Raw genomic sequence first — 72,089 nt, 5'->3', positions numbered from 1 at the left:
ATTAGACATATCACTTCAGTGGACCTCTCATCTAAAATGAGAAAATTGGGCTAGACTATCTCAAAAATAGGGGATCTTAACCTAAAGTCTTCAACCTATAGATGTCAGAGTGTCTATCAACTTGGATGGTATAAAAATCATATTTTAATTTTTGTTAATTTTTGATTTCCTTTGTAATTAGGTTATTTTATTTTATTCATTTAAAAACATTCTCCTGAAAAGGGACCATAGGCTTTCCCAGATTGACAGAGATCTAAGACACAAAGTAAGTTAAAAACCTCTGCTCTGAGGAAAAAAATGTTCTCCAAGATCCCCTCTATCTCTGATTCTATAATTCAAGATAAGCAGAAAATCCAAAAGGCTGTCTACTTTCTGCCAGCTTTCTCATGATGAATGAAGAGGATCGCATTGAAAATGACTAGCCCAGTCTTCATGTTACTGCTGAGTGAGTCACACAAGCTCTGTAGTGAATTTCCCAGGCTTTTCAGCTTAAAATAGGAGGCTATTCCAAGGCATTCATTTCAGTTTGGAATGTTTCCCCCCCATCTTCATAAAAAGAATTCATTGTGTTATGATTAACCCACGCTTGACCAACTTCAGGAATGTTTTCAGGGTGACAGAATATTTATTTCTCAGAGACCACTCTAAGGATCCGGGGGGTCTGATAAGCTCAGACACAAAGCACCCAAGATTCTGAAAGAGTGCCAGCCAAATCCTCCTCTCTCTCCTCCTCCCATTCAGCATTCTTGTTATTGTTACTGCAGAGTCTCAGTCTTTTACAGACATCCACCTTCGCCTCAACATAGACTGGGAGAGTAATTAGTACAGCCTAATTACTGGGAACACAAAGATATTGAACTTTTTATCTTGCTCCCAAATAACTGTGCTTTCCATGTCTTTTTAAGCAAATTTAAAGAAAGCTTGGGAAATTTTAGGCTCAACAATGATTTAAGTAAGCTTTCTTCAATTCTATTTTTTAAAGGAATAAAAAAACATGTAAATAGCATTTTAAGGTTTGTAAAGTAAATTTTACAAGTATTTTTCTATTTGATACAACAACCTTGGGAGATAGATGTTATTATTATCTCTATTTTACAAATGAGGAAACTGAAGGAGACAGAGGCTAATAATAATACTATTTAGAGTTAGCATTTGCATAGGGCTTTAAGATTTGCAAATGGTATTTTCATTTTATTCTTATGACAACCCTGAGAAGTAGGTGCTCTTATATCCCCATTTTAGAGATGAGAAAAGTGAGGCAGGCAGAGGTTAAATGACTTACCCCTCATCACAGCTAGTAAATATTTAAGATCAAATTTGAATTTAGATCTGCCTGAGGCCCAAGTTTTAAATTCAAAACTGTCTGCTGGGCCAAGAGAGTCAGGATGATATAATGGATCAAGAGCTGGTCTCACAATCAGAAAGACTTGGTTCCAATGGGCAAAGTAATAATCTTTCAATGGTTTAGGTCAGTGAGTCAAACTCAAGTAGAAATGGGAGACCCCAGTAGATCATATATTGACTTAGAAAACCACACACAATTTTTTAATCAATACATTAACACATTAAAATCAGATATGACCTAAATTTTAACCTGTTGGGTTAAATTTGGCTTTCCCATGACCTATTTGATACATCTGCTCTAGGCAATTTCTAATATTATAAATTACACGGAAGGTACCAATCAAATCTGTTGCTGTTTTTGGCACATGGAACAAATTACTTCATTTGGGAGCTTTATCTTCTACCGGTTAGGAAATAACTTTTTTCTCCCTCTCCATTTTGTAGATGAGGAAAAAGGCTGACAGAGGTTAAAAGTGACTTATCCAGAACCACTCAGCTAATAAGAATTTGCTCTATCAATAAAATAATGCAATTTCCTAACACTTTTGATCCAGAAAGGATTTTGCTTTATGCTAGAATCCCAGGTAGTTCATCCCACAGGAGCTCCAAACTGTATTCCCTAATTAGGGAATTGAACTCAATGGAATTCTCAAAGATTCATAGATTTTGCAATCAAGGTAACAAAAGCAAATGTATAAGCCAGGAAAGCCTTGGGGTTTAGAAAATGGCAGCACATGTTATATTTTATAGGTCTGGATTTTTCAAGGCTAACCTTATAGAACTTGCTTATTTATTCTTGGGTACTTTATAATTAGGCTAGGAGGCCACCAAGTAGTTAATGGTACCTTCATTACCTCCTCATGGTCTGAACAACCAACTGTGTCTCTCCCATGGACAAGGCTCATTGAAATAAAGAAAATCAGACTTTTGTATTTTTCCTCTCCAACCCATAAAACTATTATGAACTTAATATAAAAACAGCAACTGCAAGAAAGAGGAAATAAAGGAAAAGCAGCAACATATTCAGGATGTAGATCCCAACATAATATTTTCACCTTTTTCTTCTTTGCTTTTTTTTTCTTTCTCATTTTTTTTTCCTTTTTAATGTGATTTGTTTTCTTGTGTAGCATGATAAATGTGGAAATACGTATAGAAGAATTGCACATGTTTAATTGGATTGTTTGGATTATTTGCTGCCTAAGGGAGGAGGTGGGGAAGGAAGGAAGAAAATTTTGGAACACAAGGTTTTGCAAGGGTGAATGTTGAAAACTATCTTTGCATATATTTTGAAAATAAAAAGCTATTTAAAAAAAAGAATAAAGGGGTGACCTTCCAAAAAATATTCAGAGCTCTTTACAATAATTGCTAGCTTTTTTACTCAATTGTTTTTATCCCTCTTCAAAAAAAATCCAAAAAACAAAAACAGAATTTTGTACTAAAAAGATTCAATTTAAACATTAATGGCAATTAACATGCATATTATTTAAAATAATGGTACAAAATTTAGATTTGAAAGGCCAACTACAATTATATGTAACACTCATGTCAAAGGTTCTCATGTAATACAAAGAGTCTATGTATATTTTGGGGGTTTTTTTCACTCTGGGTTATTGTCCTTACCCAAATAATCTGGAAATTTCACTGTTTGACATTACTCACCCAGGCAAAACAATGGATAGAATACTAGAATTGCAGTCAGAAAGACATGGGTTGAAATCCTGTCTTGGACCCCTACTATGTGACCATGGGCAAACCACTTAACTTCTCTCAATATGAATTTCCTAATCTGTAAAATGGAGATAATAGCTACTACCTAATATGGTTGCTGTGAAGGCCAAATGGAATAACATGTAAAGTGCTTTGAAAATTTTAAAGCATTAGATAAATGTTATCATTATTATTATTATCTTTCCAAGTGTATGACTTACAAGGCTCAAAGAATGGACAGTATTATTTATAGGTTAGAGAAAAAAACAAAACAAATATAGCTTACAACAAAATTCAATGAAAATAATATTACTGCCATTCTGAAAAGCAATTTGTAACTATGCTCAAAAAGTCCCTTGATTGTGCATACTCTTTGATCTAGTGACTATACTTCTACGCCTATACCCCAAAAAGATCAAAGAAAGAGGAAAAAACATATCTACAAAAATATTTATAGCAACTGTTTTTTTGTTGTAGCAAAGAACTGGAAACAAATAGAGTGCCCAACAGTTGGAGAATAGCTGAACAAAATATAGTATGGGAATATGAGGAAACGGCAAAGGGGATAAGTTCAGAGAACATGGGAAGACATTAATGAACTGAGCAAAGTGATGGTAACAGAACCAGAAAAACAATCCAAGTGGGTCAGTGATTAGGGTACTGGGCTTAGAGTCTGGAAAACCTAAGTTTAAATCTAGACTCAGACACATACTCGCTGTCTTAATCCACTGGAGAAGAGAATAGCAAACCACTCCTGTATCTATGTCAAGAAAACTCCATTGACAGTATTGGTGTGTTATGGTCCATAGGATCACAAAAAATTGGACATGACTAAACAACAACATTGTAAAAACAAACAACTTTGGAAGAATAATCACGTATCAGAGGATTAATGATGCATGTTACCTATCATCTGACAGAGATGATGAGCTCTAGCTGAAGAAAGAGATAACTTTTTGGATATGGCTGATAGGGGGATTTGCTTTGCTTGATTATATATATTTGTTACAGCAACCGATTTTATTTTCTTTTATTTTACAGGGTTTGGGGGGATAGAAAAAAATAAATACTTTAAAATTTTTAAGTTTTTTTTTTTCCCCCTGAGGCTAGGGTTAAGTGACTTGCCCAGGGTCACACAGCTAGGAAGTGTTAAGTGTCTGAGACCAGGTTTGAACTCTGGTCCTCCTGAATTCAAGGCTGGTGCTCTATCCACTGCGCCACCTAGCTGCCCCCAAGTTTTTTTTTTTTTTTTTAATAGTAATAGCTTTTTTTTTTTTTTCCAAAATAAATGCAGATAGTTTTTTTAAATTAATTTTATAATTATAAAAAAATTATGATAGTACATATGCATGAGTAATTTTTTTATAACATTATCCCTTGTATTCATTTTTCCAAATTTTCCCCTCCCTCCCTCTACTCCCTCCCCTAGATGACAGGCAATCTCATACATTTTACATGTGTTACAGTATAACCTAGATATAATATATGTGTGTAAATCCATTTTTATTGTTGCACATTGAGTATTGGATTCCGAAGGTATAAGTAATCTGGGTAGATAGACAGTAGTGCTAACAATTTACATTCAAATTCCCAGTGTTCCTTCTCTGGGTATAGTTGTTTCTGTCCATCATTGATCAACTGGAAGTGAGTTGGATCTTCTTTATGTTGAAGATATCCACTTCCATCAGAATACATCTTCACACAGTATTGTTGTTGAAGTGTATAATGATCTCCTAGTTCTGCTCATTTCACTCAGCATCAGTTGATGTAAGTCTCTCCAAACCTCTCTGTATTCCTCCTGCTGGTCATTTCTTACAGAGCAATAATATTCCATAACCTTCATATACCATAATTTACCCAACCATTTCAATTGATGGACATCCATTCATCTTCCAGTTTCTAGCCACTATGAAAAGAGCTGCCACAAACATTTTGGCACATACAGGTCCCTTTCCCTTCTTTAGTATTTCCTTGGGATATACGCCCAGTAGTAGCACTTCTGGGTCAAAGGGTATGCACAGTTTGATAACTTTGGGGGCACTTTTTGCTCTCCAGAATGGCCGGATTCTTTCACAACTCCACCAACAATGTATTAGTGTCCCAGTTTTCCCACATCCCCTCCAACATTCATCATTATTTGTTCCTGTTATCTTAGCCAATCTGACAGGTGTGTAGTGATATCTCATAGTTGTCTTAATTTGCATTTCTCTGATCAGTAGTGATTTAGAACACTCTTTCATATGAGTGGATATAGTTTCAATTTCATTATCTGAGAATTGTCTGTTCATATCCTTTGACCATTTGTCAATTGGAGAATGGTTTGATTTCTTATAAATTAGAGTCAGTTCTCCATATATTTTGGAAATGAGGCCTTTATAAGAACCTTTAACTGTAAAAATATTTTCCCAATTTGTTACTTCCCTTCTAATCTTGTTTGTATTAGTTTTGTTTGTACAGAAACTTTTCAGTTTGATGTAATCAAAATTTTCTATTTTGTGATCAAAAATGATCTCTAGTTCTTCTTTCATCACAAATTACTTCCTCCTCCACAAGTCTGAGAGGTAGACTATCCTCTGTTCCTCTAATCTATTTATGGTCTCATTCTTTATGCCTAAATCATGGACCCATTTTGATCTTATCTTGGTATATGGTGTTAAGTGTGGATCCATTTCTATTTTCTGCCATACTAATTTCCAGTTTTCCCAACAGTTTTTTTCAAATAATGAATTTTTATCCCAAATGTTGGCATCTTTGGGTTTATCAAACACTATATTGCTATAGTTGTACCCTTTTTTGTCCTTTGTACCTAATCTGTTCCACTGATCGACTGGTCTATTTCTTAGATAATACCAAATGGTGACTGCTGCTATATAATATAGTTTTAGATCAGGTACAACTAGACCACCTTCATCTGACTTTTTTTTCATTAATTCCCTTGAAATTCTCGACCTTTTATTATTCCATATGAATTTTGTTGTTATTTTTTCTAGGTCATTAAAATAGTTTCTTGGGAGTCTGATTGGTATAGCACTAAATAGATTAGTTTGGGGAGTATTGTCATCTTTATTATATTCGCTCAGCCTATCCACGAGCATTGAATGTTTTTCCAATTATTTAAATCTGACTTTATTTTTTTTGGCAAGTGTTTTGTAATTTTGCTCATATAATTCCTGACTTTTCTTTGGTAGACGGATTCCCAAATATTTTATACTCTCAACATTTGTTTTGAATGGAATTTCTCTTTGTATCTCTCACAGTTGGATTTTGTTAGTGATGTATAAAAATGCTGAGAATTTATGTGGATTTATTTTGTATCCAGCAACTTTGCTAAAGTTGTGAATTATTTCTAATAACTTTTTATTAGAATCTCTGGGGTTCTCTAAGTATACCATCATATCATCTGCAAAGAGAGACAGTTTGATTTCCTCATTACCTACTTTTATTATTTTAATCTCTTTCTCGACTCTTATTGCTGAGGATAGCATTTCTAATACAATATTGAATAGTAATGGTGATAGTGGGCAACCTTGTTTCACTCCTGATCTTACTGGGAAAGGTTCCAGTTTATCTTCATTACATATTATGCTTACTGATGGTCTTAAATATATGCTCCTGACTATTTTAAGAAATAGTCCATTTATTCCTATACTCTCAAGCATTTTTAGTAGAAATGGATGTTGGATTTTATCAAATGCTTTTAATGCAGATAGTTTTTAACATTCACCCTTGCAAAACCTTGTATTCCAAAATTTTCTCCCTCTCTTCTCCCTTCCCCCATTCACTAAACAGCAAGTAATCTAATATAGGTTAGAAAAGTACCATTCTACTAAACATATTTCCACATTTAAATCATGCTGCACAAGAAAAAACAGATCAAAAGGGGGAAAAATGAAAAATAAAAAAACAAAAAAACAAGCAAGCCACAGCAACACAACAAATGAAAATACTATGCTATAATCCACATTCAGTCTCCATAGCTCTCTCTCTGAATGCATATGGCTCTCTCCATCACAAGTCTATTGGAATTGGCCTGAATCATCTCTATGCTGAAAAGAACCAAATCCATCAGAATCAATCATCACATAATCTTGTTACTATGTACAATGATCTCCTGGTTCTGCTCATTTCACTCAGCATCAGTTCATATAAGTCTCTCCAGGCCTTTCTGAAATCATCCTGCTGGTCGTTTCTTATAAAACAATAATATTCCATAACATTCACATACCATCATTTATTCAGCCATTCCCTGACTGATGGACATTCACTCAGTTTCTAGTTCCTTGACACTACAAAAAGAGCTCAGAAGCTTTTTTTTTTTTTTTTTTTTTTTTTTTTTTAAGAACGAAAAGAATGAGACCCACATATAAGCTCTGTTGTAAAGCCTTTCTGTTTTTAATGAATTACATTGGTATCTTGAGCAGGACTCCCAGCAAATGGCATCACTGATAATGTGGCTTCTCATTATATGAGTCTTACTGAGGCCTTGGGCAGCATAGGTCAGAAGTCCATTTTCACTTTATGAGTAATACCCTCCAAGGGGCCTCTAGTCATCTCTTCAGTATACTTCTTATTCTGCCAGCATTTCTCTCAATATCCAGGAGATGGAGATCCCTATTACCCCTTCCTAGTGATTCTTTGCCTATCTGTACAGAATCAGTCTGACTAATGTTCTTTGGGTGATGGTATTGGTCCTCTTCCTGGCCTCTGTCTTAAAGCTGTTCTTTGGGCTATGGGTTGTACATAAGGCACTGGTCTCCTACAAGAGAGGTAAGAGAAACATGCTACCTCACCCATTTTTCCAAATGGGTGACCATTTCCAAGAGCATACATTAATTCATATTTTTCTCAATAGTGTTTTATTTTTCCAAATACATGTAAAGGAGTTCAAGGAGAGAGCCAAGACGGCAGAGTGAAGCCAGGAAGCTGCTCATGCTTTCCCAGTTTCCCTTGAAAACCCCATGAAATAAGGCTCTGAATAGAGGAATAAAACCACTCTCCAACTCAAGATAGATTGGAAGGACTTCCAGAAAGATCAGTCACACTAGGATGAAAGGGGTGTTCAACACAGTTCAAATGGTATCCAGGAAAGGCAGTGAGAGGGTCTTAATCACAGCAGATCAGCAAATGAGACTCTGTCTTGATACAATAGCAGAGCAAATCAGTGGGGCAGCCTCCAGTACTAGAGCAGAAGGCAAATTGCCAGCCCAGGAAACCAGAGAGAACAGGTAGGGCTGCCTCTATTGTGGGCAAGACACCAAACAGAAGGCCCCCCTGGCAAATTGCCAGCCTGGGAAACCAGGCTGTTGCCTGGAGAGAGCAATTAGGGCTATTCCTGCAGTGAGCAAGACATCAAATTCAAGCAGCCCCTATGCTCAAAATTAAAGCTTAGGGCTGCACAAGAAGCTCTGAACTGTGCACCCTAGGAGCAGAGCTTGACCATAAAAGTGAAACAATAGAGAAAAAAAGAAAAGAAAAGAAAAGAAAGAAAGAAAGAAAGAAAGAAAGAAAGAAAGAAAGAAAGAAAGAAAGAAAGAAAGAAAGAAAGAAAGAAAGAAAGAAAGAAAGAAAGAAAGAAAGAAAGGAAGGAAGGAAGGAAGAAAGGAAGAAAGAAAGGAAGAAAGGAAGGAAGGAAGGAAGGAAGGAAGGAAGGAAGGAAGGAAGGAAGGAAGGAAGGAAGGAAGGAAGGAAGGAAGGAAGGAAGGAAGGAAGGAAGAAAGGAAGAAGGAGAGAGAGAGAGAGAAAGAAAAAGAGAGAGAAAGGGGAGGGAGGGAGGAAGGAAAATGAAAAAGAAAGAGAAAAGAACCTTAACTATAGAAAGCTACTATGGTGACAGGGAAGACTAAAATATTCAGATGAGGACAAAATGCCTACAGGGGAAATCTCAGAGTGATATGAATTGTTCTCAAGCCCAGAGAGGCGGCTTCTTCTTCTTCTTCTTCTTCTTCTTCTTCTTCTTCTTCTTCTTCTTCTTCTTCTTCTTCTTCTTCTTCTTCTTCTTCTTCTTCTTCTTCTTCTTCTTCCTTCTTCTTCTTCTTCTTCTTCTTCTTCTTCTTCTTCTTCTTCTTCTTCCTTCTTCTTCTTCTTCTTCTTCTTCTTCTTCTTCTTCTTCTTCTTCTTCTTCTTCTTCTTCTTCTTCTTCTTCTTCTTCTTCTTCTTCTTCTTCTTTTTAAATAAAGCTTTTTATTTTCAAAACACATGCATGGATAACTTGACAGTACATATGCATGAGTAATTTTTTTTTTTTACAACATTATCCCTTGTATTCATTTTTCCAAAATTTCCCCTCCCTCCCTCTACTCCCTCCTCCAGATGACAGGCAATCCCATATATATTAAATGTGTTACAGTATAACCCAGACACAATATATGTGTGTAAATCCAATTTTCTTGTTTGCATAGTAAGAATTGGATTCCGAAGGTATAAGTAACCTGGGTAGAAAGACAGTAGTGCAAACAGTTTACATTCAATTCCCAGTGTTCCTTCTCAGGGTGTAGCTGTTTCTGTCCATCATTGATCAACTGGAAGTGAATTGGATCTTCTTTATGTTGAAGATATCCACATCAATCAGAATATATCTTCATACAGTATTGTTGTTGAAGTGTATAGTGATCTCCTGGTTCTGCTCATTTCACTCATCATCAGTTCATGCAAATCTCTCCAAACCTCCCAGAGAGGCTTCTTGAAAGAGCTCATAAAAGATTTCAAAAGGCAATAAAAGAGGTAGAAGAAAAAATGAGAAAAGAAACAAGAGGTATGTAAAAGAGACTCAATAGCTTGGAAAAGGAAAAGAAATTTCCTTATAAAATAACAATTGGCCAAATGTAAAAAAATAAATAATAAAAATCCCCGGAATAAATCAATTCTTTAAAAAACACTATTGATAGGCAGCTAGATGGCATAGTGGTTAAAATGCTGGCCATGAAGTCAAGAAGACTGAGTTCAAATCCAGCCTCAGACACCTTCCTAGCTGTATGACCCTAAGCAAATCACTTAACCCCAATTGCCTCAGGGGAAAAAAAATCACAATGGGTCAAATGCAAAAAATCCACTGAAGAAAAGAACATCTTGAAAAGTAGAATTAATCAAATAGAAAAAGAGATAACAAAAGCTAACTGAAGAAAATTACACTTTAAAAACTACAATAAGGCAAATGGAAACTAATCACTCTATAAGACATCAAGAATCAGCCAAATAAGCTAAAAAAGAATGAAAAAATAAAAGAGAGTCATGTCCATCAGAATTGATCCTCATATACTCTTGTTGTTGCTGTGTATAATGATCTCCTGGGTCTGCTCATTTCACTTAGCATCAGTTCATGTAAGTCTCTCCAGGCCTTTCTGAAATCATCCTGTTGGTCATTTCTTACAGAACAATAATATTCCATGACATTCATATCCCATAATTTATTCAGCCATTCTCCAATTAATGAACATCCATTCAGTTTCCAGTTTCTAGTCACTACAAAAAGGAATGCCACAAACATTTTGCACATGTGGCTCCTTTTCCCTCCTTTTAGATCTCTTTGGGATATAAGCCTAGTAGAAACACTGCTGGGTCAAAAGGTATGTATGTACAGTTTGAAAACTTGTTGAGCATAGTTCCAAACTGCTCTCCAGAATGATTGGATCTGTTCACAATTCCACCAACAATGTATCAGTGTCCCAATTCTCCCACATCCCCTGAACATTTGTCATTATCTTTTCCTGTCATCTTAGCCAATCTGGAAGTGTGTAGTGGTATCTCAGAGTAGTCTTAATTTGCATTTCTCTGATCAATAGTGATTGAACACCTTTTCATATGACTAGAAATAGTTTCAATTTCTTTATTTGAAAATTGTCTGTTCACTGTACAAATATGTACACATATTGCATTTAAGATACACTTTAACATGTTTAACATATATGAGACTCCCTGCCATCTAGGGGAGGGGGGGGAGGGAAGGAAGAGAAAAGCTGGAACAGAAGTGATTGCAAGGGACAATGTTGAAAAATTACTCATGTATATGTTCTGTTAGTAAAAAGCTATAATTATAATTTTTAAATTGTCTGTTCATATCCTTTGATCATTTATCAATTGGAGAATGGCTTGATTTTTTATTCTCTCTTTATATATATATTCTTAAAATGAGACCTTTATCAAAAGAACCTTTGAATGTAAAAATGTTTTCCCAGTATATTGCTTCCCTTCTAATCTTGTCAGTGGCTCTTTTCAACAATGAGATAATTCCAACCAGTTCCAATTGTTCAGTGATGAAGAGAGCCAGCTGCACCCAGAGAGAGGACTGTGGGAACTGAGTGTGGATCACAACATAGGATTTTAATTCTTTCTGTGGCTGTTTGCTTGCATTTTGTTTTCTTTCTTAGTTTTTTGGGCTCTTTTTCCCCCCTCAATCCAATTTTTCTTGTGCAGCAAGATAACTGTATAAATATGTATACATATATTGGATTTAACATATATTTTAACATATTTAACATGTATTAAACTACCTGCCATCTAGGGGAGGGAGTGGGGGAAAGGAGGGGAAAATTTGGAACAGAAGGTTTTGCAAGGGTCAATGTAGAAAAATTACCCATGCATATGTTTTGTAAATAAAAAGCTTTAATTTAAAGAGAGAGAGAGAGAGAGAGAGAGAGAGAGAGAGAGAGAGAGAGAGAGAGAGAGAGAGAGAGAGAAAAGAAAAGAAAAGAAAATGTAAAATACCTCATTGGAAAAACAACCAATCTGGAAAATGGATCCAGGAGAGACAAGTTTAAAATTATTGGTCTACTTGAAGCCATGACCAAAAAAAAAAAAAAAAAAAAAAGAGTCTGAACAGTATTCTTAAAGAGATCATCAAGGAAAACTGCTCTGATATTCAAGAACCAAAGGGAGAAATACTCATTGAAAGAATTTATTGATCACCTCCAGAAACAGATCCTACAAGAAAAACCCCAAGGAACACTGTTGTAAAATGCCAAAACTATAATCTCAAGGAAAAATTACTGCAAGCTGATAGAAAAAAAAAAAAAAATTCAAGTATCAAGGAGTGACAGTCAGGATTATGCAGGATCTGGCAACTTCTACAATAAAGGATTAGAGGCCTAGAATATCACATTCTGGAAGGCAAAGGACCTAGGGTTACAACCAAGAATTGACTATCCACAAAGACTGAGCATCATCTTTCAGGGGAGGAGATGGAATGAAGTAAGAGGCTTTCAATCATTTGTATTAAAATAAAACAGAATTAAACAGAAAATTTGCTCTTTAAACACAGGACTCAAGAGAAGCATGAAAAAGTAAGCAGGGAAAAAATACATAATATTTAAAGATTAAACTGTTTACATCTCTAAATGAGAAAATGCTATCTGTAACTCTTGAGAACTGTATCTGTTACTGGGGCAGAGCTGGGCATCAAATGGGTGGAAAGTGTAATTATGAATGGACTCTGATGTGATGATATCAAAGAAAATAGCATTTAGGAGTGGGAAAGAGAAAAGAGGAGGTATAATGAGATAAATTAAAACATATAAAGAGGCACAAAAATCTGTTACAATAGGATGAAAAAAGGAAGAGGAATGAGTATTATTTGAAGCTTAATCTCATCAGTTTGGCTCAAAAAGAGAACATTTACTCGGTTGGATTTAGAAGTCTTCCTTTTTCTGTAAGGAAATAGGAGAAAGAGGGGAAAAGGGAAGGGACAGATAGAAGGGAGGGCAAAAATACTAGGAGAAAAGGATGAGAAAAGGGAGGAGGGATGATAGAAGGAAGGGCAGGAAGAGGGTGGGGTGGGTTACAAACAAAGCACTTCTAAGGAGGGGACAGAGTGGAGAGAGCAAAAGTGTATATACAGGGAAGAAAATAGGATAGAGGAAAATACAAAGCTGGTAATCATAACTGGGAATGAGAATGGGATGAACTCTCCCATTAAATAGAAACTAATAGCAGAATGGATTAAAAACCACAGTCCTACAATATGTTGTTTACAAGAAACACATATAAAATAAAGAGAAACATACAAAGAAAGGGTAAAAGGCTGGAACAGAATTTATTTTGCTTCAGCCAAAGCAAAAAAAGTGGGGATACTGGGGGCAGCTAGGTGGCGCAGTGGATAGAGCACCAGCCTTGAATTCAGGAGGACCAGAGTTCAAATCTGGTCTCAGACACTTAACACTTCCTAGCTGTGTGACCCTGGGCGAGTCACTTAACCCCAGCCTCAGACACTTAACACTTCCTAGCTGTGTGACCCTGGGCGAGTCACTTAACCCCAGCCTCAGGAAAAAAAAAAAAAAAAAAAAGTGGGGATACTAATCCTGATCTCAGATAAAGCAAAAGTAAAAAACAGATCTCATTAAAAGAGATAAGGAAGGAAATTGACATTGAAGTGGTATCACTACTAAATGTATATGTACCAACTGGTAGAGCATACAAATTCTTAGAGAAATTAAGCCAGTTACAAGAAAAAATAGATAACAAAACTATACTAGTGGAGGACTTCAACCTCCCTGTCTCAGAATTAGATAAATCTAACCACAAAAATAAACAAGAAAGAAACTAGGACAATTAATAGAATCTTAGAAAATTTAGATATGATAGGCCTCTGGTAAAAATTGAATAGGGATTGAGAGGAATATATCTTTTTCTCAGCAGTACATGTCATTATACAAAAATTGACCATGTACAAGGACAGAAAAACATTACAATCAGGCTCAGAAAGGTAGAAATAATAAATGCTTCCTTTTCAGATCATGATGCAATAAAAATTACATTCAATAAAAGGCCAGGAAAAATTAGACTAAAAATCTATTAGAAATTTTTTTAAAAATACATGTAAAGATTTCAACATTCATTTTTGTAAAACTTTGTGTTCCAAATTTTTCTCCCTCCCTCCCTCCCTGATATAAGTTAAACATGTGTAATTCTTATAAACATATTTCCATATTGGCCATGTTGTGCAAGAAAAATCAGACCAAAAAAGAAAAACCATGAAAAAGAAAAATCAAGCAAACAAAAAAGGTGAAAATGCAATGCTTCAATCCACATTCAGTCTCCATATTTCTCTCTCTGAATGAGGATGGCATTTTCCATTCCAATTCTATTGAAATTGTCTTTAATCACTGCATTGCTGAGAAGAGCTACGTCCATCACAGTTGATCATCACATAATCTACTGTTACCAGTGTTCTCCTGGTTCTGCTCACTTCACTCAGCATCATTTCATGTAGATCTTTCTAGGCTTTTCTGAAATCATCCTGCTCATCATTTCTTATAGAATAATAATATTCCATTGTATTTATATGCCATAACTTATTCAGCTATTCCCTAACTTATCAATTCAATAATTATTATTATTCCCTAATCTACTCAATCCTTGCCACTACAGAGTTGCTACAAATATTTTTCCACATATGGTTCCTTGCCCCTCTTTTATGAACTTTTTGGAATATAAACTCAATAGTAACACTGCTGGACCAAAGGGTATATACACATAATAGCCCTTTGAACATAGTTTCAAAATAACTCTCCAGAATGGTTGAATCATTTCATAACTCCAACAATGCATTAGTGTCCCAGTTTTCTCACATCCTCTCCAACATTTATCATTATCTTTTCTTATCATCTTAGCCAATCTGAGAGGTGTGAAGTGCATACATTAATTCATAAAAGCAGAACTATAACATGCACAATATCTAGAATCATTTAAAAGACTAACATCCAAGTCCCACATAATGCCTATAAATGCCTATAAAAATCAGAGGTATGCTGGCAAACATTTAACAACCAACTCTGGGGGAAAATATACAAAACTCACACTTTAAAGTTTAATCTGAATTACTAACATAATTTTCTTAAATCTAGACCAACAACAAAGCAATAAATCAAGCCTTGATTTATAATATTGTTGTTTTCTGACATTTAAATGGTCACATTGAAAAATTAATGAGTTCAACTGACTACAGAATACCCCAGAAATAACTACAGTTACTGACTATATAAGAATACTCAAATGCTTACAAAAATCTAAGCTAAAGCTAAAACTACAACTATGGGCATCTGGATTGCTCAGTGGATAGATCACTGAACCTGGAATCAGAGGGTTACAAAAAGCCAGATATGGATGACTGAACAAAAACAAAGCTAAAACTAAAACTAAGCCATCTACAAAAATAAATAGCAATAGGGTTATTAAAATAAATGAAATGTCTTAAGCTCCTCCATTCCCAAATCTAATTAGAACTATAATAGAATTTTTAAGACTTAGGTCAGTGGCTTGTTCTTAGCTGAGAACATAGATCGATGCATGATTGATTGCATGGATTGATTTGTAAAGTTTGATTGCCTGCATTGAGACGTATAAGCCTAATGATTGTTTCCCATTACACTAGCTGGGAATCATCACATACTACACATGTAAATTGGGGCTATATGCATGTACTATTCATTTTACTGTCTTCTCACTGGGCCAAATTCCCAGTGGTCACTCTAGTTACAGCTCTAAGTTACTCCTAGATCCACCTGTCCTCTTCTGACCTGCCCTGGTTTTTCAATAATTAATTAAAGATGTCCCAAGACAATGGGACCTTGATACAGTAGAATTGTAGAACCTGAGTTTACTTCTGCCTCTGGGTGATCTCAAGTGAGACTTTTAACATTTCTCAGCTTCAATTTTCTTCATTATAAAATGAGGGGGTTAGACTCATTGACTTCTCCAGTTATTTCCTAGTCTACATCTGCAATTGGATAATCCTATAATTGTGTAAAACAAACTGGTTCAAGAATTGTGGGGGGAAATGACATATCTTAACTTGGAATGAGTTGACTGACTTTTTGACTAAGCTGAATAATCAAAATTACAGTCAAACAAGTTGGTAGTTGGAGAAAGGGACAATGAAACCAATAAATCAGCATTGGTCATTTAATGTCCTCAAAGCTTTGCAGCTTTGGAAGCATGACTCTGGGAGTTGTAAATAGCAATATATATAATATATATCAGCTGGGAAAACAGATGCTGTTTCTAACAATCTTAACTTTCCTCTCTAGTATGGCAGATGGTTTAAGTTTCATTTTTCTTAAACTTTCTCTTATACTTAAAAAATAACAACAACAACAATAAAGCCCTCAGTGTTTTGGAAGCCTCTGTTATATGATCGTTTCTCTAACTGGGCATTTCTTTACTCTGACGCTACAGGCAACAGAGGGCATCATTCAGGCATCATCAGGGCACTAAGCAGCTCAATAAACAAGGGTCCCTGTGCTCCACTGGTGGATTTCCTAAATGATGAAAGGGAGAATAGGAGGAGGAGGAGAAAAACCAGAAGGTTCACTCCTCACTGGATTTCTTATGAACCTCCTATAAGGGATTTACTGTATTTTGATTAATCCATGCTTCACCCACCTTGAGCATCTCCATGGCAACAGGATATTTGTTTCCTGAAGATGGGCTTTCAGACAGTGGAAGGTTCATTCAGCTCTATACAAAACCCCTTGTATTCCTAGAGAACCACTTGTTTGAAATTCAGTATGCATAGGCAAGACTCACAATTTCTTCTCAGCATAGCTGGTGCCAATGCTAATATCCTACGGTATCATTTTATCAATGACACAATATGATCAATTTCCATTTCTGAAGCCTCATCTCAGAGCCACTAGAGACATCTATTTCAGCCATTATTCAGGGTTGGAACACTATATATGCAGGCTATATTTGGAGGACTATGCTGTTTAATAAAAGCAATGGCAAAGCTTGTTTTTAATATTTCAGATTTTTATTTTGAAGTAAGCACAGAGCTATTGCTTCCAGTAAAAAATAAAACCAAAACCAAAACAAAACAAAACAAAATAAAACCCAAACCCAGCTATATAATTCACATACAATCTACTTCCAATTATGCCTTGGAAGAAAATTAAGGATGAAATAAGGCAAAGTAAGGAAGGCATTCCAAGCAGGGAGAATGGTATAAACAAAGGTTTAGAGGCAAGATTGTCTTTGAAAGGTTGAGGTGTAATGAGTGTCATCAATTTGTCTAGATTCATTGGGAGGGATCCACACAAGGAGCAGAGAGTAATAGGATAGGGCCAGAGAGTAAGGACTTTGCATACTGAATGAGAGCATCAAGTATAGAATGACAGAATCTGCCATGACTTCTCATTGTCATATAATGAGATGAGTTCAGATCTAAATGTAGGAACTATACTGCTCTGTTTTGTTGCTTAAGTCACTTGACTTCTCTGGGCCTTATCTATCAAAAAAAAAAAAAAAAAAAAAAAAAAAGGGGGACAAGTTCTAAGAACCTTCCTAACTTTGAGTCTTCTCACTAAATGCCAAATCACCATATGCCAAAATCATTTTCCCAAACAATCCAGTTTCCAAGAGATAGAGTATAACCAAATCTTTCATTTCATTGGGATAAATTTTCTCTTTTATAAAAAAAAAGAGAAAAATCTCATGTTTTGTGGTCTGTTTTTTCTTTAAGCAAAATACCCTTTATGTTTGTTATTTGATGTGAAGAAGCCCAGGCATTTTAAAAAGGATAATCAGATTAAAATTCCTTATTTCCAAAGTGCTTAAAGTTAAATAAAGCAAAATCCCCCAAATAATAAGAAGACATTAAAGAAATTTCTCTAGTTTTTTCCTTTATGTTTCAATAGTATTTGAGAATTGAGTATCACAGCATTCTTAAACTTAATGAAATCCTTTTGTAGCTTTCTCTTAAAGACCAAAGGAAAAGCAAACTAAATGACTCACTGACTTTGAAGTAATAGAATATTAGCTGAAAAGCTTTTCTAAATATCCCAAACTCTGCCCTTCCTATCACCATTAGCAAATAGTGTCACAGCAGGCTGATTAAGTCATATTGGGAAAAATTAGATTGTGACTAACAACCATGCACATATTTTTTTTAATTATTATTATTATTATTATTATTAAGAAGAAGAAAATAAATAATACAAATAACAATTGACATTTATTTATATAAACCCAGAAACCTTATCCTCATTCATCATTGTAGTATGGAGGGGACCTTAGATTTTCAAGTCTATCCCATGGGAGCAAAAGTATTGTCCACTACCATAAAGCTGGAATGACTTAGTGTATGATTCCAGCAATAGACTGAATCTGCTTTGGGTTCAGCACATGCTCAGAATACTTCAGATGGCGTACCTATGTCGAGGATGCCAAGGAGAAAATGGCATTTCTCCTTATGGGAGAAACTAGAAAGCTGTTTCCAGGAGAATCATGATGTCATGGAAAGAAAGTATTTTGGAGAAACTGTGCAACATTCATAAACTTTCCATAATTGTTTCTCACTGGCTGAAAAAGAGATTCATTGATTGACTAAAATGGTAGTTATAAAGGCCTATCAGCTTCATCTGTTATTTGTGTCTCATTTGTTGATAGAGATGGGGTTAGGAGATCTTGAGAACTTCTTCCCTTAAGGCATCTGATAAAAAGAATAGATAGAGTCTCTAACTTTGAGAATTCAAAAAGTCCAGAGGATTTCTCAGTATCCTCTTATTCTAGAGTCTGAGTTTCACATGCAGTACAGCATTAATGTCCTGAGAAACAAGAAGTTCCAAACCTTTGGACCTGAGATAAATAATGTTCAGTCTTATTCAGCTCTGTTCTACTTCTATAGTGATATTGAAAGAATTGTGGAAAAGGGAACAGAGAATCCTTTTTTTTAAAATCAGCTTTTAAGACTAAATATAAACTTCAGCTTAGCTGAAGCTTCTCTCCACTTGACTACCAGTGATCTTCATAAAGTTCTAATTATGTCATGTCTTCCCTAATTAATAAACTCCAATAACTCCATATTATTTCCAAGATTAATCATAAAATCCTCTTTTGGGCATTTTAAACCTTTTACAATCTGGTCCCTTCCTTCTTTTCCAGCCTTTTTGCTTTATTGCCCTTCCTGTACCTCTGCAATCCAGCTATCTTAGACACCATCTCCCATTTCCAAATCTGTGTCTTTTTACTAAATGTCCCCCATGTCTGGAATGTTCTACCTCCTCACCTGTGGTCTGTTCCCAGATTCTCATGGCTTCCTTTCCATTTTTCAGTCTCTCTTCCCTCACCTTGAATGAGTTCTTCTCATTTTTATTATCTATATTGTGTCCCAAATAAAATTCAGAGAGACAGAGTTCTGGGAATGAAAGATAAATTTACCATTTAGACTAACCAATAATCAATAAACTGATGGTCAGTAATCTCTCCTGGTGATGAAAGATGGAAAGGGACTCACTGAGACACTTTAAATCTGATCTTTTCTTTCTGACAGGAACCTCCCCTGCCAAGGAAAAGCAACTTGATTAGTGGACATTTAATGAGGAGGTAGACTAAGAGTTCTCAGCTCTTCCAGCTAAGAGCTGCCCTGGCCATGAGAGTCAGCTGCCTGAGGCCATCTGGACAAAAGAAACCATTAGATCCTGACCTCTCTGATATTTTTTCTCCTTTGTGAGTGAGCGCAACCCAAACTCTAATGAAGGGACCAGGGTCATAAGATCAGCTGAGTTTAATTTCTGTTTTCAGGACAAACAGAAAGACCAAACCTCTCTAGAAATGCTGGAAAATGAGGACATTTCTCGATTAGAATGGATCAAATGAGTTTTCTCTGTAAGCTACAATAAGATGATCTTTTGACAGAGAAGGTAATATTACAGTTTAGTGTTAATTTTCAAATGAGATACACATTAAAATTAATTTTGATATGAACATAATTGTTTGCATATTATCTCCCTCAGAAGGTGAACTTCTAAAATGAGTGCATAGCATATAAAAGGCATTTAATCATTGCTTGTTGATAATGCTGATAGATTATTCTTGGTTTAATAACCAATGAACAGACATGCTACATAATCAATCTTTACATTCTCATAGTAAAGGACACCAGAAGGCAGAAGGAAGCTGAGTTAAATGAAGAATGGCTCACAATTTGTCTTTGGAGAAGAAAAATTGTTAGCAGAATTAGTTTTAATGTGCACACATAGGCAGCAAGGGCACTTTGAAAGGAACATCAAGACTGAAGTCAGGAAGATTCTTCTTCCTGAATTCAAATCCAGCCTCAGAAACTTACTACCCATGCAATCCTAGACAAATAAAATAAGCTGTAGAAGGAAATAGTAAGGCATTTGGGTATCTGCCAAGAAAATCCCAAATGGGATCATGGAGACTGAAATGACTGAACAATAACAAGAAGCACCATTTCATGAAACATTTGATCTCCCCTTATACCAGTGTACTTACAGGTATTTGCAAAGAGGCCATCATCAAAGTAATTGACATTTATAACCAATATTTATCACAGAGAATGAACTTGATTAAGATCCTCCAAATTAAATCACTGTATATCCAGTTACTCAGGGGCTTCAAAGCAAAAGTTTGGGATTGGGGAAAAAAATAATGAGAAAATATGATTCAGAAATAAGGAATGAAAAAAGCCAAAGCCTCCTAAACTATACAGCAGGTTTATACCTATCAATTATAAATACTTTCTTCTGGAAAGGAATTAGAAGATTCTGTCATTCCTGAATCAGTTGTCTGTTAACAATCAAACTGATAAGTGGTCAAAGCAAAGGTCAAAATTAGTACAAATTCTGAAGAGAGAAAAATAAAGAAAAGAAAAAAGATATAGCCTAAACTTGAGATAACTCCTTCCTGACCTATTTAAAGAAGTTTTTGATGATGAAAAATGATGATGATGATGACAGAAGAAATTACTTGTGTACAAAGTACAGCAGCTTCAAACTGAACTTTAACCAAATTGAAGGAAGCAGTTTATATGGTACAGTGGAAAGAACACAAAATTTGGAATCTGAGAGGAAGGGAAGTCCAAATCCTACCACTGAAGCTAATTTTCTATAGAAAATTAAGGAAGTTCATTTATCCTCCACAGACTTCAGTTTTTTTCTATTATAAAATGAAAGAGGATAGACTAGATATCTTTTGATGTTTCATTCAATTATAGATCTATTATCTATGGGAAACTTATAACCAGAAAGCCAAAAGAACTTTTAAAATGCCTCAGTCAACAAGTCATTGAATAACTGACCAAAGGGAAGAAATATGGCAGCCAAGGAAAATACCTTTTTAGAATATAATCTAATTCCTTACATCTTACAGAGAAACATGATGCAATGTTATGAGTCAGAACTTTGCATAAAAAAGGCAGAAGTAAAGTAGGATAAAATCAGTTGAAAAAGTACTTGGAAGTTAAGTAAAATCAAATAGGACATTTAAAGTTAAAACTGGATGGAGAATATCGAACAAAAAAACAATAGAAACAATCTTCAAAAGTTTTTATAACAAACTTTTTTCATTAATAAGGAAAGTGTTAGATTCTAATATCACATTCTAATATATGAATATATGTAACCAAAGGAACATCAACAAATACATAGTCTAAAAATTATTGATCTACCTAAAGGCTGTGACTAAGAAAAAAGAGCCTGGATAGCATTCTTAGAGAGATCATCAAAGAAAGCTTCCTTGATATACTAGAATCAAAGGACAAAATGGTCATTGAAAGAATCCGTTGATCACCTCTAGAAAGAGATCCCACAAGGAAAACTCCAAGGAATATTATTGTAAAACTCCAGAAGTACAATCTCAAGGAAAAAATATTGCAAGCTGCCAAACAAAAACAATTCTAGTATTGAGGAACAACAGTCAGGAATTACCCAGGATCTAGCAGCTTCTACAATAAAGGGTTGGAGGGCCTGGAATACCATATTCTTAAAGGCAAAGGACCTGGGATTACAACCAAGAACTACCTAGAGAGATTGAGCTTCATCTTTCAGGGGAGGCAATGGATCTTCAATGAAATAAGAGACTTTCAATCATTCCTATTGAGAAAACCAGAACTAAACTTATTTAATCTACAGATAGAGGACTCAAAAGAAGCATAAAAAAGATAAATATAAGGAAAATATATATTATTTAAAGGCTAAATGGTTTATATTCCTAGATGGGAAAATAATATCTATAACTTTTGAGAACTGTATGAGTTTTGGGGGCAGTTAGAGGGGAACATACAAGGATGGAGGATGTGAATATGAATGGACTCTGATGTGATAATATCAAAGAAAAAGACATAAGGGTAGAAAAAGGATTGTCCTGAAAGGAGAGGAAAGGGGAGGTAAAGTGTAACAAATTAAATCACTTAAAGAGGGACAAAAATCCTATTACAATAGAGGGAAAGAAGGGAGGGGGAATAGGCATTGTCTATAGCTTAATCTCATCAGTTTTGGCTCACAGAGGGAATAACATAATCACTCAGTTGGATATAGAATTTTATCTTATTCTATAAGGAAGTAGGAGAAAGGAGTAAAGAGAAGGGAGGAGAAGTGATAAAAGGGAGAGCAAGAAGAGGGCAGGGTGGGTTAGAAACAAAACACTACTAGGAAGGAACAGGGTAGAAAGAGAGAACAAAAGTATATACAGGGAAGAAAATAGGATGGAGGGAAATATAGAGCTAGTAATCATAACTGGGATGGGAATGGGATGAACTTTCCCATAAAACAGAAACAAATAACAGAACAGATTAAAAAACACAATTCTGCAATATGTTTACAAAAAACACATTTGAAACAGAGAGATACCTATAGAGTAAGGGTAAAAGATTGGAACAGAATTTATTATGCTTCAGCCAAAGCAAAAACAAAACAAAACAAAAAACAGGGATAGCAATTCTGATCTCAGATCAGAATCAAATTAAAAACAGAGCTCATTAAAAGAAATAAGGAAGCTCAACTTCGTTGACCATAGACGTTGAAGTGGTATCAATAATAAATGTATATACCCCAAGTGGTACAGCATGCAAATTCTTGGAGAAGTTAAACCAATTACAGGAAGAAATAGACAGCAAAACTATATTAGTGAGGGACCTCAATCTCCCTTTCTCAGAATTAGATAACTAATCACAAAATAAACAAGAAAGAAACCAAGGAGTTTAATAAAATTCTAGAAAACAAATATGATAGAACTGATAGAGAAATATGATAGAGAAAACTGAATAGGGACAGAAAGAAATACACCTTTTTTCCTCAGCAGTGCAAGGCACCTATGCAAAAAATTGACCATGTATTAGAGCATAAAACTATAATCAAATATAGAAAGGCAGAAACAATAAATGCTTCCTTTTCAGACTACAATGCAATAAAAATTATATTTAATAAAAGGCTGGGGAAAGATAAACTAAAAACCAATTGGAAATTAAATAATCTAATTCTAAAGGATGAGTGAATCAAATAACAAATTATAGAAACAATCAATTTCTTTCATTTAAGAGAATGACAATGAGATAACATACCTAAACTTCTGTGATACAGCCAGAGCTGTTTTTAAGGAAATTTTATATCTCTAAATAGTTATATGCATAAAATAAAGAAAGATGAGACCAATGAATTGGACATACAACTAAAAATGCTAGAAAAAGAACAAATTAATACTCCCCAATTAAGTATCAAATTAAAAATTCTGAAAAAGGAGAGATTAATAAAATTGAAATTAAAAAAAAATCCCACCAAATACATAGTCTACATACCTATTTTCCAATCTAAATATAACTTTTATAAAAATGTGATATATATGTCTCAAAGACATCTTTGATGAGGGCACTATTACTAGGGAACAGATCTACTTTCATAAGTGATATTCTGTTATGAGCCAGAACTCTGAAACAAGGATTCTTACAAGATGTTAAGTCAGTGGAATTGATGAGACAATGGTTATCTAGTTTAGGATGGTGCTTAATAGTTCTCTAAGTTCAGTATGATTGATTTAATCTTACAACTGAACAACAACAACAATTTATGATGAAAAACTCCAGGTATTATTGTTGGTAGATGACACACTGTAGGTTGCATCATCAAATCTTGGGAACATTACAAAGCCTCTTGGAAGAAATCCAAAACCACTCTAAAGAGTTTAGTTTAGCCTAACTATCCACACGGAAAAAATTAAGTAAACAAGGAATGTCCCTTGTCCAAATTAGGACACGTAGTTATGAAACCTGTAGAACCTATCTATCAGCGTGTGTGTGTATGTTTGTGTGTGTGCGCGCATGTGTGTGTGTGTATGTGTGTGTATAACTGATTTCCTGGCTGTTACATAAACAAGACCCTTCATCTCTCAGCTATAGGCATTTTCTATGATTGTCCCCCATAATAGGAATGCTCTCTCCCACTCCATTAACCCTATCTCCTTCCCCCCCCCTCCTTTAAGTTCCTATTAAAATCTACCTTCTACAGGAAGCCTTTACCAATCCTTTTAAATTTAAGTGCTTTACTTTTACTTATTTCCTATTTATCATGTATATAACTTGCTTTGTATATATTTCGTTAGCCTGTCATATCCTCAATTAGGTTATAAACTGCTGAGATCAAAGATTCTTTTGGTATCCCCAGACCTTAGTATAGTGCCTGTCACAAAGTAGGTACTCAATAAATTATTGATTGATATATATAGACATAATAACTTACACAGGTACATACTTTAAATGCTTTTCAAATCTTGTGGTGCTATATAAATGTTAGTCCTATTATGTGTAAATGTATAACCTTATATCTGAGACAGGCACTGCAAATGGACTGTTAGTGAAGCCTATAATTAATTAGGAGGAGTAAAACAGGTTGAATTGCCTTTGGGAAATTGCAGAGCTCCTTTAATGATCCCAAATCTTTTCTGAGATGAGGGCCCACCTTTTTAATACTGAAGTTATTCCATTATTATTATATTGCTATGCCCCATGGAATACTACTGTCTGCAAAGATTTAAGAATCAGCATCATTCAGAAGATAACTAAGAGTTATGTGGTGAATGCAAGTATATGGACATATAAGAAATAAGGAATTATGAAGAACCACTATAAGGATTACCATCAAAGAAATAAAAAAATAAAATAGACTGATCATATTGAGAGAGTGAGGAATAGATGTGCTCTCCTAATGACAAGGGAAGCCCCAAAACTCTTGCTTTCTCTCTCTCTGACTTTGGGAGGAGTGCTAAGCTCTCCCCTGAGAGACCCCCTATAGGGAATCAAGATAAAGTGGTTTCATTCGGTTATGTGGGTGGGACTTAGCCTGAGATGGAGATTAAGATTTCTATTCAACTCTATTGAATTGGAGATTAGCCCAGAGACACTTATTCAATTCCAAGATTCTCTATTCTGATTCCAGCTCAAACTGCTCCTAACCCCCACCAAGAGCTGTCCCCAGCTTCTAGCCAAGGTTCCAATTATAAAAGGAAGCAGCTGGGCTCAATGCTCTTTGCAGCAAAGGACCTTAAAGCAGAAATCATGTCAGCACAAGGGACCTCCCTTGGCATAGCTACCTGCAAGGGACTCTCTGCCCGCTGAAAGACATTCTCTTTTTCAGCATTAACCTCTCTTTATCTCTCTCACCTATTTCCTAACAGGATCCTATTCACCTCTCTGTCTGGATTTCTCTGTTAGAAATCTCTGCTAGAGGATTTCTCTGCTAGATCTTTAATCATAAACTTCTTTTGCCAATTTAACTTTTTGGGTTCACAAATTCATTTACAAAGTACTTGCGCCACCTGATGGGGGTTCCCACAACTCCCTGCCCTGCCCTACTCATCACTAGTACCTTTGTAAGTATCAACCTTTTTCAGAATTTGATCTTAGAAAGACAAAGTTAGGATTTAAGTATGGTTTATTACTCTTAAGAAGACAGACAAGTATTGTAATAACAGAGAAAGTGAGGCAAGACAGATTTTGGTTTTCAATCTTTTAATGTGAAGAGTTTTAGATTAGCTGGCAGGATGGGACTCTTGTCCAAAGCAGTCAGCACATAAACTGAGGCTGGGAACTTATATATGGTTTAGTTAACTAGGGTTTAACAAAGGCAGATAAGGAGAGTGAAGACACTGGGAAGATAGATAATCCATAATTCCAAGAAAGGATCATAACTTAATCCTAACAGGATAGAAGTCAAGATAAGAAGGTGGTGGACAGGAGACAGCAAGGTGAGGGGCTGTTATGGGCCAGAACTCTGAACTTAAAACAAAGGATTCTTACAAGGTATTAAACCAGTGGAATTGATAGAGACAATAGTTATCTAATTTAGCATGGTTCAGTAAAATTGATTTAATCCTACAAGGAAATGTTATGGGCCAGAACTTGAAACAAGGTACTAAGTGGAATTGAGGAAACAATGGTTAAATCTAGTTTACCTCTAATTTAATCCTACAACTGTAATGCCAGAGAAACTGAGGCAAGATAGAGATTAGAGAGTTTTTAATATTTTATTAATTGGAGAGTTTAATTGACTGGACAGGACTCTCGTCTCAAAGTATCCAGTCATGAATGGGGTTAGGGATAAACCCTTTTATAGCTTTTCAGACAAAGAAAAGAAGAGCAGGAAAAGTTAGAACCCCTTGGTTCTGTCAGGATGGGGGGAGGTTGTAAATTTTTACTAAAAGCCAGAGTCAGGAAATTCGAATAAACAGAAGTAAAGATGTCAGTGAAGTATCTGAGATAGTCTTATCTTTTGGAATATTTTAGAGGGGCAGTGTCATAAATTCTTGAGGGCAGAAGGAGCTAGGAGCCAGAAAGTCTGATCTGCTCCTCATCTCCCATTGACAAGTTATAACCTTAGAGCAAATGGTCCTCAGTCTTAATGAACCAGGGGGGTTTTACAACTTAAGGGACTGAGGCAGAACAGTTAGGGAAACCAAGATAGAACAATTCAGGGAAACTCAGTCAGGACAATAAGGGAAACTAGTGCAGGGAAACTGAGGTAGAACAGCTCAAGGAGACTGTGACATAACACAACAATGGTTGTAGGTTTCCTAGTGGTATAATGATTGGTGTATACTCAGTGTGGGGCAAATAAGCAAGAAGCTCTCAGGGCCAAGAAGGACAAGTACACTAGAAGCTGTGGGAGGCTGAGACAGAGTCATTCCATCTTCTTTGTTGTGGCTGGAGGCTGAAGCACAAATGCTTGGAATTCGGAGAGATTCAGAGGCCAGAGAAAGAGGCAGGAGCTCAAACTCTCCGAACCAAGACTGCAGAAGGCTTCCAAGAAAACTAGCTGAGCCCCAAGTGAAGGAGACTTTGAAAGAGACAATAAAGGATTTGGACTTTAACACCTGGCTTCATTTTGGGTGATTACTGAACTGAAAGGAAGAGCTGCCTCCAGAGACCCCCAAAGAAACCCCAACAAGAGAAAATTACATTTTAGAGAAGAATATTACAAGGGGCAATACTCAAAAGGAGAGGGAATTATCCTAGCAAGGATTGAGATTAAAACATCTGGAATTTATGACTCAATGGTATGTAAGGGTAGTCAGAGTTTCAAGGTTTTTCCATCATAATGGCAAGGAAGGGGCATGGGGTTTAATTTTTTTTTTTTTTTTTTTTATTCACGGCTTAACAGTGTCCTTAGGAATGCAATTAGATCTGGACTAGGGGTGGTTATAGGCAGCAGATGTTATAAAGACAAAAATCACGAGGGAGTAATGATCTGTACCTAACAACATAATTATGCAATTATAGGAATTGTAAGGAAAATGTTTTTGCATTGTTTAATCCTAGCTCTATATGGCCTGATCATTTCTATATGTTGTTTAGAGACTTTTAAATAAAGGTCTCTGCTATGCTGACAAGAAACAGCAGGTTCCTTCTGACTACTCTAAAAGCTGTCAAACTTGTAGGTGTGGACTCCTAGATCCTTGTTCCTGAATAAATAGCAGAATCCTCCAGGGACCTCAAGGTTCATCTAGTATGGATCCAGAAGCAGCTGACATCCAGGTGAGACAGCAGTCCCAAGATTCTAGATGAGGACTATCCTAGTTTCTCTCCTTTTGTTATGTGCCCAATTACCAAGACTCTGATTCAAGGGTATGTGGGCATTTCCTCCATTCTTGCCCCATCCTCCATCTTGTGAGATCTTAATAATTTTTTCTTAACCTTGAGAGTCTGATTTTAATGTGGATAAGGGTCACTGTCCCACAATTAGATGTAAAGAGGAGAAATAGGGTTGAGAAGCCTAGTAGTATTAGGGGAGATACCACATGGCTTGAGAAGGGGGTTAAGGAGAAAGACATGAGGCAGAATGTTGTGGCAAACTGACCCAAAGAAAGGCAGCAGCCATAGGAGGGCCCGTAAGTATATTTTATAGGGAAAAATTTAACTTCAGGGACATGACTGGGATTCCTGACAGCATGGCTAGCTAAGATTGCTGGAGACCTCTACAGAAGGTAAGTCTCAGGAGTTTTACTTTAACTTGGACTTCACACTGGAAGACCTCCTAAAAGGGTGGGACCATGGAGCTAAACTGATCTCTATGAGAATCTTCTGCCTGCCTGCCTCAGGGATCAATTCTTCTGCTAACCAAATCTAACACAGAAGACTTCATCAGCTAGTAAATATCGGAAGAGAGACATGAATCCCTATTCCTGCTTCCTAGTACAGCATTCTATCTAGCATATCATACTTCTCTCTTATTTATTAAATTTATAAAACTCAAATCAGTGAATACAAAGCAAAGTCAGTCTGTTCAAGAACTTTGTCAATCTTTCCATACATACAAACCTCAATGTACCCTGAATCACTGACTCAAGAAATCATCTAGTATAGGGGCTCTTAGTCTGGATACAAAAACTTCCCTAAATGTGTCTGTTTAAATTTCAAGAAGTGCATAAATTTGTATGGGGATAAAAAAAATACATTTTCATTTTTTACTAGCATTTGTAACTATGTCTTTTATTTTATGTATTTAAAGGCATTATTTTAAGAAACTTGGTCCATAGACTTCATCTGACTGCCAAAGAGGTCTTTAAGAAACAAAGTATCTTACTAATGTGGTACAAAAAATGATGAGGAGTCACCATTTAATAAAAAAGCTGGAGAGATTTCTAGAAGCAAAGCAGTTTATTGTACATTCTCTTGAGAAGGGTATCCAACTCCTCCAGCAGACAATCCAAGGGAGGAAGCACCTCCTGTGGGCAGGATTAGCACCTTTAATCTCTAACGCAAATACCCCCTCCGACCACTGACCCTCATCCTCATTGACTGAGAGTCTTACATTCTAGATCTACCCATGAAATTCAACTTGACCAATAAGTACATAGTTGCCCATATTAGACTGAAATAGGGAGGAAATGATGTCATGGGAGGGTAGCAGGAAGGGGACTCAACTATGCCCTTGACTCAATCTTCAAAGTGCTTCAGGCCTACTCAAACTCTGAAGTAGATGAAGCCTACTCGATTTTCACAACTCTCTTGAAAGATCTCATCTCATCTTGTTCACTAATAACTCCACTGATTCACTGATGAATACAGGAAAGAGTTATTTTACATTCTTGCAAGAACGGGTGCCTAGGTGAGTAGACACAACTTTGAAACTCCAAAGGCTGCATTTTATTTTCTATCCTGAAGTCCCAAGTCTTCTGATGCTCTTTGCATTTGAAAACACTGAATCTGTCTGCCTTTCTCATAAAAATAAAGGAAATCCAGAAACTGATGTTCCTACAGTACTCAGGAGATACCTTTAAAAATTTCCACCAAAATTTCTTTATTCATTTAAATTTACTTTTTCCTCAGGCACTAGAATTACAGCTGAAAACATTTAAATACATTTTTGATGACTTTTGTTTTTACCTTATAGTCAATTCTAAATATAATCTCCTATTCCTCCAATTGAACCTTCACTGGTAACAAAGAAAACTAGTTAAGGTAAAAACAACCAATACCCTCACTAGTTCTGACACATCACACAACCTTTTTCTTACTCAATTTCCAAAAATAAAATTGACTATTTCAATTTACTCAGACTACAATTTTCTTTTAGAGATGTTTCTATTTATATTATTGTAGTTGGTGTAAATGATGTTTTTCTGATTCTGTTCATTTCAATCTACATCAGTTCATCCAAATCTTCCCATGTTTCTCTGAATTATTCCTATTTGTCTTTGATTCCTACACAATAATATTCTACTACATGCACATTCCAGTTTGTTCAGTCATTCTGTAGTCAATAAAACAATATTTTTAACTTTCTAATTTAATTTGCTTGTTTCTTTTATTAATTTATTGATATTACAGGAATCATATAAAATTTTATAAAATATATATTTTTTAAAAGGCCTTGAGTTTTGAAGCTAACTATTGTCTACCATTTCAAAACAGACCTTAACTATAAATTTGAAAACATTCAAAGCTTCCAAAGTGGGAATTCTATTTTTGAATTAACTTGAGGACATCTACAAACTGTGACTAATGTGTTATCCTGGAACCTTGGACCAGATTTTTAGAGTTGAAAAGCTAGTGCCCAGTTCTGATCCTGACATTCAATTACTAAGAGTAATGACCATCTGCTGGGACTGTGGAGGACACAATGCACAGAGTACAGAGGGCCATATTTTTGCATGAGAAAGGAAGGTCACTGAAAGTCAATACAATTGAAGGCAGCTCCCCAGGTGGTAGAAATGATCTGCTGGCAGCTTGCAGATATAGGGCATATTGTAGGACAAGCTACCGGGTAAAATCTCTTTGGTGATGCATTTCTCAAGAAGTTTTGGTTTTTCTTTATTTTGTCATTTATTTATTTATATATTTAATGAAATGATCTTAAAGCATTGCATATTTTGGAGAAGGAAAATTACAAGAGACTCTCTCCAATCATGTTTAATGTCAGATAATCAAATAATTTGATTTCTCATTTCTGAGTGGGCTTGCCTTTCATAGCTGCTTGAATTTTTATACTAATGCAGCTCTCCCTTACTAGCCAGAGGTAATCATGAATTGAAAAGATTCAATTCATTAAAAAGGTTAATAGATTTAACACTACCATTACAATAATGCTGTTTTACAATAGCATAATTTTACTTGGCTTGAAGGTTCTCTCTCCATTGACAGGTGCACCTGGGTTTGGGTCAGGTTAGAGGAAACTCCTATTCTAAGAAACAGCTGGTTCCTTTTAGGCCTCGAGATTTAAAAAAGAACCTTGGAGATTGCCAATAGAATGGTCAGTCTTACCACTACAGCCTGTCTTTCCAACTTACTTCAGCCCCAGTAGGTGGGAAAAGAAAAAATAGTCCGAGTTTAAGTAAACTACCACATGGTAGGTGAATTTTCCTGGAAAAGAGAGAAGAGTTTTTGGAGAGTGCTAGCAGGGTGAAAAGGGAGTGAGTTAGAAATGTTTCCCTCTAACTTGTTTTTTAAGACTGTGTAACAGCCTGCTGAAATCAGCCAGCTGTGACTAAGACTGGAAGAAAAGAAAGGCATTGAGGAGCTCATCTTGGTCCCACCACTGTTGGTGAATAGAAAAGGTATGTGAAGACATGAATAGAGGATGACTCAACTAGAGGGCAAGCTTCCAGGATTAATACAATTGGCAACTAGGCCCCACACATCCCTTTTATGCCATAATGTCTCTCACATTAGTCCATCCTTTTTATTCTCATAGCCACCATCTTGGTATGAGCCTTTATTATCATCATTCTAGACTACTGCAAAAGCTTTCTAACAGCCTCAATTCAATTCAAGAGGCTTTTATTGTGTTTCCTATGTACAAATTCCTGAGCTGGGATAGGAGGGAAAAAAAAAAAGCCAAAAACATAAAACCAGTACCTGCCCTTCAGGAATTTACACTTTACTATGAGATGCAACATGTAAAAAGATGAATATAAATAATTTGATTGGAGAGAGAAAATACTAACAACTAGAGTCTGGGGCAGAATTAGGAAATATTTCTTATAGAAGGTGGAGCTTAAAGTAAGTTTTTCTGGTTTGTTTAATTCACTGGCATTATATTTATTTATTAGTAAGCTAAGGATGCTAAAAAGTCCACAAAATAAGAAAGTTCATTCCAGGTGTATAAAATGGCTATACAGTCATGGAGTCAGGTGATGGAATAGATTCAGAATTGGGGATACAGCCAGTAAGTTTGTTAAGTCCTGAAATAAACCAACGTCAGTTGAGGAATAAACCATCTTTAACTGAGATAAGAGTAGCAAATTTGCCATCCTGGGAGATGTCCAGTGACTTTTCCCAAACTATAGATCCCTAGATAAGTCCTTTTTACCTTTAGAAAGAAAGGTGGAGGGGATAGCATGAAGTACAAGGCCTGGTCATAAGATCCCAACTACCCCTGGCACTTGGAATAAGGAGAATATGAGAAAGAACCAGTTCATTCTGACTGTTTTGCCCTTCATGACAAATTCCAATAGATGGACGTCAAAGATTTAGATCCATCTTGAGCCAGATTCCCCACAAAGTTAGATATCAGAATGGGACTTGAGGTTTGACTGAGCTTAAACTAGTCACCACTATCTTGTTTGGAATGCTACTGATATTCTCACATTGCTAGGTCATTTAGAGAGTGACAGATAACATTTATATATTGTAATAACCATATATGTGGTATTAATATTACATGACATCCTTTTCTTTTGTTAACAGTTTTTCTGTCAAGTCAATATGCTGAAATATTGCTTTCGCCTGGAAGGGTAAACTGGAAACAGACAAGTTTGTACTTCTATCCTAGGGATGATCTGTTTTGACCTGGTGGTAATGGGGAGCTGTAGAAGACTCCTGAGGAATAAAGTGTGATTTTCTTTATTATTTTGGCAGTCTCATGAAGAATGCTTTTGGGATGGAAGAGGTCAAAGGGAGGGAAAGCCATTCAAGAGGCTGTGAGGGTAATTCAGGTAAGCAATGACTTTGAACTTTTGGAGTCTGAAATCGTTCAAGTGAAAATGTGAAGAAGAAACTTATAAGATGGGGGCTTGAGAGATATTAGCACAGAATACATACATTTAGTAATTCTTGGGAAGCAGGGAGATGATGATTAATTCCCTTGGCATCATTAAAATCATCCAGAAAAGAGAAGAGAAAAGTATCCAGAGCAGAATTTGCCCACAGCTGGGGAGAAAACAAGGATGATAATCTAGAGGAGGCCCAGAAGGAGTGATCAGGCAAAAGAGCCAGAAGAAAATGGCATCACAAAAATCAAAGGAAAAGAGGATAACATATTTCAAGTTCAAAAGTTGAGTACAGAAAGGTAAAAAAAGATGAAGACTGAGAAAAGATCATGAAACTTAGCAATTAAAAGATTTGTTTCTTACTTTGAAAAGAACAGTTTAAGTTGATTGGTTGGATCTTAAGCCTCCAATCTGTCCCTCTTCCAATCTGTCCTTAACACTACTTAATTAATCACAATTAAGTAGATTTGTCTTCTTCATGTGGAAATCAGGTCAGATCAGTCTTCTCTTTGAAATCTTTCCAAGAATTCCCTATTACCTAATGAATGAAGACCATAATTTTTCAGCTGACATTCAGAGCACCACAGGACCTCACATTTCCCTGCTTTTCCAGTTTTGTCTCTCAATACTCCCCAACATGGTGGGTTATGCTCTAGCCAAATTGGATTTCTTATAATTTCTTATATTGGTCCCATACTTTTCGGTTTTGCTAGTATAGTTCCCTCTTCCTCAAGAGACCTTGGTGGAATATATTCATCCTCAAAGACCCAGTTTGAATTCTTTGCTGTACTCAGTTTAAGTCCTGTCTGGCTCTTCATGACCATATTTGGAGTTTTCTTGGCAGAGAGACTGGAATGGCTTGCCATTTCCTTCTCTAGTTCTTTTTATAAATGGGGAAACTGAGGCAAGCAAGACTGACTGACTTGCCTAGTAAGTGTCTGAGACTGGCTTTGAACTTTGCTCTTCCTGATTCCACCACTAAATGCCACTTGCTCCACAAAGCCTTTATTTATTATAAATAATCTTATCTTTTTTGAGCTCTACATTGTACTCTACCACAGATATTTTATTTTGGCTTGTATAGTTAATGTAGATGGTATGTGTTAGTCACGGTCCCTTTGCTAAACTGAAAGCAGTTTGAGTGTGGAGAAAATGTCTTAATTATTCTTGTACTTACCTAATATCTAATCAATGCTTTTCACATAATTGTGACTTAATAAAATATTGAATTAAAAAATGGATGAATGCCTGAGATTGGAGAAAAGAGTAGAGAGTGCCAGTTAAATGGCATGAGCAGTCTCAACCCTTGGTTTTCTTCAGTATAAAGTTCTATTTCCTCTTTACACTAATATTAACTTTCAAGGACACTAACCTCAGCAAGGTTAAGTCTTCCAGGTGCATGTATTGGACTAGCTGCTCAGAGTGCAATTTCTGCATCAACCACCAGGTGGTGATATGCACCCTATAGCTGAAACATTCTAGGCCTCCTTTGTTCAACCTTGCCCTTGTGGGTTGGTCTGGGGTTCTAGTTCAGCTCTTTTGGTTTAGTTTTTAAAATACATCAATCATAGGCTATTTTATTAAATTATCAAATTTGGCTCAATCCCCACTTCCCATTAATAGCTTATCTCCTGCCCAATTAGCTATGCCTCAAAGGAATACACACTTGCATTATATTCTACATTTACAAAATGGAATCAAATGAAAAGCTGTTCCATCAGTCTGGTAAAGGTCTGAAATCTGTCTTTTTGGTCTTAGGTGGAGAACTTCCAGCTGTACCTGAATGGCCATTCAAGGAAGCACATAATTGCATTCTTATTTCAAAATCAATGGAGGAAAGAGAAGGAATTATTTCAAATATCCACTGTTGCTCCTGGTGCTATTTTTGTTATTGTTAGCAACCAGTTTGAGGCTCCAAAGACAGGAACCCTCACGGTTTTCTCTTAGGTGATAGATAACTAATGTTCACGATTGTCTCCCAGAACACCTTCTTAGCACCCTATTATGGGCCATAATTGACTTCTCTTAGGGTTTCTGGCTATTTTCTGACATTCAGGGGATCTATAGCCTTTCTAGAAGCTCACTTGCTGCCAAACCATTCTCTGAATATCTCAGAAACAGAATGGAGTTTCTATTTAATAACCAGAATGACCCCCATCACATTCCACACAGTAAGCTCCCTGCTATACTGTATGTCCCTCACACATGTCTGAAACATTTGCCAGAGTATGCAACTGTCTTGATCTAAAGGATTTGTCCAAAGTGATATTGTATGATTTTATGCAACTCCTGAATCTTGCATTTATACTTTTTCTTTTCTGGTGCTTGGAGATCTAGGAAATTATAGGAACAACCCAACCTGTTTCAAAACACAGGTTATATTAGCAATAAGCATAAAGGTTGAGAAGCACAATTGTAGCTTTATACTAGAGAGGAAGCCTGGGGCTCAGTCACATTTAGTAGAATAGAAACATATTTAAGCAGATTTGTACTGCCTTCAGTGATGATATACAGAGGTCCAGAAGTGTCAAATATACATGCCATGTGCAGCCCACAACACTTCCAAGTAAGGCTCAATTAAGTGTGGAAATATAAAGAACTACAAGGTTCTGAATGTCAGTTTAAAAATTATGTTCTAAGCTATTAATCAACTCCCTAAGAAAAAATCCCCAGGACCAGATGGATTTACATATGAATTATATCAAACATTTAAAGAACAATTAACTCCAATGCTATATAAACTATTTGAAAAAATAGGGATTGAAGGAGTCCTACAAAATTCCTTTTATGACACAGACATGGTACTGATACCTAAACCAGATAGGTTGAAAACAGAGAAAGAAAATTATACACCAATCTCCCTAATGAATATTGATGCAAAAATCTTAAATAAAATATTAGCAAAAAAATTACAGAAAATTATCCCCAGGATAATACACCATGACCAAGTAGGATTTATACCAGGAATGCAGGGCTGGTTCAAAATTAGGAAAGCTATTAGAATAATTGAATAATCAATAACCAAATTAACAAAAACCACATGATCATCTCAATAGATGCAGAAAAAGCATTTGATAAAATACAACATCCATTCCTGATAAAAACACTTGAGAGTATAGAAATAAATTGACTTTTCCTTAACTCATCAGGAGCATCTAATTTCAACTGTCAGTAAACATTATGTGAAATGGGGATAAACTGGAACCATTCCCAATAGGATCAGGAGTGAAACAAGGTTGCCCACTATCACCATTACTATTCAGTATTGATTTAGAAATGCTAGCTTCGTCATTAATAAGAGTGGAGAAAGAGATTAAAGGAATTAGAGTAGGTAATGAGGAAACCATAATATCATTCTTTGCAGATGATATGATGGTATACTTAGAGGACTCCAGAGATTCTACTAAAAAGCTATAACTGTAGTAAAGTTGCAGGATACAAAATAAATCCACATAAATCCTCAGCATTTTTGTACATCACCAACAAAATCCAACAGCAAGAGATACAAAGAGAAATTCCATTTAAAATAATTGTCAATAGCATAAAATATTTGGGAATCTATCTGCCAAGGGAAAGTCAGGAAATATATGAGCAAAATTGCAAATTACTTTTCACACAAAATCAGATCTAAACAATTGGAAAAATATTAAATGCTCTTGGATAGGTCGAATGAATATAATAAAGATGACAATACCAATTAAACTAATTATTTATTTAGTGCTATACCAATCAGACTCCCAAAAAACTATTTTTATGACCTAGAAAAAATAACAAAATTCATCTGGAAGAACAAAAGGTCAAGAATTTCAAGGCAACTAATGAGAAAAAAAAAATCAAATGAAGGTGGCCTAGCTGTACCTGATCTAAAACTATATTACAAAGCAGAGGTCACCAAAACCATTTGTTATTGGCTAAGAAATAGGCTAGTTGATCAGTGGAATAGGTTAGGTTCAAAGGACAAACTAGTTAATAACTTTAATAAGCTAGTGTTTGACAAACCAAAGACTCCATCTTTTGGGATAAGAATTCACTATTTGACAAAAACTGCTAGGAAAAGTGGAAATTAGTATGGCAGAAACTAGGCATGGAGCCACACTTAACACCATACACCAAGATAAGATCAAAATGGGTTCATGATTTAGGCATAAAGAACAAGATTATAAATAAATTAGAAGAACATAGGATAGTTTACCTCTCAGACCTGTGGAGGAGGAAGGAATTTGTGACTAAAGAAGAACTAGAGATCATTATTGATCACAAAATAGAAAATTTTTGATTATATCAAGTTAAAAAGCTTTTGTATAAACAAAACTAATGCAGACAAGATTAGAAGGGAAGCAATAAACTGGGAAAACATTTTTACAGTTAAAGGTTCTGATAATGGCCTCATTTCTAAAATATAAATAGAATTGAATCAAATTTATAAGAAATCAAGCCATTCTCCAATTGATAAATGGTCAAAGGATATGAACAGACAATTTTTAGATGATGAAATTGAAATTATTTCTACTCATATGAAAGGGTGTTCCAAATCACTATTGATCATGGAAATGCAAGTTAAGACAACTCTGAGATACTACTACACACTTGTTAGATTGGCTAAGATGACAGGAAAAGATAATGACAAATGTTGGACGGAATGTGGGAAAATTGGAACACTGATGCATTGTTAGTGGAGTTGTGAATGAATCCACTCTGGAGAACAATTTGGAACTATGCTCAAAAAGTTATCAAACTGTGCACACAGCAGCGTTACTACTGGGCCTATATCCCAAAGAGATATTAAAGAAGGGAAAGGGACCTGTATATGCCAAAATATTTGTGGCAGCCCTTTTTGTAGTGGCTAGAAACTGGAAATTGAATGGATGCCCAACAATTGGAGAATAGCTGAATAAATTGTGATATGAATATTATGGAATATTATTTTTCTATAAGAAATGACCACCAGGATGATTTCCGAAAGGCCTGGAGAGTCTTACATGAACTGATGCTAAGTGAAATGAGCAGAACCAGGAAATCATTATGCATGGCAACAACAAGACTATATGATGACCAATACTGATTGATATACATGGATATCTTCAACAATGAGAAGATCCAATTCAGTTCTAATTGATCTGTAATGAACAGAACCAGCTACACCCAGAGAAAGAACACTGGGAAATAAAAGTGGACTACTTGCATTTTTGTTTTTCTTCCCAGGTTATTTTTGCATTTCTGAATCCGATTTTTCTTGTGCAACAAGAGAACTGTATGGATGTGTACACATATGTTGTATTTAAGATATACTTTAATATGTTCAACATGTATGAAACTGCTGGCCATCTACGGGAGGAGGTGGAGGGAGGGAAGGGAAAAATTGGAACAGAAGTGATTGCAAAGGACAATGTTGAAAAATTACCCATGCATATGTTCTGTCTATAAGAAGCTGTTGAAAAAAAAAAGAATTATGTTCTTTATTAGGCAATAGGGAAGTTTGGAAGAATTCTGAAGAGAAGACTGATCTGATTTCTGCATGAGGAAGATAAATGTACTTAATTTTGACGAATTACATGATGTTAAGGAGGGTTTCAAAGAGGGAGAGTTTGGAGTCTTAGAATCAAACCAATCATCTCTCCAATTTATGTGTGTGTGTGTGTATGTACATAGTTATAAATAACATACACATACATATATACATACATGGATACATTTTTCTTTTTTATGTGTTCATATTTCTTTATTTTTAATTTATTTTGTTTGAAAAAAGAATAAGGGGCAGCTAGGTGGCGCAGTGGATAGAGCACCAGCCTTGAATTCAGGAGGACCTGAGTTCAAATGTGGTCTCAGACACTTAACACTTCCTAGCTGTGTGACCCTAGGCAAGTCACTTAACCCCAGCCTCAGGAAAAAAAAAAGAAAAAAGAAAGGAAAAAGAAAAAAGAAAAACAGAAAAGGAATAAAATACAAAATAAAACAAAACAAGAGAGAATATTGTCATGGGCCCTGCAGAACATTAGGGAAGATTCAAAATATATAAGAACAAATTACTAGATGAAGAAATTATACATATATATATATATATATATATATATATATATATATATATATATATATATATTAGGAGAAGTTATATTCATGAATGTCCATTTTTTCTTTACTGATAAATTGTTCTTTGGTTATCTGCTGTGCACTCTATTTAATCTACTCCACTACCCCCAAGAAAGCTACAATTAAGAAAAAATATTTATATATAATATGTAGATATATACATACACACACTGACATACATATATATGTGTCTTTCCTATCCTGGTGATTCTTTAATTAACTTCTGCTCCATAAATTGCCTTGCTATTACTTAACCTACCCACCCACCCCCATCCAAGAACCCCTCTCTTACCTTCTTCTCTCACCCTTTACTTCCCCATCTACCCATCTCTATCCCCCTTATTTCTTTATAAATTTTGGAGGGTGCCATATCCTTCATAGTATATATGTAGTGTTGCCTATTGAACCCATTCTCAATGTGAATGGTTTTCAGAACTATGAGCCCTCCTGCCCCCTTGAATGCCTTTGTATCTATTCTTCCTATGCACCTCATTTGTATGACATGATTACTATTTTTACTTTAATTCTGTCACTCTTTCTTTTGAGCTACTCTATTGTTTATATGAATCTTAAACATACAGTATACATTTCCTATGTAAAAAAAATGCAAATAATTTGTTTATATTTAAAGAGTTTATCCATTTTGAGTGCCTTAAAATTAATCTTTGATATTGGCTCCTATATGTTGAATTTTCTGTTAAGTTCAGATTTAGTTGATACAAAGGCCTAAAAATCTTCAAGTTCATTGAAAATCCATATTTCCTCATTCAAAATTAAAGGTAATTTTGTTGGATATGATATTTTGGGCTGCAGGCCTAATTCTTTTGATTGTCAGTAGTTATGATTCTAATTGTAGCTTCAGCATATTTGAATTGCTTTTTGTTTCTTGATAAATTTTCTCTTTCATCTGGGGATTTTGAAATTTGGCAATAATATTCCCATGTGTTTTCCACAAAGGATCTCTTTGAGGTGGTGATGAGTGGATTTTTTTTTTTCCCCTACTTTCCCCTTATGTTCTATCACTCCAGGACAATTTTCTTGGATTACTTCCTACATTATTGTGTCAAGCTTCTCTTTTTGGTCACAACTTTCGGCAGTCCAATCATTATTATATTTTCTCTTCTTTTTTTGTTTTGTTTTGTTTTTGTTTTTTTGCTGAGGCAATTGGGGTTAAATGACTTGCCCAGGGTCATACAGCTAGGAAATGTTAAGTATCTGAAACCAGATTTGAACTCAGGTCCTCCTGACTTCAGGGCTGGTGCTCTATCCTCTGTGCCACCTAGCTTCTCCTATATTTTCTCTTCTTAATCTGTTCTCCATATCTATTGTTTTTCTCATAAGTTATTTTACATTCTGTTCTATTTTTCCATTCTTTATAGTTTGTTTTGTTATTTCTTGTTCTCTCATAGCTTCACTGACTTCCCCTTGACCAATTCTAATTTTCAAAGCCTTGTTTTCATCTTTGAGACTCTGTACACCCTTTTTCTTAGTTGGATTAACTTTTTTTGCATAATTTTGTTCTTCTTGGATGTTTTAATTTATTCATTTATTTATTTTGGTTTTTCCTTATTGTCTGTCATTTGATTTAAATTTTTTTTTTTTATTTCTATAAATTCTCTTTGAGCAGGGAGCCATTTCATGCTACTCTTTGGGATAGAAGCCTTTTTTTTACATCAATGTCTTCCTCTGAAGATGAACCCTGGTCTTCCCTGTTCCCTTAATGCTTCAGTGGTAGGGTTTTTTCTTCTTTGCTGGTTCATTTTTTTTTTTTTTTAATAAGAGGCATTAATGGCCAAAAAAAAAAAAAAAAAGATATAAAAAGATTTTAATGTAAGCACCTCTAATTGTGAGGTGTGGGGGTGCCTCAAGCTTCCCTTTAGTTCTCCTCTCTGATCTAGAACCCCAAATCAAGAGCTCCATCCTCCTGCAGGTGCTCACAGCCAGCAGGGTCCCTGCCCTACTGCTACTTCATTTACCAGGTATTGGTTCTTTCTTGCCAAGAGCCACATCTCTGCAGGGAATCTGGCTCTGACATTTCTAATCAGCTGAGATTCATCCAGGGACTTAGATCCTAACTCTAGTCTGGGAGGTGAAAGTCTCTATAATTTCTGCTGAGGCCCTAGCTACATCCAACTGGCCTGAGGGATCCCCACTGGGGGACTAGCAGATATAGCCTGCAGATGTTTGCACTTCAGACCAGTTCAATCCCCAGCCAAGGGTCTTTCTTCAGATCAAGAGGACCCCAGTTCTGCCCCAAGTCTTCTGGATTTTTCATCAGTCTGATTTCCCTGAGGAACAAATTTGGAAATCAGGAGACTGAATTTATTGACCTCCTCCACCATCTTCCCAGAATCCTCCCCCAATGCATATTTTCTGAGTCAAAGTGATACCTGTAGGGATCCATATGTTTAGTTGCCCCTTTTTCTATTTGAGTTTTGCCCTACTGCTTTCATCAGACCAGCCCAAACTTTGGAATGAGTTATAAAGTAGTAAATGGGAGAATAAAGAAATGAGAAACAGGTAAGCTCAGAAACAGTTGTGGTTCAGGAAAGGCAATGTGGAATTTTCCTTGCAGAAATTCTCTTGTGTGTAATCATGGCTGCTATGTGCTGGGGAGAGCAGACAGAAGCTATTAAAGTATGTCTCTGTTTCTTTGGGGGCTTTTTTTGGTCCAGACAAGATTGAGGACTTACAAAAGAAGTAATGATGCTGTGTCTTGTAGATTTGTCTTTAGAGTTGTACATGTATGCACTAGGCACAGCCTGAACAAAAACATAGAAATATAAGATCATAGTAGTTTCATGACTAAACTTATACTTAACTCTAAATAAAGTTTTTTGTCTATAATAATGTTCCAAGGGTCTCATCTAGAAGTCCTTTGGCTCCAAGTTCATATTATGAATCTGATACTTAATTGTAGAGGGTCACAGACAGTGGGGGAACTCTGGGTGAGGTCTAAGGCACTTTAGCACAGAGAGAACTTGCTAACAATATCTGGTTCAGCTCCCCATCTCCCCTAAGGACTCTCAGCCTTCCTGAGAAGTCAGGAGGCATTGACAACCTGTGTTGTGATTGTAGCAGTGTGATACCAGGTGGAAAAGTGATACCAGGTGGCAAACTACATACAATAACAAATTGTTTATGTGGTCTCTCCTGCACAATATATACTGGGCACATGCCCAGTATTTTTGTTAGTTAAGGATATGAGTATAGAAAGGGGAAAGTCCCTGAAATAAATGCACTCCATTTTCCCACTATCCTCAGGAATTCCACCCCATCACTTCTCTACTATGATGGTATATTTTAATTACCCTGCCATAGAGGCTCTAGAAAGCAATGGTACATTTTGTCACCCCAAATTGGAGGCTCTAGAAAACAGAACTCAATGTTTTAATCACCTTGGCATGAGGGTTCTAAAAAGCACGGTATGTTTTGTTACCCCAATTTGGGGGCTCTAGAAAGTAAGACACAACACTTAATTAACTTAATGACATTAGGTGATATGTTGTTGCTGGGCTTTGGTTTTGTTCATCTGTAAAAATGAATGGATTGGACTAAATGACCTCTGAGCTGCCTTCTTAATCTACTTCTAGAAGCCAAAACAATGTGGAAGAATAGAGTATAAGAGAACATCATAAATAAAGACCCCATTTGAAATAAATTTGAGAGACAATCAAATTCAATTAAACCTCTCTTCTCCAAAAAGAATATTGAAAGACTACTACTTACACACAAAAAAAAGTATAACAAATAAAAAGGAAGATTCTTCCTTCCTAGTCCTTTTTGAGATCAAGTTACAGATCAGATGGTTGCTTATTGAATGCTGAATCAGAGAAAATGGTATTGAATATTCTTAAGGGTTGCTTTGATTATGCTATGCTAATCTGCAGCATTGCTTTTCATCATTCTAGGCACAGTATGTTCCTTTCTAAAGCTAAACCAACCAATTCTCTAGAATCAGAGCATCATTTAACAAAAAAAATTTTTTTTTTATTCCCTCTCCTCTCACCTCCTACCTATTGAAAGAAAGAAGAGATAGAGGGATGTGGGAGAGAAACCATAACAAATATACATAGTCAAGCAAAACAAATTCCCACTCTGGTTATATTCAAAAAATGAGCTTCATTTCTCAAGCTCCAGGTTAAATGTTTCATCATCTGTCCTGTGAAATTGTAGTTGGTCATTGAATCGATCAATTCTTAAGTTTTCCAAAAGTTTTTTGTTATTATGCTTTTGTCATAATACAGATTGTTCTCCTGATTCCATTCATTTCACTCTGAATAGTTCATACAAATCTTCCAGTTTTTCTGAAACTGTCCCTTTTTGTCATGTCTTATGGCCAAATAGTATTTCAAAACATTCATCCACCCATTCCCAATTTGATGGGCACCCTCTTAGTTTCCAGCTTTTTGACCAATCCTTTACTTGTTCCCTCCTTCCTTTAATGTTCTTTATCATCAAAAACCATTACTCCCACCACCTTCTAGCAATGTCCTAGATTAAAACTTATCTTTATTAGCTGACTTTTTATTTATATTTTTTAATTTATATTTACATTTATGCAGTATTCTTAATTTTCTGATAAGAGCTGTTAAGTAGTTACTTTGACTTCATCAGTAATAGACATATTAACATAAATTTATACAAATGCTTAATCCTGTCCTATGTAAATTGATTCTTATGGCTTTTGAAGGTATAACTCTTCTATGATTTGTAGGACATAACTTTTTTTTTTGGTTTTAATATTTTCTATCCAGTTATCACTCAAATTGTAGGTCCATGTTCTTACCTTAGAAACCCTAGAAAAAATCTGACAAGAATATGTCCAAATTATTAAGTCTATTTAAAATGGCAGAAAATGTCACATGGTCTCCTTATCTTATGTCCAATTTCCCTTATAGATACAAATACAACAAATATTTCTTAAGTACCTACTGTGTTGAGCTTTATGTAAGTAAATAATCCCTGCCATCAAGGAGCTTATAGTCTAAAGGAGTTAAAAGACATATATATATATAAAACTGTTCCTGTTGATAATTTTAATCATCCTGGTGTGATTAACAGGAATTCTGTTCCTGTTATCAATGCCCCCCTGACCAACAGTCTTCTTTCTAGCCCTCAAAGCTTTCTTCAGGAAAGCAGCTCTTTTGGAGAAAGAGCCAGTTAGCTCAATCTATGCCCACCAATGGTCATTCACTGGGCAGGCAGGCCAGCCTAGAGGAAGCAGCAGAAGCTAGTGAGGGAGAAAAAGGAGGCACCCTCTGTCTGATGGCTAAAACTTCCTCTGCCATGACTAATATTCTTGACGTTTAGATTTGGGGTACCCAAATGAAAATTAGGTCTAGTGGCAGTGCAAGCAGTTCTCTGCAAAGGAATTTACAGACCTGAAAACTTAGATTGATAAAAGAGGTTTATTATGAGGATTGGAAGTAAGGTTAATGCCTAGTTAATAGGTGAGGATAAAGAGAAGAGGACACTGGAAACATTCCAGTGGGCAGAGAGTCTTTGGGATGCCAGGCGAGGTGCCAAGCATGGTGCTGACATGTTTAGACCCTCTGCAAAGAGAGGGCTCCAGTCTGGCTCTTTTATAATAGGGGGTTTTGGCTACAAGGTGAAGGGGGCTCAAGGGTAGAGTCCCAGGTTGGCTCCTGGATGGGTTTCAGCCAGGGTTAGAATTTGAATTGAATTCAATGGGTTTCAGGACTGAGCCATCCCCACCCAGATAACAAAGATGAAACTGTTTGTGCTTGGGGTGGAATCCCCTCCCTGAAGTAGAGTCGAAGAAGGTTTTCTCCTTTAAGGATTTTTCAGAGTTTTGGGGTTCCCTCTTCAATATCTCTCCTCAAACCCTAACAGAGATGGCCTAGGCCCATCAATCACTCTTAAAAACAACTCTGTGAAGGTAAAACCTGGTAAATGGCCCTAAATTCTTACAACTGAACCCCCTGGCCATGTTGAGTGGCTCAATATGTAAAACTGCTATGGATTTATCAGTGGAAACGATATAAAGAAATGAGTAAATGAGGTGCATGTGTGTGTGTGTTTTGCATTCTGGTCTCTAAAGAAAGACTAGGCTTACCAAATGAGGCTATTTCTTTTATAACGGACATCTAGGAAAATGCAGGGGGCTGGAGCAATTTGGGGGTAGACTCTGGGACCAGCAGTGATGATTCAGCCAAGGCTGGTTGGAGAGTGGTCATCCCTGAGGTGAATATGGGAACCCAAGGTATTCCCAAAGCCTGAGGACTCGGTGTTGATGACAGCTCTGGTCTTCTTCCTAATATTTGTAAAGCACTTAACAGTGCCTGGCAGTAGACACTGTATAAATGCTTTTTCTCTTTTTCTGTTGTAACCCAGGAGGCAGGGAATTAATTACTTAGATAAAAAGATAATTTGGTAGTAGATAGTAGGCACTTAATAAATGCTTAGTGATCAGTCAAGTAGATTGTTTACTATTTTCCTCAGCATATCCAGTGAAATAGAACTAAGAAATCCAATCAACAGTTTTAAGGCAATCAATAGTCTTGGAGGGTCTGATGTTCTACATTTTCCTCATCCTCTGCCTAGGTCACATTTAAAAAGAAAAAAATCTTATCCCACATCCTTCCTCTTCCATCCTGCCTATTCTTTCTGGTGGCCTTGTTTTCAAGGGCTATCAGCCAGAACAAATGGGTACCACTTGTTATTTCCTGCTTGAGGTCATTTCCTCATCCTGAAGCTGAATCTACATGGATGACTCATTCACACTGTTCTACTTAACAAATGAATATTGGTTTCCTGTTAGAGCTATACTCAATTGAGATGGCTCAATTACCTTATCCTATTTAACCCTTCACCTTCCTCCTTCAAACTTAGTGGTTTCCACATCTGTTATAACAATTTCTGATGTTGCTTCTTAGTGGCTGATTCTATCACCTCAGTCACTCTTGCAACCCTTTCTATATGAGATATTAAAAATGTGGACATTAAAGAAAATGCTGCTGTGATGGAAGTTCAGTAACTGACAAAAAATTCTAATATTGCTATCGAGTTCTGAGGCTACCACAAAATAAAGAAATAGCATGGGAGATTCTGGAACCACTGCTCGAAACCAAGGAAGTCTATGGTATTGCAGCCCAAGCCTAACTCAAGCCAGTCTAGTAGTTCAGATTTGGAATTGGAATGAAGTGAGATATTTATATACTGCCTAAAAATTAATAAAAGGAGATTTATTTTCACAAAGCAGGGAAATTATATGTATCAAGGATAGAGAACTAATTTACTTGAGCACAGCTTCCTGGCTTGTATATTGGTTGTGTTAATCTGCTATTTAGCAGATTAATCAGAAACTCCTTAAACTTTATAAACAGTGTGAATGAGTCATCCATGTAGATTCAGCTTCAGGATGAGGAAATAACTTCAAGCAGGAAATAACAAGTGGTACCCATTTGTTCTGGCCGATAGCCCTTGAAAACAAGGCCACCAGAAAGAATAGGCAGGATGGAAGAGGAAGGATGTGGGATAAGATTTTTACTTTTTAAATATGACCCAGGCAGAGGATGAGGAAAATGTAGAACAGACCCTACAAGACTATTGATTGCCTTAAAACTTGATAGCTTTTGACTTAGGTAACCTTTTAATGCAATTAACATGCAAGTCAAAACATCACCTTCTTAAAGTCATTGGTCCTCTTCTGGAATGAAGGAAGAACAACAACAACAATTTAGGCTACCAGAAAAGTCATTTGTTCCAGCCTTAGGCTTCTGGGCTATTGAAATTTAGAAGAGAGTTTTAAGAAATTGCCTACTCTATGGGGTAGCATAATAGGATATTGCTTCTCACAACAAGAGAATATTGATGGTGACCTAGAAAGCTCTACATATTTAAGGACATTTCATTAACATAATACCACATTGTCACAGTTTTTTATTAATTTGTTGGTTACTAGTATTCAAAGTGTTTTATGATACAAGTGGTTAAAATCAATCAATCAATATATGCCCATCAAGGACAGGCAAAACTAGGAGTTATTTATTCTATCAGTATGTTTAATTCACTCCAAGTTATATTTTTACATTCATACCTGTTCCTTAATTCATGTCAAATCATTAAACTTCAATGAATGAGACAATCAGTCTCCAAGAGGAGAAAAGTTCCTTCTCAAATGTTTGTAATACATAGTTTCTATTATGTATTAAGTATAAAGTAACTAACTTAGATATGGTTGATAAAGTGCAATTTTACCATCTTTGTGATTGTGGGAATAATGTTTGGCAGTTGGACGTAAAGCCTGGAAGGGTGGAAAATAAGAATCTGCAGATGCAGTCAGGTTCAGGCCATGGAGAGTGATGGTTAAGTGAAAGAATCTACCTGTTTCAGTCTAGGAGGCTATGAAGCCCCAAAAGACTCCTGGAAGGCTTATAATGTGGCTTCCTCCTAAGTCTTTCTGCTTCCATTGATGGACTCCAGTCCTCAGCTTCCCCTGTAACACTAGAATATTCCATCATAATTTAGGGATAATCAACCAGAGCTCACTGGTGCCTACTTTTGTAAACACACATCTAGTCAGCATTGAGCTAATGTAATCAATAACAAATTTTCATTGTTTTTAGTGATTTTTGCCAATATGTTTATATAGTTTCATCATCACTTCAAGGTGGTTATCATATACTTCAAAAACTACTTATTTCACACAGGTCAGGTGGTCCTGACAGGTACAAATAATATATCATCATCATAACATGGGCAACTTATTGTTTTATAAACTTGGATCATTAGGACATATGTACTTATTGGGAATTCAAGTTGGAGTCATTCATCTTGAAAGGGTCCTATGACATACAATCTCTTCTTGACCATTGTTTAGCTTTTGGTACATCACTCTGGAAATACTTAAGTCCATTTCCCCCCATTATCTGTATCACCAGAATCAATGCAATTGTCTTTCTTGAATTCCATTGGATGAATTTATGTGTCACTTCTGTTTTCTTGAGGACTAATGACAGTTCTTCCCAAGTTGAAACATTCATCTTTTGATAATCTATGACATTAATTCATAGCTTTTTTCAAATAAAAGAATTTTTATTATTTTTAAAAATGTGCTACTAATGTTAAATAGTTGTATTGTTAGCATATATTGAAAAATAGACAAAATGACAATGCTTAGTGTACATATAGACTCTTAGCATCTTTATTGGGATGACTAAGGTCCAAAAAGTGAATTGTAGAATGTCCTTGATTTATGAAGTGTTTGATAGCTTACTTTTAACTATAGGAGAATACCCCCAATTCAGAATCCTCTTTGATTCTTTTTTTTTTTTAAGACTTCTGTAAATTTTTGTTTGATAAACTCTCCACTCCACTCTGCAGTTTAAGAAAGCAAATGCAGCTATGAAAACAAATTTTTTATTTGGGAGATTCCTTACCCCAAATGAAAAGAAATTGGTGCATATCACTATAAAGCTTTCACTGACTTGGCAGTTTCCTTATGTTTCTCTGAAAGGCCCCTCTCCTATATAGAATAAAAAGTTTTGCTAATGTCATATAGCCATAGGCTATATGCCAGAGGCATCCCTTGAGCAAGGCTCTGACCAATAAAAAGACTGAAAGATCTCAAAATAAAATCCAGAAAGTCCAAATCCATATTTGAGAAATCTGAGAACACCCAAGAAGGAAGTATAAAGTAATATAGACAGACAAATTTCCTCTGTAGTACCAGACATTGATGTTCTACTACACAGACCTCAGAGACACTTTCATAAAGGAAGTAATCTGGAACATGCAAGGGACAGAGATCCCATGAAATAATGTGACACTTATTAAGCATATATATGATAATGTTTCTGTGCTATGGACAGACAGAATATTTCATCACTGAACAAATCTCAAAGGTGATAGGGAATAATCACCCTGTTTACCTTGATGGAACCTAATATAGTGTTTGCCTAGCACAAGAGTACTACATAACTCTTCCAATAACTGCATTCTCGGAGGATCAGTGACCCAAAGGTTGGAAATTGGACCTCTGAGTTCAGAATTATTATACTCAAATTTCTGAAGTGCTAACATAACAACTGGAAAGGAGCCTGGTGCCTGGAGGAACTGACTGAATCTGGGCTATGTGAAACAAAATCTCTGGGACTGTGGATTAACAACAGAAGGCCTTGGATGCTCAGAAAACTGGGGCAAACCCTGTAAATTCAATTGAAGTAAGAATTAGGCTTCTTCAAACATGGAGAACCACAAGTTTGTTTTCAAAGGCTACAGCACAGTGTTTCTGTCACTCAGGAGAAACAGAAGTAGGTTTTTGTGACTCTGGAATGAGAGACACAAATTTTTGTTTTTCTAAAATGTTAAGAGCTGTGGAGACTCATACAATGATACTGTTCCCTGCTGCCATCATCAGCACAGTCAAAATTCCATCTCTATCAGGTGGATAGTATATACTTATGATCTCTCATCTCACATTATAGGGAGTATTTAAAACCAGGACCAAAGGAAGATAGCCTCTCTCTAGAGGCAAGTTATTACAAGAGTAATTTGTAACCAAAACCTGTCCGTCTGCCTGTTCTAGAACCTGATATATTGTTCTCAAGGGTCTAGTCTATATTCCCTGATTTTTTCCTCACATGAGTTTTAAATCTTGAACCCTGACTTATATGTGTTCATTGAGATTTTCCTGCTACCTGTACTTGTATCTGACTTGAATTTCTAAATAGTATTTTGTTTTCTAAATACATGTAAAGATAGTTTTCAACATTCATTCTTATAAGATTTTGTGCTCCAAATTATTTTCTCCCTCCCTTATAACCTCTCCTCTTCAAGACAGCAAGGAATCTTATATAGGACATGAAATTTAAACATAGTTCCATATTTATCATATTGTGTAAGAAAAATCAGACCAAAAGAGGAAAGAAAAAACATGAGAAAGAAAAACAAATAACAAAAAAAGATGAAAATACTATGCTTTGATCCATATTCAGTCTCCATAGTACTCTCTGGATGTTGATGACATTTTCCACTCCAAATCTGTTGGGATTCTGACTTGAACTTCTGAATGTCAAGACCAGAGCGACTATCCAAAATATACCTGTTTTTTCTAGTTTGCTTTGAAATTTCCTTTGACCACGACTCTGACCTTTGGACTCATAGCAACAACCATGCCCTGCTTTTCCATTATCAGCTAGCCTCCTTGCTATGATCCCCACCTCAGCAAGGTTTTAAAATATTCCATCTCACCAATCTAGTTTACCTCCTGATCCTAAGCTATCCTGTTCTGCCTTATTCTAAAGCTACCCATGACTTAGTACTTACAGAAGTAACAAGGACAGCTTTTGAAGGTCCAAATAATGTAGGCCACATTTTCATGATTTAATGAAGAGAATAAATGTCAGTTTTCTGGATTGTGGGGAACTTAGGGTTTTTAGGGTTCAGGGAAGACATTTCATTCATTCTGAAGTAAGGTATTGGAGGGGAATCTCTATAAAGAATAATACTATAGTACTTAACTGCTTGAGTTTTTGGAATAATTAATCTCAAAGTTGTTTCTTATCAATTGGAGGAAAATATGCAGCACTAGAGTGTAGGAAGTTACTGACTGCCCTGTGAAATTCAAAACTAGAAGAGCTTAATCAAGGGAATGGAAATGGTAAGTCAAGACTGGAGAGAGCAGAGCATAGAGGAACCTCAGATAACAAGGTCAATCAGAAATTATTTGTTAAATAATTTCCATATGCCAGGTACTGTGCTAAATACAGGATTGTTTAAAAAATTCTACATATAATCCCTGTTTTGGAGATCATGATCTTATCAGTTAAGACAACAAATATATTCAGACATTTTTATATAGGATACTTAGAAAATAATTGACAAAGCGAAGGCACTAACATTAAGAGGAAATGGGAAAGTTTTCTTATAGATGGAATTTTATTTGGAACTTGAAGGTAGCCAATAGATAGAGATGTGGAGGAAGAGCATTCTAAATATGAAGGATATAAAAAAAAAAAAAAAATACCCAGAGCAGCCATGGAACAGCCAGGCCAGTGGCACTGAATTGAGGAGTACATGGCATGGAGTGATATATAAGAAGAATAGAAAGGTAGACAGTGGATAGATTTTAAAGACCTTTGGAGACCAAATAAGAGGATTTTTTCTTTGATCCCAGAGGCAACAGAGAGCCACTAGGGTTTATTGGGTAAGAGAGTGACATGGTCAGGTCTGAATTTTATGAAAATCATTTTTCTGGCAGAATGGAGGGTGGATTGGTGTGAGAGAAACTTGAGGAAGGCAGACTCACAAGCAGAGTGCTTTAATAGTCCATGAGTGAGGTGATGAGGGACTGTAGCAGTAATGGCAATGAGGAGAGAATAGGTTGGATGGGAACTCAGTGGGAGAGATAAGAAATCCCCACTCATGCACTGTGGGCATAACTTATGAAGATGTGGATATAGGTTCTGTTCCCCATTCTTCCATAGGGGAAGCATAATTTTTTTTTAAATTTTCCCTTTGTTTTAAGTCATGTTTACTATTCCTATTTATTAAGTTTGGAATTTGCTAGATAAATCCTAATTGTTCGTGGTTTATGCATTTCATGATTTGTGAAGGAGAAACACACACACACACACACACCAAAAGGAAGGGGGCACAAGAGCTACTTTTTGGAGGATGGTGATGATTCCAAGGAAATAAGGAAGTTAGGAACAAAGGGAGATATAGGGCAAAAGATGTGTTTTATATCATACATGTTGAATTTGAGAAGCCTATAAGACATTCAACTGGAAATATCCAGTTAATGATAAAGAGATAAATTAGTACTCAATACATAGATCTGGAAATTTCAGTAATTGATGTTGATGAAAAACTTGTAAATAAAATTATAGGAAGAACACTACAGAGAAATATGCAGAAAATAATTTAATGCCAAAGTTGGATTTGTGCCAGGTATGTAAGAATGGCTCAACGTTAGAGAAATAATTAAGATAATTAATCATATAAACTATAAAGATAATAAAAACCCCACAGAGTTATTTCCATAAATGTGGGAAAAAATCTTTCATAAAATTCAACACATTCATGTTTTTAAAAAATCCTAAAAAAAAAAAAAAAAAACATAGAAGGTTTTGGGGTTTTTTGGGTTTTTTTGGTTTGTTTTGGTTGTTTTATCTTAATTCTTAGTATATTTTTAAATTTCCTTCCTTTATATTCAGAAGAAGAAGTAAATAGATAAAAAAGTTTTTAGGCAAACCTAACCCCATGCATCAACCATATTTGACATCTTGTATACACAATGTTCTACACTTATCTTCCCTCACCTCTTCAACAGACAGGTACAGAGTTGCTGAAAATAACCTGCCCAGATACTTCCAATGGGAAAATATGTTCTTTAAGGACTGAGAGTTTTAGATATGTTGTTAAATCCCTAGAGTAAGTCCTCACTACTGGGAGACAAATTTATGGAGAAAATAACTTGAGTAGGCGTTTATCACAATCTCATATACAGGAAAAACTTAGTTCTATATGGGTTAAGATATTCCTAATAGTTTTCCCCTTTAGAATATATAATTCATGGATCCTGAGACAGTGATTAGTTGAGAAGAAATTAAATCCAAGTTTGGGAGCTTCAATTGACTTCCTAGCTTGAGGCTATAAACAGAACTAGAACACAAGACAATAGATCAATCAATGACCAAATGAGTATCTCATTACCTCTCTTTCAGACTATTATCTTAGCCTTCTTACTATCTGCATGACTTTGTGTAAGTCATTTAAACTCTCAGTCTCAGTTTTATTCTCTATAAAATCAAAGTTTGAGAGAGACTAGCCAAGATGGCAGAAAGTAGCAGAAAGAAATATAGTTGAAGTCTCCCCACAAAATTACTCTAGCATATCAGATTGAATCCAAACTGAAAAATCTAAGAGGAAAAAAAAATCAGTGAGTCATTTTTCCTCCCAAGATCAACATAGAGAGACAAATGGAAAGGATTAATAGAGAAGGGGACTAGTCAGGAGCAAGAGGCATATAACCTTCCACTTCAAGAATTAAAATATACAAGAGTATAAACAAGACAACCAGGTGGCTAAAAGTCTGATCTGAAGTTAAGACAATTCATTTTTGGGAATTCAGATTGGTCTCAGACTTTTATCAGCTGTGTGAACCTGGGAAAGTCATTTAACCTCTTATTTATAAAATAAGCTAGAGAAGGAAATGACAAACCAAGAAAATTCCAGATAAGGTTATAAAAAGTTGAACACGACTGATTATGACTGAACAACAACAACATAAAAAATATTTGCGTGACATACTTGCTCAAGACACAAATTCAAAAGAAAAGAATGACTCCAAAACATCTATAAGCAAAGTCATAAAAATAAAAACATATAGTTTGGGCACAAGTTCAACTAGAAGATTTGAAGCAATAGATTTTTTTAAGTCTAATTTTTTATAAATAAATTAGTGGTAGAAAAAAACTTGGAAAAGAAATCAGAGTTGTGGAAAAAAGAATTGACAGCTTGGCACAAAAGATGTAAATTCTTATTCAAGCAACAGACTCCTTAAAAAAAAAAAAAGAAAGAAAAAGAAAAGAAAAGAAAATATAAGCTATCATATACCAAAATAGCTAAACTGGAAAACAGATCAAGAAGAAATAATGTAAAAATCTCTATACTATCTGAAAACCAAGAAAGAAAGAAAAAAAAAAAAAAAAAAGAAGTATAAAACAAAACAGCCCAGATCTCTTAGATCCAGCAGACAATTGAGAATAAAAAGAATCCATCAGCACATTCTGGACAAAACTCCAAAATAATTACTTACAGGAACATTATAGTAAAAATTAAAAGTTTTCAAGTCAAAATGAAAATACTATAATCAGCCAAAAAATAATAATTTTAGTACTGATGAGCCATAGAAATTATAATACAAGATTTTATAATCACCCCTAAAAATAAGTGGAGAACTCGGAAAATAATATTTCAGAAAACAAAATTAAGATGTAATCAAGATAACAAAGAAACTGAAGGACACAGCTGGGCCAAATTTTCTTCATAGATTCTGAAGATTATTGAAAGGGAATTAAAAAGATGTCTCTCAGTTACAAAAATTGATATATGGTAGCAAATTTGGAGGGATGAGGCAGTATCTCTAAACACTGTCATCAAAAAAAGATGAATGAAGTGAGCATGCAACTAAGAAATGATAATTAGAAAAGCAAATTTTAAAACTCTAAACACCAAAAGAGAAATCCTAATAATCAAAGAAGAAATTAACAAATTTCAGAGCAATAACAGCAACAAGTAAACGTTAAAATATTTTTAAATGACAATTAGCTAATTTAATTTGAAATAGAAAATCAAAATTCAAAATGCTAATATAAAAAATTTTTTGAAAAAAGATGAATCTTCAAAAAATGAAGAAGAAATGAGGAGGAGAGGAAAAATTGAAGTTATTTTGCTTAATTTTATGTCAATAAAATTGACACTCTAAGTGAAATGGATTAATATTTATACCAAAAAATACAAAATTCTAGATTAGCAGAAGAAATAGAAGACTTAACTAATCCCAGAAAAATAAATGCAACAAACAATTATTGAGCTCTGAAATAAAAAGAAAAAAAAAAAACATCTTGGGACCAAATGGATTTACAAGCAAATTCTATTAAATATTTAAAGAAAAAAATTCAATATTATAAAAGCTATTAAAGAAATATAGGGGAAAAAAAGTTTTTTTAATGTCCTAACATATGTCAACTAGGGAAGATACACATATGGCCTTGATACCTAAAACCATGGAGAATCAAAACAAAGAAAGAAAAACATAGAGTAATATCCTTAAAGGATATCAAAGCATATTTTAAATAAAATATTAGCAGGGAGACTACAGTAATATATCACCAAAACTATATATTAACATCAGATTAGATTTATATCAGGAGTTCAAGGGTTGGTTTAATATTTAGAAAACTATAATTAGAATTGACTATGTTAATCACATGATTATATCAATAGATACAGAAAAAGTTTTCAACAAAATATAACACCTATTCTTAAAATACACATGCAACACTAAGATTCAATAATAGGAATAAATGAATCTTTTCTGAATGGTCTAAGTAGTAGCTAGCTAAATGCAAGATCCAGAATTATATGTAATTATGATATTTATCTAAAAGTTTCTCCAGTAAGATGAGGAATAAAACAAGGGAATTCATTATCACCATTATTATTTGATACAGTACTTGAAATGCTAGTCAAAGTCAAAAAGAAATAAGAAAAAGAAATTGAGGAATTAACCATAAGCAAAGAGGAAACAACATTTTTGCTTTTCACAGATGATATCATATAATACTTATAGAAGTCTAGAGAGCAAACAAAAAAAAAAATTTGAAACATACAACAAATTTAGCAAAGTTGAAGTTTATAAAACAAATCTACATAAATCATTAATAATTTCATAAAATATCAATAGCAAAATGCCAGCAGGAAGAAATAGAAAGAGAAATTCCATTTAAAGTAATTATAGGATATGTAAAATACTTGAGATCTTACCAATAAAGACCCATAAAGGAATTAATTATATGGATACAATTATAAAAGATTCTATATACAAATAAAGGCCTAAATGATTTGAAAATGTTAATTATTCATGAGTAGAATGAGCTAAAAAAATAAAAATGACAGTACAACCTAAATTCATTTACTCATTCCACATCATACCAGTCAAGTTACTAGAAAATTACTTTATAAAGCTAGAAAAACATCACAAAACTCATCTAGAGGAACAAATCAAGAAGTTCAAGGGAAAATTGGAGGAAAAAAGTAGGTAGGAAAGGATCCTAGCAATAATTGATTTCAAACCATATTACAAAGCAATAATGATCAAAATATTTTGGCACTGATTAGTAAATAGACTAATCAGAAAGACAGATGAGGGACACAATAGACAGAAGCAAATGAGCACAATAGCCTACTGCTTCATAAGCTCAAAGATCCCAGGTATAGGAATATAGATTATTCACCAAAAACTCTTAGGAAAACTGGAAAGCAACTTGTTGGAAATATCTTACATTATATGCCACAATAAACTCCAAACCGGTACATGACTTAGATAAGAAAGACTGACATCATAAATAAATTAAGAGTATCAGAAAGAAATTATTATCAGATCTATGGATAAGAGAGGAGTTTATGACCAAACAGGAAAAAGAGAGGTCCACAAGGGGAAAAAATAGACAATTTTGATTATATAAAATAAAAAAGTTTTCTTCAAGCTGAACCAATGTAGCAAAAAAATTTAAAAAGAAATAGGGAAATAGGACAGAAAATCTTTACATCAAGTTTATCTGAAAAAAAAGTCTAATTTCTAAGACATAGAGGGAATTTTAAACTTATAAAAATAAGAGCTATTCTCCAAATGATGAATTATCCAAAACTATAAACAAGTAGTTTTAAAAAGTAGAAAACCAACTTATCTGTAGTCATACTTTTTAAATGTTTCAAGTCCTTATTAACTAGAGAATTGCAAACTAAAATAATTTTGAAGTTTAATCTCATGCCTCTCAGATTATTAAACTTCCCCTCTCTCCTCCCGCCCAAAAAAGGAAAATGATAAATGTTGGAGGGGCTATGAAAAAAAGCAGGCATAGTAATGTTAATGTAACTATGAACTGATCTAGTTATACTGAAAACAATTTGGAACTGTTTCTAAAAATGTTATTAAACTGTGTATGCCCTTTGACCAAGAAATATTGTTACTATGTCTAGAGCCTCAAAGAGATGAAAGGAAAAAGAAAAGGTTTCATTTGTTCAAAAATACTTATAGCAGTTTTTTTTGCAGTGGCAAAGAATTTGAAACAGAAGATTCATATAAATTGGGGAACGGCTGAACAAGTTATTATATAAATGTGAGAGAATACTATTGTCCTGCCAAAAAAAATTATATAAGATGATTTCTGAGAAACTTGGAAAAGTTTGTATCAGGTACTGCAAAATGAAATAAGCAGAACTAGGAGAACAATTCATGTTATAATAAAAATATTATAAAGACAAATATCCTGAAAAACTTAAAAACTCTGATCAATGCAATGTCTGACCATAATTACAGAAAAATCATAATGAAATATGCTTCCTACCTCTTGATGGACTCAAGAGTACAGATTGAGACATATACTTTTTGGATATGTCTATTGAGGAGAATTTTTTGCTTGACTATACAAAATTTTTACAAGATTTTTGTTTTTCTTTCTTTTAATGGGGAGAGAAGGGAGAAAGAAAAGATGCATTTTTGTTTTTTTCAAAAATAAAGTAAAAGATTTATACTATATAATTTCAAAAACAAAAGAGGAGGAAAATAAATAGGTCAACTTAATATTTCTAGGCACTATTCATAGTGAATAGGATTATAATGACAGAAGACAAAAAAAGGCAGTACTGTTCAACTCTTATTCTGCTTCTATTTTCCATGCTAATATATATATATATATATATATATATATATATAGTTTGTTTGTTTGTTTGTTTGTTTTTTTTGCTTTGGAAAGAACAGAACAAAAATAGCAAATTACTCCCTATTAAGTAAGTGTGGGAATAGTAAAAAAAAAAATAAAACAAAAGAAAAATCAAAAATCAAACATACACAGACACAAATAACATCTGATTGTTGTTTACAAATTGTCACCAGGACCGGATGATGAACAACAAAGATTACCCTATACTAAAAGAGATGGCTAAAGGTAGAAATTTGAGATAGGATTAGTGGTATTTGAAAGATCATAGAGAACTGCTTTTTTATGCCCAAGAAGGCCAATGAATAGAAAAATAAAGATGCCATATGTAGAAGGATATTTATAGCAGCACTTTTTTGTAGAAGTTAAAAAACTGGAAGGGTTACTGATTGAACTAATTGTGGAGCATGAACACAGATGAATATTATTACACTATAAAAGAAAGAATGAATGTAAAAGAATATAGGTCCTGAATAACTAGGTGGGATTGGCAGAGAAAGCCTGAAGTATTGATAAGATGATAATGCTCCCTGAGGCAAGCAGGGAAAGGCATTGATGGGGATCAGCTCAGCCTTACTGTCCTACCCCTTTGGAGGTCTTGGGGAAACCCCACTTTACTGTATCCAATCAGAAAGCCAAGTTATAGTGTCAAATCCCTGGGGATAAATTTCCCCTATAAATCTGCCCATGGCTGATGACATCTTTACTGAATCCTTATTAGGGTTAGCTCATCATGGTGGTCTTTCCTCTCACCCCCCTTCTCCATGCTTTATAATATCTTTCTCCTTGTTATAGCTAATTCAACTCTTAGAGAGCTAAATTTCTCTCCGTATTTAGTCTGCCAGTTAATGGCATACTTCTACCTCATAGCATAATCCCTTTCTCCTGGTTAATGTGAATTCCACTTGGGAATTTGTCTTTTTTCATTGTTAATTGTTAAAACCCTTTTCCTTGCAAACTACATCCTCACCCAATACTATTTCATATTTACCATTCCTGGTGTCTATTTTACTTCTTCATTTTGTCTGTAACTTCTCCTAAATAAAGGAGAATGCCATTGTGAATTCTTCACATGTAAATTGCTACTGAACCCCATTATTGGTGCTAAATCTCATCATTTTTTTGCTAGGACCACAACCTCATGACAAGGAAACACAGAGAGATGCAAATGAATTGATGTAAACAGTATTGAGCCAGTCCAAGAAAACTATATATACATAATGATTACAACACAGAAACGCACATAAAACCCTTCTCTTCATTGGGGTAGGAGGGACTACCCCAAAACTAATGTAATGATTAGTTTTGTTGAACTACTCTATTTCTTATAATAGGGGATAGCTCACTGGGTGAACAGAAGGATATATTGGTGATTTTGTTTCTGACGGTAATACAGAAATAAAATATATCAATAAAATTAATTTTTAAAAGAAAAAACAAAATAAGATTGAACCCTTTTGGAAAATATGCTTTAATTGTACTGGAACAGTCATTAAATTATACATATTGATAGACCCATCCATGCCACACCTAGAAGTATATATCTAGTAGAATCACTATTTCCTGATTCCCATGGGAGCAGATTGTGGGAAAAGAATTTGGAGAAAATAAAAGACTTGAGCTAAATACAAAGGAAAAAGATATTATGAAGGTGATTTGGAGGGCTTTGGATTTATCAAAGTTAAGAAATAGTGGATTTGAAAAAAATTTTTGAAGAAGGAAAAGTTAAAACAACAATAGCTTGAGATGAAAGGAAGATAATGCCTCAATATAATCTTATTTATTTATTTATTTATTTAATATTTTACCCAGTTACATTTAAAACAAATTTTTTACATTTTTTTTTAATTTTTTTTATTATATATATATATATATATATATATATATTTTATAATATTATCCCTTGTATTCATTTTTCCAATTTACCCCCCCTCCCTCTATTCCCTCCCCCCGACGACAGGCAATACCATACATTTTACATGTGTTACAACATAGTCTAGGTACAATACATGTGTGCGAATATCATTTTCTTGTTGCACAACAAACATTAGAATCCGAAGGTACATGCAACCTGGGCAGACAGATATTAGTGCTAACAATTTTCATTCCCCTCCCAGTATTTCTTCTCTGGGTGTAGCTACCTCTGTCCATCATTGATCAACTGGAAGTGAGTTGGATCTTCTTTATGTTGAAGATTTCCACTTCCATCAGAATACATCCTCATACAGTATTGTTGTTGAAGTGTACAGTGATCTTCTGGTTCTGCTCATTTCACTCAGCATCAGTTGATTTAAGTCTCTCCAGGCCTCTCTATATTCCTCCTGCTGGTCATTTCTTACCGAGCAATAATATTCCATAACCTTCATATACCACAATTTACCCAACCATTCTCCAACTGATGGACATCCATTCATCCTCCAGTTTCTAGCTACAACAAAAAGAGCTGCCACAAACATTTTGGCACATATATGTCTCTTTCCGCTCTTTAGTATTTCTTTGGGATATAATCCCAGTAGTAGCGCTGCTGGGTCAAAGGGTATGCACAGTTTGATAACTTTTTGGGCATAATTCCAGATTGCTCTCCAGAATGGCTGGATTCTTTCACAACTCCACCAGCAATGTATTAGTGTCCCAGTTTCCCCACATCCCCTCCAACATTTGTCATTATTTGTTCCTGTCATCTTAGCCAATCTGACAGGTGTGTAGTGGTATCTCAGAGTGGTCTTAATTTGCATTTCTCTGATCAGTAGTGATTTGGAACACTCTTTCATGTGAGTGGATATAGTTTCAATTTCTTCCTCTGAGAATTGTCTGTTCATATCCTTTGACCATTTATCAATTGGAGAATGGTTCGGTTTCTTATAAATTAGGGTCAGTTCTCTATATATTTTGGAAATGAGACCTTTGTCAGAACCTTTGTTTTTAAAAATATTTTCCCAATTTGTTACTTCCCTTCTAATCTTGTTTGCATTAGTATTATTTGTACAGAAACTTTTTAGTTTGATGTAATCAAAATCTTCTATTTTGTGATCAATAATGATCTCTAGTTCTCCTCTGGTCATAAATTCCTTCCTCCTCCACAAGTCTGAGAGGTAGATTATCCTCTGTTCCTCTAATCTATTTATTATCTCCCTCTTTATGCCTAAATCATGGACCCATTTTGATCTTATCTTGGTATATGGTGTTAAGTGTGGATCCATATCTAATTTCTGCCATACTAATTTCCAGTTTTCCCAACAGTTTTTTCCGAATAATGAATTTTTATCCCTAATGTTGGAATCTTTGGGTTTGTCAAAGATTAGATTGCTATAGATGTACCCTTTTTTGTCCTTTGTATCTAATCTGTTCCACTGATCTACCGGTCTATTTCGTAGCCAATACCAAATGGTTTTGGTGACTGCTGCTATATAATATAGCTTTAGATCAGGTACACTTAGACCACCTTCCTCTGAGTTTTTTTTCATTAGTTCCCTTGCAATTCTTGACCTTTTATTCTTCCATATGAATTTTGTTGTTATTTTTTCTAGGTCATTAAGATAGTTTCTTGGGAGTCTGATTGGTATAGCACTAAATAAATAGATTAGTTTGGGGAGTATTGTCATCTTTATTATATTCGCTCGGCCTATCCAAGAGCACTGAATGTCTTTCCAATTATTTAAATCTGATTTTATTTTTGTGGCAAGTGTTTTGTAATTTTTCTCATATAATTCCTGACTTTTCTTTGGTAGATGGATTCCCAAATATTTTATACTCTCAACATTTGTTTGGAATGGAATTTCTCTTTGTATCTCTTGCTGTTGCATTTTGTTAGTGATATATAAAAATGCCGAGGATTTATGTGGATTTATTTTGTATCCTGCCACTTTGCTGAAATTTTGAATTATTTCTAGTAGCTTTTTAGCAGAGTCTTTGGGGTTCTCTAAGTATACCATCATGTCATCTGCAAAAAGTGATAGTTTGATTTCCTCATTTCCTACTCTAATTCCTTGAATCTCTTTCTCGGCTCTTATTGCCGAGGCTAGCGTTTCTAGTACTATATTGAATAGTAATGGTGATAGTGGGCAACCTTGTTTCACTCCTGATCTTACTGGGAAAGGTTGCAGTTTATTTCTATTGCATATTATGCTTACTGACGGTCTTAAATATATACTCCTGATTATTCTAAGGAATAATCCATTTATTCCTATACTCTCAAGAGTTTTTAGTAGGAATGGATGTTGGATTTTGTCAAATGCTTTTTCTGCATCTATTGAGATGATCATATGGTTCTTATTAATTTGATTATTAATATGGTCAATTATATTAATAGTTTTCCTAATATTAAACCAGCCCTGCATTCCTGGAATAAATCCTACTTGATCATAGTGTATTATCTTGGAGATGATTTTCTGAAGTCTTTTTGCTAATATCTTATTTAATTTTTACATTTTTTACATTTTTTTACATTTTTAAAAATTTAAAAATTTTACAAATTTTTTACATTTTTAAAAAAACTTTTTGAATTCCTAATTTTCTCCCTTTTCCCCATTCCCAGCCCCTATTAAGAAACTACATGGGAAGTTATGCAAAACATTTCCATAAAAGTCATGTTGTGAAAGAAAACATAGATCTCTCATCCTAAAACCCTCAAAAAAAAACAAAGTTTAAAAAAAAAAGGGGCGGAGAGAGATGAGAGAGTATAATTCAATCAGTATTCAAACATAATCAGTTCTTTCTCTTGGTATGGACAGGATTTTTCATCCTAAATCTTTCAGAGTAGTCATAAATCATTGTAAAAGAATGTCTCAATCTAAAGAACAAAATGTAGCAAAGATGAAGAAATCAAAGAGAAGGGAAAGGTAGTTGGCAAGACAAGTTAAGTTAGAAAAAGCATAACAAATTGGTATCAAAAAATAAAGAAAAAAGGGAAAGGAAATTAGGTATAATTGTCAAGATATGAAGAAGGTATAAAGTTTAAAGGTGTTACAGAAGGAGCTAGGCAGTGAGTTGTAAATAAGTACTGGTAGAATGAAAAGCAAATAATGGTTTTCAATCTCCCTAGAAGGAGGAATCTTTTGGAGTGTCCAGGGATCTTATCCCCCTTGGCACTGTACTGTTTGACATTTTTATCCTTGACTTGGTGAAAAGGTTGGTTGAAATTCTCTTTACACTTACAAATAAAACAAAATTGGGACGGGAAACTAAGCATACTAAATGAAAGGCATTGCCAGGATTCAAAAAGATCTTAAACTTGGCCTACAACTCCTAATATGAAATTGAATAGGGACAAATATGACTTACAATTGGGCTAAAAAGCAGCATCACAAGTTCAAGATGGGGAAGCATAGGTACACCACATTTTTTTCTAAAAAAAAAAAAAAAAAAAAAAAAAAATCCTAGTCTTTTAGTGGACTGCAAGTGCAATATGAGTCAACCTTTTGATTCAGCAACTCAAAAAGCTAATTCAATCTTGGACTGCATCAAAAGTGGCATTCCAGGAATGCTTCCAGGAAAAGAAGTGATTGTCTTGCTGTATTCTGCACCTGCTCAGATTACATCCGGAGTATTGTATTCAATTCTGGGCCATTTTTTGGAAGGACATTGATAAACTGGAGAGTATCCAGAAAAGGGAGAAGAGGGGAGTAAAGGACCTGGGGATTGCCATTTGAGGACTGGTTAAAAGAACTGAGAAGTTTTTACCTATTGAAGAAAAGACCCAGTACCAATTAGGATGACTAGTTTCAGTTATTTGAAGGGCAATTTTGTGAGAGAAGAGGGACTAAAATTTTGTTAGCTATAGAGACAAAAATTCAGGGCAAAGTAGAAGTTACAAAGAAGCAGATTTGGCTTAATGTGAGGAAGAATAACAATTAAATTTTTCCTAAAATGTAATGAGAGGTTATGATGGACTGAGTCTGACTCAGGTAGGTTCCTAGCCAGTTTAGGTTTAAAACATAATGAAACACCCCTAGATCATCCAACAGTTTTCAAAAAAAGATTTCCTTAAGTCATGTTTAAGAAAGAATATAGCACCTAGCTTGAGTAGAAGTAGCTATTAACTCCTTACTGAAGTATCTGATCATAAAGGCAGGATATGTTTACAAAGTTTTAGGATACCTATCACATTTGAAAGGCCCTGACTCCATAAAGGAAGGAATGTTTATGCTCTTAGATAGTTAGGAAATTAGAGCAACATGAATTGAGACCAACTGAAATCAATAGCAATGTAGCTTGAACCTTAGCCTGCCCTGGTCAGTCAAGTTCTAGGGATAATTTCTTTCTAGGAAAAATCTACACGGTGAAGGATAAGGAACTTTCTGGATCCTATTACAGCTGCCTTGAGAATACTGGTTCCCCTTCATTGGAGATCATTGAAGGATTGCTTACTGGGTTTATTGAGATGGGGATTTTTTTCTGGATATGGATTAATGGCTTCTGAGATACAGGCAAATTCTGAATTTTCTGATTTAAAAGTCAAAGACAGTGATTATTATAAATAGATAGATATAGACATATGTAGGACTACATTTATACACATGTGTTTTTGGTGGTCATCATATCTTGTACACAAATGTGTGTGATATATGCATTGTGTTTTTATGCATGCACACACATATATATACATATGTATACATGTGTATATGTTTGTGTATGTATGTATGTATTCATGTGTGCTTTTTTGTTAAAAAAAAAAAAAGCTAACAATAAGGTTGGTTCTCAACTTTTTTCCATTTTGAAACCTAGGAAGAAAAAAAAGGAGATGTAAAATTCAGAGAAAGAGGAAAACTTAATTAAATTAATGTAGTGCAAAGTATGCAGAATCAAGACAATTTATAGGGAAAAAAAAACAACACTGAGAAAAAATGTCAGAATTCCAAACAATACAATAACTAATCTTGACTGTAGAAAACTGTTGGTGATCTATACATCCCTTATCTTGTAGGAAGCTACTGGACCATAGGGATGAATTGAATATATGTTGTTAGACCTAGCCAATGTGGTATTGTACTTTGCTGTCCTACACTTCTGCTCCAAGGCAGAGTTCCATTAAGGGTAGAAAATAGAAATGAGGCCATAGGATGTAATGACTATGTTTTTAAAGTGCCAATAAAACATTTATAAAAATAATAAAAAAAAACTAAATGTTGTATTGGATCTCCAACATCTCTTCCAGCTCTAAAATCATGAGATCTTATTATGATCTTGACTTATTTTTCTACCTCTAATCTCTCCCCTCTCAAATCTATTCTTCATACTACTGCCAGATCAATCTTCCTAATGCACAGATATGAGCATATTTCTCCACAACTTAAAATCTTAAATGGCTCTCTGCCAAATCCAGCAGAGTACTATACTGTTAGACTAGTTCGATAAAACTTTAATTCAAAGTGTGGATTTTGAGCCAAGGAAGAAATCTACACCCACCACTCAGCTGATTAAAGCTCTGTATTGGCAAGGATAGTCAGAAGAACATGGGCTCATTTTCTATCATTCCTTTTGGCCTACAGATTCCAAATGCAGTGGGATACATTGCTATACAGTATTTGCCTTGGATGGAAACTAGCAGTCTTCCATGAAGTGGCAGAAGGCTCAGTTGGGTGGCTGATGGATGTGGTGGTAATAGCTCTAGGCAGTATTTCAGCTCTCAGGGGCTTACAGCCTCAGGCAGTCACAGCTTGTACCTCATAAATCAAGGCAGTGTTACAGCTTAGTGGTCTGGATTCCCTTGTTTTGGATTCTTCTCTGGCTTTGATCCATTTTGGGAATTGGTTGTCCCAGGTTGGTATCTAGGCTGAGTATACACATTTTTATACAGTTTCTAATAGCATGAGTTAACAGAAGTTAGTCATGAAGTGATCAGCCTTTCCTGTTATAAGCTTTAGACAAGGGTTAAGAATTGCAAAATGTGTGTGTGTGTGTGTGTGTCTATGTGTGTGTATGCACATGCACCTGTCTTGTAATTTTTTTTAATTTTCTTCCATACACTTAAAAATGTTTTATTGTTGTTCTTTTAAAAAATATATCACTGGCTACAAATCTGTCACTCCCTTTTCCTTATAGCAAATATATATGGTCTAACAAAACAAATCAACACATATACCATTCTGAGAGTGCATATCGCATTTTAAAATCTCTATTCCATTACTGCTCTGTCAAGAAGTGGGAGGTATCTTTCATCATCTGCTTTTGAAGTCTTTTTTTGTATACTGCTATAATGAGAGTTCTGAGGTTTTTTGAAGTCATTTTTTTTCACATTATCATTGTCATCATATAAATTATTCTTCTGGTCCTACTTCATTTTGCATCAATACTTACTATTGGATCCAGAGACACTACTGGCCATATACTTCAAACAAGGATAGGTAAAGGAACCATATTTATGATACTTAAAATCACACTTTTTTTTCTATTAGCAAAGAACAGACACAAAACAGGCACCCATTATTTGGGGAATAATGGAACAGATTGTGGTATATGGATGTAATGTAATATTCTTGTGCTATAAGAAATTTATGTGAGATAATTTACCCATTCTATCTCTCCTTTCTCTCTTGCCCCAGTACTTTCCTATTTCTTACCCTTTAATTTTTTATGTCATTTCACTCACACATGTACTCTCTGTGTATGTATTTGCCTTCTAACAGTCCTAATAATGAAAAAGTACATAAGAATTATAAATATTAGCTTCCTGTGTAGGAATGTAAACAGTTTAATCTCACAGAATCCCTTATGATTTCTGTTGTATTTACCTTTTTATGATTCTGTTAAATATTATATTTGAAAGTCAAATTTCTGTTTAGCTCTACTCTTTTCATCAAGAATGATTGAAAGTCCTCTATTTTATTAAATATGTTTTTCTGCTCCCAAGGGATTATATTTACTTTAGATTTACTTTAGATTACTACTTGGTTGTAATCCTAGTTCTTTTACCTTCCTGGATATCATATTCCAAGCCTTCTGCTCCTTTAATGTAGAAGCTGGATAGAGAGAGATAAATAGACAGATGAGAGGTAGATGTATAGATAAATAGATGGATGGATGGATAGATATGCTAAATCATGACTCCATGATACTCAGTTTCTTTCTGGATGCATATGGTATTTTCTCCTTGATCTGGGAGCTTTGGAACTTAGTTGTAATGTTCCTGAGAGTTTTCATTTGGGGGTCTTCTTTAGGAACTGATTGTTAGATTCTTTCAATTCTTTCAATTTATATTTTATCTTCTGGCACTAGAATATCAGATAAGTTTCCCTTGATAATTTTTTTTTAAAGATAATGTCAAGGCTCTTTATTTTTTTAATCATGGCTTTCAGATAACCCTATAATTCTTAAATGATCTCTCCTCACTCTATTTTCCAGGTCAATTGTTTATCCATTGAGATATTTCATATTTTCTTCTATTTTTTTTAAATTCTTTTGATTTTGTGGCTTATTTCTTGATATTTCATCGAGTCAATAGCCTCCACTTGACTAATTCTAATTTTTAAGTATTTTTTTTCAGTAGGCCTTTGTACCTCATTTTCCATTTGGCCAATTTTACATTTTGAGAATTATTTTCTTAGTAATTTTTTTTTGTATGCCTTATTCCATTTTTAGTGATTCCTTTATCAAATTATTTACTCTTTTCTCCTAATTCTCTTCTAACACTCTCATTTCTTTCCTTAGTTTTTCCTCTCCCTCTTTTATTTAATTTAAAAAATAATTTTCTGAGCTCTTCTGGGATTTTTTTTTTTAACCTCGACCAATTTACATTCTTCTTTGAATCCTTAGGTGTAGTTGCTTTTATATTGTTGTCTTCTTCAGAGTTTGTGTCTTAATCTTCTTTGTCAACATAGTAACTTTCCATGGTCAGATTCTTTTTGTTGTTTGCTCATTTTAAAAGTTTATTTCTTGATTTTAAATTTTATGTTAAAGTTGGGCTCTGCTCCTGAAGTGGGATGGGGGTAGAGAGACTACTAATCTTTACGTTGTTTGTACTGCTGTTTTCAGAACTAGTTTGAGAGATTTGTAAATCTTCAGTTCTTCCGAAGTTGCATGATCTAAATTGAAATATGGTCATTGCTCTCTCTCCTGGCCTGTGCTTTTGTTGGTGAGTAACATAAACATTCTTTTCATCCCTGTGAAAAGAGTCCCTGATCTCCTATAGATGGAAGTTCTAGAGTGCAACTATTCCTTATTACCCTAGGACTCAAATCTTTCTCTAGGAATGCAACAAAGTCCTGCCCCCAGTTCCAGCAAAATGAATCTTGTAATTTCTTTCTTCTTCTTCTTCTTTTTTTTTTACTGACAATATAATTTTTATTGTGTTTTTTTGTGTTTTTTTTGGTTATACACATACATTAATTTTTTAAACACACATTTCTTTATAAATCATTTTGGAAGAAAAAAATCAGAAAAAAAAGGAAAAACTACAAGGAAAAAAACACAAGTTAAAGAAAAAAATAGTGAACATGGCATGTGTTGATTTACATTAAAATTCTCCATAATTAACCCTCTGGATACAGATGGAATTTTCTATCCAGAGTTTATTGGGATTGTCTTAGATCACTGAACTGCAGAGAAGAACCAAGTCTTTCATATTTTATCATCACACAATTTTGTTGTTACTGTGTATATACACTATATTTCCTGGTTCTGCTTGTTTCACTCAATCAGTTCATGTAAATCTTTATGGTCTTTCTAAAATCAAACTGTTCATCATTTTTTATAAAAAATAATATTCCATAACTTTCATGTCATAGCTTATTCAGCCATTTCCCAATTGACAGGCATCTATCCATTTTCCAATTTTTTTTTTACCACCACAAAAAGAGCTGTTACACACATTTTTGCACATATGAGTCCTTTTTGCTTCTTTATGATTTCTTTAGGATACATGCCCATAAAAACACTGCTGGATCAAAGGATATGCACAGTTTGATAGCCTTTTAGACATAGTTCCAAATTGTTTTTCCAGAATGGGGGGATAATTTCACAACTCTACCAACAATGTTTTAGTGTCCCAGTTTTCCCACATCCCTTTCAACATTTGTCATCATCTTTTCCTGTTATTTTAGCCAATCTGAGAGGTGTGAAATGATACCTCCCAGTTGTTTTTATTTGCTTTTCTTTAATAGTGATTTAGAAAATTTTTTCACGACTATAGATGGCTTTAATTTTATCATCTAAAAATTGTATGTTCTTATCCTTTGACTATGTATCAATGGAGAATGATTTGTATTCTTATAAATTTGATACAGTTCTTTATATATTTTAGAAATGAGGCCTTTATCAAAAACACTGGCTGTAAAAATGTTTTTCCAGTTTTCTGCTTCCCTTAGAACTTTGGCTGCATTGACTTTGTGCAAAACCTTTTTAATTTATTGTAATCAAAGCCCATTTTGCCTTTCATAATGATCTCTAATTCTTCTTTGGGCATAAATTCCTCCCTTCTCCAAAATATGATAAACTATTCCTTACTCTCCTAATTTGCTTATGATATGCTTTATGCCCAAATCATGTATCCATTTTAACATTATTTTACTATGGGATGTGAGATGTAGGTCTATGCTGAGTTTCTGACATATTATTTTCCATTTTTCCCAGCAATTTTTGTTAAATAATGAGTCCTTGTTCCAGAAACTAGAGTTTTGGGGGTTGTCAAATACTAGATTACTATAGTCATTGATTATTTTGTCATGTGTATTTAACCTATTCCACTGATCCACCACTATTTTTCTTAGGCAGTACCAAATGGTTTTGATGACTGCTGCTTTATAATAGAGCTTTAGGTCTGGTATTGCTGACCACTATCTTTTGTATTTTTTTTTTCATTAATTCCCTTGATATTCTTCACCTTTTGTTTTTCCAGATAAATTTTGTTATTGTTTTTTCTAGCTCTCTAAAATAATTTTTGACAGTTTGATTGGTATGGCACAGAACAAGTTGACCAATTTAGATGGAACTGTCAGCCTACCCATGAACAATTGATATTTTTTCCAATTGTTCAGATCAGAATTTATTTGTGTGCAAAGTGTTTTCTAATTTTGCATAGATACTTCCTGGGTCTGTCTTGGAAAGTAGACACCCAAATATTTTATTTTGTCTACAATCATTTTAAACTTTTTTTTTAATTTTTATTTTATTTTATAATTATAACATTTTTTGACAGTACATATGCATGGGTAATTTTTTACAACATTATCCCTTGCACTTACTTCTATTCAGATTTTTTTCCCTTCCTCCCCCAACCTCCTCCCCCAGATGGCAAGCAGTCTTATATATGTTAAATATATTACAGTATATTCTAGATACAATATATGTGTGTAGAACCAAATTTTTTGTTGCACAGGAAGAATTGGATTCAGAAGGTAAAAATAACAGTTTACATTCATTTCCCAGTGTTCCTTTTCTGGATGTAGCTGGTTCTGTCCATCATTAATCAATTGGAATTGGATTAGCTCTTCTCTATGTTGAAGATATCCACTTCCATCAGCATACATCCTCGTACAGTATCATTGTTGAAGTGTATAATGATCTTCTGGTTCTGCTCGTTTCACTCAGCATCAGTTGATGTAAGTCTCTCCAAGCCTCTCTGTATTTCTCCTGTTGGTCATTTCTTATAGAACAATAATATTCCATAACATTCATATACCATAGTTTACCCAACCATTCTCCAATTGATGGACATCCATTCATCTTCCAGCTTCTAGCCACTATGAAAAGGGCTGCCACAAACATTTTGGCACATACAGGTCCCTTTCCCTTCCTTACTAGTTCCTTGGGGTATAAGCCCAGTAGTAGTATGGCTGGGTCAAAGGGTATGCACATTTTGATAACTTTTTGGGCATAATTCCAGATTGCTCTCCAGAATGGTTGGATTCTTTCACAACTCCACCAACAATGCATCAGTGTCCCAGTTTTCCCACAGCCCCTCCAACATTCATCGTTATTTGTTCCTGTCATCTTAGCCAATCTGACAGGTGTGTAATGATACCTCAGAGTTGTCTTAATTTGCATTTCTCTGATCAATAGTGATTTGGAACACTCTTTCATATGAGTGGAAATAATTTTAATTTTATCATCTGAAAATTGTCTGTTCATATCCTTTGACCATTTATCAATTGGAGAATGGCTTGATTTCTTATAAATTAGAGTCAGTTCTCTATATATTTTGGAAATGAGGCCTTTATCAGAACCTTTAACTGTAAAATTTTTTTCCCAATTTGTTACTTCCCTTCTAATTGTGTTTGCATTAGTTTTGTTTGTGCAGAAACTTTTTAATTTGGTGTAATCAAAATGTTCTATTTTGTGATCAATAATGGTCTCTAGTTCTCCCTTGGACCCAAACTCCTTCCTCCTCCACAAGTCTGAGAGGTAAACCATCCCATGTTCCTCCAATTTATTTATGATTTCGTTCTTTATGCCTAAATCTTGGACCCATTTTGATCTAATTTTAGTATGTGGTGTTAAATGTGGGTTACAATCATTTTAAATGGAATTTCTCTTTCTATTTCTTGTTGTTGGACTTTATCAGTAACATATAGAAATGCTAATGATTTGTGTGAGTTTATTTTATATCCTGCAACTTTAGTAAAATAGTTCATTTTTTCCAGTAGGTTTTTGGATGATTCTTTAGCATATCATCATATCATCTGAAAAGAGTGATAGTTTTATATTTTCATTGCCTATTCTAATTCCTTTAATTTCTTTTTCTTTTCTTATTTCTAAAGTCAACAGTCAATATTTCTAATAAAATATTTAAAAATAGTGGTTATAATGGGTTTTCTTGTTTCACCTCTGATTTTTAGGGAATAAGTCCAGCTTCTCTCTATTACAAATAATGCTCGCTAATGGTTTTAGATAGATGCTACTTATCGTTTTAAGGAAAACTCCCTTTATTCCTATCCTTTTTAGTGTTTTTTATAGGAATGGATGCTATATATTGTCAAAACCTTTTTCTGCATCTATTGAGATTATCATATGATTTCTGTTTAGATATTGATATGGTCAATTATGGTAATTGTTTTCCTGATGTTGAACCAGCCCTACACTCCTGGTATAAATTCCATTTGGTCATAATGTATGATCCTGCTGATGAGTTGTTGTAATCTCTCTGCTAATATTTTATTTAAAAATTTTGCATCAATATTCATTAGGGAGGTTGCTTTTTCATTTTATTTTTCTGTTTTGGCTCTTCCTGAATTATCATATTTGTGTCATAGAAAGAATTTAGCAGAACTCCTTCTTTGCATAGTATTGAAATTTATTTTATAAATCTCTGTTTCAAATGTGTTTCTTATAAACAACATATTGTAGAATTGCAGTTTTTCATCCACTTTGGTGCTTCCATTTTATGGGAGAGTTTATCCCATTCCCATTCATAGTTATGATTACCAGCCTTCTTCCTGCCTTCCCTTCTATCACCCCTACTCCTTTCTCTTACCTCTTTCTCCTAGTGTTTCTCCCCTTTCTTCTATTCAGCCTTTCCTTTTTCTTTCTTCTTTCTACTCCTACCCAATTTCTATACCTAACTGAGTGATTATGTTATTCCCTCTTTGATCCAAAACTGATGACATTAGGCTTCCAACAATGCCTATTCCCCCTTCTTTCTTTCCCTCTATTGTAATAGCTCTTTTGTGCCTCTTCATATGATCTAATTTGTCCCATTTTACCTCCTTTTTCCTCTTCTCTCAATACAATACTTTTTCCACCCTTTGATGTGTTTTTCTGATATTATCATATCAGAGTCCATTCATATCCACACCATTCATCTATGTATGCTCCTTTAACTGCCCTAATCATAGATACAGT

General features: G+C 34.8%; 1 long non-coding RNA gene across 1 annotated transcript; it reads left to right on the top strand.

Annotated features, from left to right (window-relative positions):
* Positions 1–31,058: 31,058 nt before the first annotated feature.
* On the top strand, positions 31,059–35,542 carry LOC141542324 (uncharacterized). The gene is made up of 4 exons (XR_012482125.1): positions 31,059–31,320; positions 32,453–32,518; positions 32,624–32,700; positions 34,513–35,542. It is a non-coding gene; the product is annotated as an uncharacterized LOC141542324 (long non-coding RNA).
* Positions 35,543–72,089: the final 36,547 nt, after the last annotated feature.

This window comes from Sminthopsis crassicaudata, chromosome 5 (genome assembly GCF_048593235.1).
Source record: "Sminthopsis crassicaudata isolate SCR6 chromosome 5, ASM4859323v1, whole genome shotgun sequence".
Classification (NCBI taxonomy): domain Eukaryota; kingdom Metazoa; phylum Chordata; class Mammalia; order Dasyuromorphia; family Dasyuridae; genus Sminthopsis; species Sminthopsis crassicaudata.
Note: the sequence above shows the minus strand (reverse complement) of the source record. Positions and strands in the feature narration are given on the sequence as shown.